Genomic DNA, 61,645 nt, shown 5'->3' with positions numbered 1-61,645 from the left:
TATATACATAATACTAGAAGAACACTGGTTTAATTAACAGAATTTGTGACAATGTTAATTACCACAAAAACAAATTCTTTCCTTTTCTTAAAATAAAAATAAAAATCAAAGTTACAGTGAGGTACACTGTAAAAAAGTTGCTACCTTAAATTAAGTACAATCAACTTGGATGTTTAAGTAATTTCAACTTAAATTACATTAAACTGACTAAGAAAATTAATTGAATCTTGTATAACTTATCAAAATAAGTTAAGCAATTTTCAACTTTTTTACGAGTTAAAGCAATGTAAAAAATATATGTTGTCATAACGTATTGATCATATCACTTTTTACAGTGTACTTACAATGGAAGTGAACGGCACAAATGTTTGGATTTAAAGGCGGAAATAAGAAGCTTGTTCTTTTGTAAAAGCACTAACATTAATTTGTTAAAGCAGTTTAAATCATATTTTATATTTTAGCTGTTTTAAGTTATTTTGTCCATACTAAAATCATGTTAACGCATAGTTTTTACATCATATGGCTATAATATTACAATAGTGAATATTTTAACATAAATGTATTTCCCCCATTCACTTGCATTTTAAATGCCTCACTGTAACCCACATTTTTACTTCTTTTGTTTTACCTCTAGTTTTGGGGGTTATTGACATTATGATACATATAATGTAATTTGATCTTATCTTATGCTGAACCTGGAATATTCCTTTAATCACTAGTCATTCGTTATGAAACAGTTTTGTTTACTACATAATTAAAGCTGCAAAGTCATTACTTTTATCATTGGATCTTTGATTGTTGTATTGATGAATATCAGATGAATTTTTATTTGTCTATAATTGTGTTCTAATGGTCTCAATAGCATGCAGGCTTTTTTGCCACGTCTTAAAAAATACACAAAGTGCGCAATAAGGCTTTGTTTGCTTCATTTATTTGTTTCTTCATTATTTTTGGGAAAAATAAACAAATAGCAATATTCTTGAAGGTCAGGGAGGTGTTTTGTTCGTGCAGGAAGAAGAGATGGGTAAGAGCGAGAGAGTTCGACGGAGGACGAGGAAGAGCACATTGGAAGAACCATCTTATAACCTTCAGTAAAGCATGCATAGATGTACAGTACGTGTCACAGAGCACTTTTATATCACACCTCTTATAGCGCAGTCAGTCCCACATCAATGGATTTGTGTCTGTATAGTTTGCTGAACATGTTGAATCATAAATTTGATCATGACAGTGTTTTGTTATCCAAAGTATTACTTTTTCTGAATAGGATTCTTCCACCAAGAGGAGACAACACAGGGTTTGAGTTATAGACAGATAACAAACGAAGGGAAAGGGGGAGAGAAAGACAAGTTCACAGAAAGAAGGGAGATAGGTAGAGCAAAGGACCGGTTACAGCATCATGCCAACTGACAGAAGTTTTGTTGTGAAAGATGGCAGTAGAATCGTACAAAAAAATCCATTTGAAATTAGTCTGTAAACACAAATGATAAACAACTACATCCAATTAAGTACATTTGGCTTTTTGTTATTTATTCATTCATGTATACCTTATCTTACATAAAAAGCAATAAAAGAGCACATGACATCACTCCTTTGGTTGCAGTAGTATTACCTGGATTCGTGTGATTGGCATGTTGGTTGGTTATATGGTTGAAATCTTTGAGGCATTTTTTCAGATGGAAAGGTGAAATATGGTAGTGGGATTACAGGCACAACAGAGTAAATAATGAAATTGCTCTTGAATTGACAATGAATTAATCAATTGTCAGATCATCCAGAATGAGGAATATAAAGGTCATCATTTCATATCCCTCAGGTGACATTGTACGTCTATGTATGGCTTAATAAGAAATAATGTACAGTCAGAGCGTTCTTGTTATCGTAAAAGATTTGTTTGGCAATAATGACCAGCTCAAATCCTCCATTACAACGTACAAAACCGGTCTAAATGAACACTGCAACCGCTTTACAGTAAAACTGAAGTCCTCCGAGGTTATTTTCAATACAATCAGTGACTGAAATGCAAGATGGCACCAGCTGTGTTTGTATGAAATGAGAAAGAGTGAGTCTGTGATGGGATAAATAAATGTTTTCATAGCTTAGGTCTACTTGCACGAGATGACAAGTGTGTGTTGTGAACTTTGGATATATTTAACATATAGTATGAGCGCACAAAATCAATAAAGTTCATACTATAAGTAATAACTATACGAGTGATGACGTGAACACGTTTCACAAAGTAGGAAACTTGTAATTACATACCGTAAAGACGGGACTGATTACGGCAGTTCTCGAGTCAAACTGAGAAAACCGTTTGAACTCGGAAACGTCTGCGGATATGAGATGCAATACTACGAGAATGCGTGGTCTAGGACTTGAATGAGGGAGCGAAAATGTCAGTTTCTCTGTAAAAAGGTGAGTTGATTGACTAGTTAATTCATTTAGACATGCAAAACTTCCACGTTTGCACATCATTGTCAAACTCTAATGAATATATTGTTATTTAATTGAATAAAATGTTAATCAGCTATAGCCTATCCACATATTTGTCATTGTGCTAACCAAACTATATTTTAATCGGTTCATTGAACTGAACTGTCCGAAATAAATTTCGCGGAACTGAATTCGGAAGACCTTATGTAGCCACGCCCCCTTTCCGCGCTGAGTTTTGTCTTTTGACTTCCGGTCTGTATTTTCACAGCGATCTTGCCTATGATCTTGCCTAGTTATGAATGAACGGGCTCGTTAAAAAAAATTCCCAAGGTCCATTTGTTAAGACATATGCTTTACAATGCTTATCATAAACATTACAATGCTCATGCTAACTTTCGTTAACTCTACAATAAGTAAATCAACTTCACCAGCTAATTACTCCTGGACAGCGATGCCATAGTAGCCTGGATGCCAGCCCGAACCCCGCCCACAACATTTTTTGATCGGGAAGTTCGGTCTGGACTCGCTCCATTGAGGAGTAATTATGATCGGTTCAGAAATCGTCGGGCCAATCAAATTGCCAGGGCGGGCTTTATACGATGATGGACAGATGATCTGCAGGGACGTAATCCTCACGTTATCAAAGAGCGCTTGGGTTGAACTGGTTTCCCTCAAAGATGACTGCAGCAGGAGAACTGAGATGTAGGCTATAGATTCCGCTATCGCGTCTGTTGTAAAAGAAATCGACAGCGCATTCATTTTAAAAGACGAACACAGAACTGCAATCAAAGCATTTGTCAATCGGAAAGATGTGTTTGCCTCCTTCCTATGGGATTCGGCAAAAATTTAATTTATCAGCTGGCTCCGATGGTAACTAAGAAGATGGGACGCAATGAAAACCTGTGCTCGTTGTGGTTTCTCTTTTGGTCGCACTCATAGAGGACAAATTAAAGAAGCAACACTCGTTATTTTACTTCTTCCAGCTTGCGTGCATTTGAGTTCTGTAGTTGACAACTGTGCTATGCAAAGTAGTTGACTTACTGCGTTGCTCTCATTGGTTGTAGGTCTATCCAATTGAGTGCAGTTTTTTTTCCTGGTTCGGTTAAGACACGCCTCATAATCAAAGCCCTATGAAGCAGTATCAGACTCACATTCTGACTAGAATATGAGTATGACGAAGTCAGGCTAATGCCATAGAAATATACAGAGCAACCGCAAAAACGGAAGTTCAAAGACAATATTCTAAAGATGGCAGCGCCCTCGTTTCTCTGGTGCATAAGGTCTATACAGGGGTCTATACCATTTTTTTACAGTCTATGGTCTATACGAGCATATGAGAGATGGAAACGTTTAGGTTTGGGTTTCATTTTGCTTCATGAGTCACAAAATAAATAAAACCTGAGGAAGATGGATGACCACGTATGACATTCTCACCAAACCAGAGTGATACCATTACAACAAAAGATAACAAATAGCAAAATAACAAAATAGATATCACACAGGCTTCAAAGTTAAACCCCTCCCCTATATAATTCTTAAATAAATAAATGGGCATATTATTTCATGTGAGCAACTTTTGGAGTTCTGTATGCTTCGTGTAATATAAGAACTTTATGACACTGAATAAAGATTCAGCAGTTATGCTGCAGTTTTATGCTTGGACTGCGACACTGTGATTTTATATAATATAAAACATTATTTTAAAACATTAACCTTATGACATACAGTGAGATGTTTAAGAAATGTTTTATACTGTACACAAAAATCTGTCAGATCTTCCTCTGGAACCCAGCAGTGAAATAATATGTACCCCAACATATACAGGAGGGAGTGCACACAATTCTGTAGAAAAATAAACATTGTCCCAACATTGCATAAATAATCAGTCAGTAAATAAATTCATTCAAGTCAATACACTTCATATAGCTATTAACGCTATTCTTGCCACCAAGTTTGTATTACTCTCAATCATCAAAGGTGTACTGTGTCCTCCAAAGAAACAGTCATAAAAAAAACAGACAGTTGCCTTTTTTTCTTCTTCTTTTTTTTTTTTTTAATTCTTAGTGACTCATGCATGACATCACAATGCAGAATGATGTAGTTTCTGTTTCTGAACCGGGCTTCTCCTACTTCTATGCATATGCTTCACGTTCGTACAAACACACAGTCAACACAAAGTTTAGCGTCATAGTGACTGTAATAGTCAGTGACCATGACAAACAGGAAGACGCCTGTGCAGTTCAAAATTCCATATGGCCTGAGTTGTTCATGAGGTCACTTTCAACTCGGATCAACTCCATTCTCATTCAGACTTTTTTTTTTTATTGAAATCTTGATAAAGGATATTTACAGTATGTGGATCCAGGCCCTGTTCTATTCTCCTCTTTTTATTTAGTGAAAAGAATTGTAGGCAATGGAATACGTGTTTTAAATCAGAAATTATGACATGCTTTATTATAAAAATAATCATCAAGAACCGACCCTGCAAGTGGCACAAGAAATACAGGTATGAGTCGCCAACAGGACTGTTCTGAAGGGGGGGGGGGGGGGGGGGGGACTTTACTGTATAGGATAAGGATAATTTGATCCGAATTAATTTAATCTAAATATTTCTGAATCATACAGGCAAGGTTTTACTAAACCAAAGAAAACAAAATCCATGCGAGTAAAAGAAATCCATGCGAGTAAAAGAAAATGGGAAATCAGAATTCTGCAAATACAATGGAAAGTGTGACTTTGTCGCATAAACCAATTAGTTTCCAATCAAAAAGGCATATGTCCTTCACCCAACAACCAATGCAAGTGCAAAAAGGTTTTTCAAACGTTTCTCTCCTTTAAGCAGCTAATCAAATCTCTAAACACACAGAGCTCACAGAGTAAGCTCAGAGGTCCAGTGCAAATATCTATAAAGTGTTGTATAGGACTCCAGAGTACAATGACAGACATCATCATGCCAAACGACACACAGAGAAGGAAGCACGCTATGTCACAATCCAGTATGAAATATATCCGTGTGTACGTCGTACATGGATGAAAAAGCTTGTTTCATTACACTTGTGAGGGCAAAAAATAAGGCAACACTTTATTTTGATGGTTCCTTTTGAACATTCTGTTGACTAAGTAACGTTGCAACTATATTTCTTCTAACTCAGTGTATTAGTAAACCATCTGCAAAATATCTGCTAACACTTTATTGTGATGCTCCCCCAACAGACATTCTACTGACTATAAGCATCTTTGCAACTCCATATAAACTTATTCTAACCCTAACCTAGTCTACTAACACTCTAACTAGAGTTATGTTGGTGCAATGTTAATTATAGTCAACAGAATGTGTTAAAGGGGCCATCAAAATAAAGTGAAACCAAAAATAAATCTTTAAAACATATAGCAAAATCTCCTAAAAACCAACTTGTGACAGTTCGTACTACTTGAATCAAAATGGGGTTAGGATGGGATTTAATAATTAGCTTAAGAACAATAGGATAGTCTGCTGTCATACAAAGGCAAAAAAGCATTAAAATGTTTTTTTTCTTGGTTCCAGTGTTGGTGTAGGTACAGCATTTTGGCCTTTGTAGAGCACAAGTATAGTGTATATATATTTGTACACTACCATTCAAAAGTTTGGGGTCAATAAGATTTGTGTGTATGTGTCATTTGTTCTTTCCTTTGAATAAGCTACTATATTGTGTGTTCAATTTAAAATAAATAAATTGATCAAAAGTGACAGTAAGGACATTTCTATAAGATTTCTATTTCAAGTAAATGCTGTTTTTTTAACTTGATATTCGTCAAAGAATCCTGAAAAAAAATCTATAACCGTTTCCACAAAAATATTGACTCTTTTCAACAGTTGATAATAATGATAAGAAATGTTTCTTGAGCAGCAAATCAGCATATTAAAATAATTTTGAAGGGTCATGTGACACTGAAGACTGGAGTAATGATACTGAAAATTCAGCTTTGCCATAACAGGAATAAATGACATCATTTTAAAATATAGAAAAATAGAAAAAGATTATTTTAAATCGTTATAATATTCCACAATATTACTGTTTTTGTTGTATTGTATTTTTTATAAAGGTTCCTTCAAAAACATTAAAAAAAAACTTTACAGACCCCAAACTTTTGAACCCTATGCACGCGTCTTTATGTGTATTTGAGTCTATGAGGGCTTGAATACCTTGCATATAATATAAGCAGCAGACAGAATTGTGTAGATTGTGCAGTGGTTTGTTTCAGTTGAACGATTTCCACATTTCACAGCCCTGAAACACTGAACTTGTGTTCCACCTAATAGCGTCAAAAACGTTCAAAAAAGGCCAAATGTAGTTGAAGAGGAAAAGAGAATGTGTGGTCAAATTACATCGATATCTTATGGTAAGTGTCTGAAGTTCTGGAGGGCATGAAGGGCATGGAAAAAGCTTATGTTACTGTCTATTTTACAATTATATATTTCGTTGTTTTTTTTTGTTTTCTTAGAAAATAATTGTATTATTATCATCATTATGGTTTATTAACTATAGTTTATTGTCTTTATTTTGAATAACGAGAGCCATCACTCAAGCATGCACATATTTAACCGAATGTTCTTCATATTCATCTTCCTGAATTACATACCTCCATCTCTATCGCTCCATTCTTGGTGAGTTTTCCTCATTCTCTCCATTCCCAGTCCCAAGGAATTCCCAACTCCATTCTGTCCCTTCCTTTTTCAAACATCCATAATATAAGGCTTAAAAAATCATAATGTTCACGTACGCAGTTGCAGTAACTGTCAGTTCTGCTTTTCCATTTTGGGTTCGAGCAGTCACTTGAATTTCACAATAGTGTTTGATTCCTGAAATAGGAGTTGATATTGTTTGATTATGCTGATTGAAATGTCTGTCAAAACCAGCTCAAGTCTCTCGCCGGCCACTTAGTTGGTTGCTCTGATGTCTACAGGCAAGGATTCGGACTCCTCCTCCTTTTCTTCAAGCTCTTCAATTACAGACGGTGAGACATCAGACGCCTTTCGCTCTGTGATAAAATCTCCAGGGGTTTGACCTGGACTGCTTCCTCCCATTGAGGTCACTTCCTCTCTCTGCGTCATTGGAGATGGAATTAAAGTCACTGGTTCTGGCTCCATGCATAACGTTATATCTTCCTCCTGGAAAAGAGGCTGGACATTAGTCTTGGTATGTGTCATTTCATTAAACGAAATTGCAAAACAAATGTTTTGTAAGTTTCCAAACAGGTTTTGTTTTGGGACACTCAAATAAACAGCCCAATGTTAAAAGTTGTTTTATTATTACTTGTAGTAGTTCAGTTAAAGCTCCTGTAGTAACTTTTGAAAACATGTATTTGCTAAAACTGTCATTATGTCCTGACAGTAGAATATGAGACAGATAATCTGTGTAAAAATCAAGCTCTTCTGGCTCCTCCCAGTGGTCCTATTGCCATTTGCAAGAAATACACGCTCCCGGTCAGAAACAACCAATCAGAGCCAGGAGGATTGTCTTAGCACTGTCAATCACGCTCGTGTACGCGCTGAACACACCCCTCTCTTGCACAGCGCGAGCGCCAGAGCGCGAGCCGTCGTTCAAACTCAAGTTTGCCGGCGAGCTGCAGCTGTGCTTATGACGGAGAAACAACCTAAACTGCCAATTCTCGAGTGACACCTGCTCATAAAACAAAGAGGTAAAAGGAAAAAGACTGATGACGATAAACAAGCGAAAAAGAAAGAATGACACAGAGCCCATTGACTCGGTGTCAAAACTCTAGCCGCATAACATGTAGATAAAATGTCACGCACTCTGCTAAGCAACAATTGAAACCTGCTAATTCACTGGCTTGTCATGTTGCTGAAATAATGGACTAGCACACCTTATCTAGCATTATATATCGCTAGAATAATTACTTACATACTGTAATGTTAGTTACCGTTATATTAACGTTATCTTACTAGCTATTTATAACTTATAGAAAGAGTGCAACGTTATAAAGTTACATGTAGGCTATTGCAAAATACATAATGATTTGAGGACCAAGTTTGTAGTCAAAGTATGGGCAGGCCATAGTCAATGTAAAGCATATTGTTGACGTTTAGTCCCTATTAGTGAATGTGCCATATAACTTTTTATCCGCCGGCCCTGTTTACTAGCCTGCGCGTTCACGACAGGCTCCGCTGTGGAGGACGAGCTGTGGAGGGAGGGCTGTAGCGCAGCAGAGAGCAAGGGGGTGGGACCTGTAAGTTGTGCTTGTTCACATTTTCAGGCTAAGTCAACGTTTTCTCAAAACTCCCTACTGCAGCGTTAAGTCCTTTTTAAGTTGTTTCCCATAAAAAGTGTAAACAAAACATTTTTTGTGCGTTTCCTGTACAATGAAAAACTTGCTGTTTAACCACCATAGTTTGATGCATCATTGGAGAAATTGACTAGCGACTGGTTCCTGAAAACGTAGTAACATGGTTGCACCTCTGTCGTTTGGACTGCATTGTTCAACGATCAGAATCAGAATGAATCAGAATCAGAATGAGCTTTATTACCAAGTATGCTTTCACATACAAGGAATTTGTCTTGGTGACAGAAGCTTCCAGTGCACAGACAGAATCATGACAGCGACAAGATAGATAATAAAAAGTAAAATAAGTGAATGAATATAAATACATCAAATATACACAAAACAGATATGTATGTACAGGTATGTTATATACAATGCAAGGGAATGGGAATAAGAGGTATGCTAAATAAATACAAGTATAGAATGAGACCGACAAGACCGGACAACAGGTGAGTGTGGATGGTGAGTATATGTAGAAGAGGTAATTAGGCGGTGACAGGTGCAACTAGTTAGAACTCAGGTGATTGTGAACGGATGGGAGGAGCAGAAGGACCTGGTGCTGAGGAGTCAGGACATATTGGCAGAATCTTTTCATTGGCAGACAACATGTTTATTGCCCATGTGGGGGCATTTAATTGTTCATGAGGTAGATGGCCTGAGGAAAGAAACTTTTCTTGTGCTTGGCTGTACTGGTGCTCAGTGCTCTGTAGCACCAACCAGATGGCAACCGTTTAAAGAGGAAGTGTTCTGGATGTGAGGGGTCCAGAGTGATTTTGCCAGCCTTTTTCTCACTTTGAATGAGTACAGTTCTTGGAGAGTGTGAAGGGGTGTACTGATGATTCTCCCAGCAGTCCGGACTATCCGCTGTAGTATTCTGAGGTCTGATTTGGAAGCAGAGCCGAACCAGACAGTTACAGAAGTGCAGAGGACAGACACTATGACTGCAGAGAAGAACTGCTGAAGCAGCTTCTGTGGCAGGTTGAACTTCCTCAGCTGACAAAGGAAGTCCAACCTCTGCTGGGCGTTTTTCACAGTTGAGTCACTGTGATTGTTCCACTTCAGGTACTTAGAGATGGTAGTGCCCAGGAACCTGAATGACTCCACTGTTGTCACAGTGCTGTTCACGATGGTCATTGGGGGGAGTGTTTAGGGCTTTCTCCTAAAGTCGTCAATCATCTCCAATGTTTTGAGCGTGTTCAGCTCCAAGTTGCTGTGACTGCACCAGACTGTCAGCTCTTTAACCTCCTGTATGTAAGCAGACTCGTCACCATCCTGGATGAGGCAAATGAGTGTAAGGTCATCCGCAAAATTTCAGGATCTTGACAGAGGGATCTTTTGCAGTGCAGTGATTGGTGTAGGGGGAGAAGAGCAGTGGGGAGAGCACACATCCCGGGGAGCCACCAGTGCTGATGTAAAGGTGTAGGACGTGAATTTTCCCAGTCTCACTAGCTGTTGCCTAGCTGTCAGAAAGCTTTTAGTTTGGTCTGGAGGAGTGTTGCGATGATGGTGTTGAAAGCCGAGATGAAGTCCACAAACAGGATCCTCACATAAGTCCCAGGTCTGTCGAGATGTTGACTGCATCATCCACAAACCTGTTTGCCCGATAAGCAAAATGCAGGCGGTCAGGCAAGGGTCCAGTGATGTCCTTGAGGTGGCCCAGCATCAGTCTTACAAATGACTTAATGACCACAGATGTTAATACAACATATCTGTGGTCAGTAAGTCATTTGTAAGACTGATGCTGGCCCAACAGGTCTGTAGTCATTCAGTCCTGTGATTTTGGATTTCTTCGGGATTGGGATGATGGTGGAGCATTTGAAGCAGGATAGAACTTTGCATAGTTATAGTGATCTATTGAAGATCTGTCTGGAGATAGGGGTCAGCTGGTCAGCACAGGATTTCAGACAGGCCTGTGAAACGCCATCTGGGCCTGGTGCTTTTCTTGTCTTCTGTTTCTGGAAGACGCGGGACGCATACTTTTCACAGATTGTAAGTGCAGGAGAGAGGGAAAGGGGGTTGCTGAAGGTGTTTATGAATGCAGGGAGAGAAGGTCAGAACGGGTGTGGGGTGTGAACCAGTTTTTTTTTTTTAAACTGCAAAAAAACTCATTCAGGTCATCAGCCAGTTGTTGATTCGACACAGTGCTGGGGGATAGTTTCTTGTAATTGGTGATGTCTTTCAGGCCTTTCCACACCGATGCAGGGTCATTGGCTGAAAACTGTTTTTTTCAGCTTTTCAGAGTAGTTTTTCTTAGCCACTCTGATCTCTTTTGTCAGTGTGTTTTTGGCCTGATTATACAAGACTCTGTCCCCACCTCTGTAGGCATCTTCTTTGGCCTGATGAAGCTTTCTGAGTTTTGCTGTGAACTATGGTTTGTCATTGTTTTATGTTGAATGAGTCCTTGTAGGAATGCAAATATCCTCACAGAAACTGATATATATATATATTGTTACAGTATATGTGAGCTCATCCAGATCGATGGCAGCAGCTTCAAAAATACTCCAATCCAATGCCCATCTCTTTACAGTCTTTACCTGCAGGTTCAGATGATTTAAGTTTCTGCCTGTAGGTCAGTATGAGATGAACCTAATAGTGATCAGAGAGCCCCAAAACTAAACAAAATGATATGGATCCTTTATTGTGGTGTAGCAGTGTTCCAGTATATTACTGTCCCTGGTAGGACATGTAACGTTCTGTCTGTATTTTGGCAGTTCACTGGATAAATTTGCTTTATTAAAGTCCCCAAGAATGATTATAAGAGAGTCCGGGTGTTGTTGCTCCATGTCTGTGATCTGATCCTCCAGCTGTTGCAGCGCTGCGTTCACACACGCTTGTGGAGGAATGTAAACACTTCTGAGAATGAACGAGGAAAACTCCAGCAGTGAGTAGTAAGGCTTACAGTTGATGAAGAGAACTTCTAGATCAGGATAACACATCTTCTTCAACACTGTGACATCTTTACACCACCTCTTCGTTGATGTAGAAGCATGTCCCACCGCCTCGCATTTTCCCTGCTCATTCTGCGTCAAAATCCGCTCTGAACAGCTGGAAGCCTGGCAGATGTAACACACTGTCCGGAATGGCTTGATTCAACCAGATTTCCATGAAACACAAGAGAAGCAGAGTTTGAAAAGTCTTTATTTGTTTAGGACTGGAGAAGACGTTTGTCGGTTTTGTTGAGGAGGGAGTAGATGTTTGCCAGATGGATGCTAAGCAACGCGATTCTAAAGCTACACTGTCGAAGCTTGACTAGTTCGCTTTCCATGCTTGCAAACCCATTTCGCGTGGTGGTGTGCACAGTAACTTTGGCTCCGCTTCCGAAGATGCACGACTTCGAGGCGATTATGGCCAAGCAGATGCTGATGTCTTTACCAGCATCTTACGCACCCAGTTTGCGCTTGTCTAAATGAATTGCTTACATTTAGAAAATGAGCCTACAGAAATAATCCCTTTTGAAAATAAAGGTCCATGTTTAATAAAAATGTTCATGAAATTAAATGAAAACGTTTAATTAAATTAGAAAATATTTAAGAGATTGTTGTTTAACTTAAGTTTTATACTTTTGTCATGTCCATATATTTTGTTGTCACAAGTAATAATCTCAAGGTTTACTGGGTTTTACACATTCTTTGGTTCATTTGAAGTGTGGAATTGTTGAAGTGTAATAAAAACAAACATCATCATACGTGTACATTACTACTTCTCATCGCTGCTTCCTGATGGTTTAGAGGACAATTAGTCGGAGTCGGCCTCGTTACTTCAAAGAGTAGTACAACGGTGAGCGCATCAAGTATAAACGCCTCGTCCGCTTGAAGAGGTAGGCACTCAGTCAGCGAAGGGTTGAGCAGCGCCGCTGCCCCTCCAACTTTATTGTCTAGTAAAACGTCTGAATAATCAAAAACCGGTGATAGATTGGGTGGTTTGTACTGCCGAATGTTCAGCAGTTTGTCCCTGTTGAAACTGATTGTAGAAGAATAACTAAAGACAGGATCATCTGCGGTGCCAGTATAGGACTGTCGTTAATGACATCATGCGAAGGTGGTGGAAGAATAACTTCTGTTAATTAATCGATTTGAGGTCACAATTAATGTCAGATTATTCTAGTTAATTTACACATTCATTTTTTATCATTTTAACTAGTAGTATGTATTTGGCGTAGACTTTACTCCCATATGAATGTGGTGAAGATTATTTCACTATTGTTCGTCCCTGTCATTTTGCTTTATTTGATGTTTGATTCATCGCGGGTTCCCTCCTACCTCACACTTCAGGGTTACCTTACGCATTTATGCACACTCTTCAAAAATGGCACTGTTTGAAATGTTAAAATATATAGATTGAAATTTCTATATATTTAAATGGAATGAAAGATATATAAATGTACAGGCCGAGAGCATATTGGTGATGATGGAACTTGCGAATATATTTGACTAACAAACCTGCAGAAACATTGATTCAGCCAATAGTCTAAGTTTGGGGCGGGACTATGCTTTTGCCTGACCAAAAGGAGATGGGTGGAGTGTTTGAAAAACCTGTTTGAAAAGTCATTATTTTTGCAGTTTCCTATTGGCACAGAAATTACACACTTCAGCTTTAATGCTGGAAAAGTTGTACACAGCAGCTCATACCTGACTGCAACAGTGAGAGGAGTTACAGAAAATGTAGTCAGGATTCATACTTTTCTAGCTGCTGACAGAAATAGATGTTTGTTAGGTTTTAAATGATAAATCAATAGATTCAGTATACTGTTAAAAAAATAAGACAATATTTGGATCAGCGTTATTTTATCATAATACTATTATAGTATTTATTAATATTTTGAATTAACTTTTTTCCAGTTTTTCCATTCTTAGTTTTAGTTTAGGTTTTAGTTATTTTGTTATATGCATGTTACATTTTTATTAATTTTAGTTAATACAAATAATTAGTTTTAGTGTTTTAACATTTCTTTTTAAATTTCATTTAAAATTAGTTATTGTATTTCAGTTAGTTACCAAGGCAACAGTTTAAGTTCCCTATCAGTCAGTCATGTTCGACGTTATGTCAGAACTGAACTGACGAATTGGGATTCTGCCTGAGAGTAATGTGAATTTCAGATCGTTCCTGCGCTTTGCATTCAAGGGACGAGCATATCAGTACAAAGTCCTCCCCTTTGGGCTGTCCCTGTCGCGTCGTGTCCTCATGAAAGTCATGGAGGCGGGAGGCCCTTGTTTTCTATGAGGGAACATGCCGTTCGCATTCTCAACTATCTCTACGATTGGCTCATACCGGCCCACTCGCAAGAGCAGTTGTGTGAACACAGGGACCTGGTGCTCAAGTACTTCTGGGGCTTCGGGTCAATTGGGAAAAGAGCAAACTCTCCCCCGTGCAGAGGATCTCTTTTCTCGGTATGGAGTTGGACTTGGTCAACCTGACAGCACGTCTCACGATCGAACATGCTCAGTCGGTGCTAAACTGTCTGAATTCGTTCAAGGGCAGGAGAGAGGTTCCACTGAAACTATTTCAGAGGCTCCTGAGGCATATGGCATCTGCAGCCACAGTCACACCACTCGGGTTGCTTCATATGAGAACGTTTCAGCACTGGCTTCACGGCCGAGTCCCGAGTTGGGCATGGCAACGCGGTACCCAGTCACCCCAGCTTGTCGCCAAACTTTCAGCCCAGGGTCAGACCTTGCGTTTCTACAGGCAGGGGTTCCCCTAGAACAAGTGTCCAGGCATGTTCTTGTCTCAACAGATGCCTCCGGCTGGGGTGCCACGTGTGTGCAGCCTTTGGGTCCTGGACAGGACCTTGACTGCACTGGCACATCAACTGCCTCGAGTTGCAAGCAGTATGGCTTGCTCTGTGCTGCTTCAGATGGCTGCAACAGGGCAAGCATGTGCTGGTCTGGACGGACAATACTGTGGCCGTTGCGTACATCAACCATCAATCAGGGTGGTCTACTCTCCTGTCGCAACTCGCTCGCCATCTCCTCCTCTGGAGTCAGAAGCATCTGCCGTCGCTTTGCGCCGTTCACATTCTGGGTGAGCTCATGCAGCCGACAAGCTCTCACGACATCCCACACTCCCGGGAGAATGGCGACTCCACCCCCAGACGGTATAGCTGATTTGGAGACACTCCGGGGTCGCACAGGTAGACCTGGTTGCCTCTCCAGACATGTCCTACTACCAGTTTGTTTTATTCCCTGACCGAGGGGACCCTCGGCACGGATGCGCTGGCACAAAGCTGGCCTCGGGGGCCTATGCAAGTATGCGTTTCACCCAGTGAGCCTGCTCGCACAGACACTATGCAAGGTCAGAGAGGACGAGGAGCAGGTCTTGTTAGTTAGGTCCAACCGGACCTGGTTCCCAGAACTGATGCTTCTCCACCCTGAAAGTGTATGTTGCCGCTATTGGCCTATACGTGGACCAAACGCAGAGATTCAGGACCTCAGAAAAGCTCTTTGTCTGTTATGGAGGCCAGCTGAAGGGAAAGGCTGTCTCCAAGCAGAGGTTGGCCCACTGGATAGTGAATGCCATAGTCTTGCCTTATCAGGCCCAAGACCAGCCATGCCCCCTTGGCGTCGCTAGCAGACATTTGTAGAGCTGCGGGCTGGGCGTCACCTAACACGTTTGCGAGGTTTTACAATCTCCGTATTGAGCCTGTGTCCTCTTGTATCACCGACGGGATACGTGTGTTTATCTGCTCCACAGGTGAGTTCCCCACCCGGTGAACCCTGCATGGAGTTCCTCCAGGACTTTCGGCAGTTAGAAGGGGCAGAGGTGTCCAACGCTAGGTCTAGCACTCGTGTGTATGCCCAGAAGGTCAGCCCCTGTGCTAGACTAGGTGCCCATGTGTTGTGATTCCTCTACGGGTTATCTCACATGTGTTTTCTTCCACGGTGCGGCTTCCCTGTCGGCGAGCATGTGTCTTTCCCTTGGCAGAGCCCACTCTGTCTAGCTAGGCTGGATCTACCACGGAGACCTTCCATATGTAGCACTGCCCTGTTGGCCAGTCCATATGTGTAACTCTACATGTAATATCCCTGCGGGCAAGATGTGGTCTCCATAGCGTTCTTTTCCATAGGTACGCTTTCCCAGTGTTATCCAATAGTCTCACTGTATGGGTCAGAAGGAACAACAGTGATCAACCTCCTCCTAGTCAAGCCCTGTCCCATCTTCCGCCCTGGTAGGTAGCTGTCGCAGGACACTGGAAGGGGCAGCAATAGTGGCGCTTTGGTAGGATCCCAATTCGTCAGTTCAGTTCTGATGTAACGTCGAACGTGACTCACTGATAGGGAAGGAGGGAACAGAGACGTTACAGAGACGCCATAATTGCTGTACCACTGGTGAATGCAAAACTTGAATGTGCAAGAACAAGCACGCTTCCTTATATACCCACTCGCGGGGTGGGGTTTGCGATGCAAATCTCGCATGCCAATGTCCATTGGCTCATTTAGTTTACACTCGAAGGTGATTGGGGTCTCAGCCGAGATCCCAATTTGTCAGTTCAGTTCTGACATAACGTCTCCGTTCCCTTCTTCAGGGAACAGGGGTTACATTATTAACCTAGACGTTTTTCATCTAATATTTCTGTTTTATTTCAATTAACAGAAACAATTTTGTATCGTTTTAGCTTTAGCTAACAATAACATCACGGATTTAAGGGCCAAAATGACAATGCCATTTTGGGGGCCTGAAAAAGCAAACTTTTAAAAATGGGTTTCAAAGTGCATGTTTTTGAAAAAAGGATACTGTTATTGTCTCTCTGTGTAAACTACAAAAACACGAATTTGTGAAAAAGGTGATGATATGCGCATGCGCATTATGTGTTCTGTCTATATATGCGCAGTGTTTCTTTACAAATTGACATCGCCAACTACTGACCTGGCATGAATAATACAATGTTTTTAGTTGTTTCACCATTCTTTGTTGTGTAAACATACCCTCAGATGCTGTATAATTGTCTGTTGGTATCATGTGCATGAACATGTTCATAGTTAATGTAATGATGAACTACACCTGTGCTATGTGCTATACACTCTGCTATGGCGCTTGTGTGAACTTTAGGAAACTGTCTTCATACATACACAAAAAAAAAATTGGGACCAGTTGGTTAAAAGTCATTCCAAATAACTAGAAAAATGAAGTTAGTTTTGAGAAAAGATCAAACATCAATTGTTTGCAGATATCACTTGCTATTTTACTTTTAGTGCAGTGACATTTAGATATGTTTAAGTGTGGCATAAGTGTCATTTAAGGGCCACTTCACTTCTTTCCCACTCACTTTGATCTCTTCCTCCTGGGCTTCCAGTAAAGGTGAGTGATCTGTCGTCACCTCCTCTGTGGGGACTGTTAGATTTCCATCTACTGTTACAGGCATGCTCATGTAGCCCATCATGTCTGCCTGATAGGTCTCTGTCCCCACTGTCCCCCACAGATCCACTAACGGGGGGTGAGTACGGGAGGGCAGGCTGTGGATGGTGCTGTTGGGAGTAGCTTGTAAAGAATGAGTGGCACTGTGTAGTCTTTGATCCAACATCTGCAAATAGAGAGGAAAACAGCTCAAGTTTCCATTGCAGTAACAGAGCACAACAGTGAAAGCCCACTCTTTAAGCTTCCTTTGTTTTCCCAATAATTTTCTCAATTAAAAAAAAAAAACTATGAAATATAAGCCAAGAACCAAAGCAAAGAGAAACCAAAATGACAAACTTTGATTTCAGGAAAAAAAAAAAAAAATCGTAAAAATGAAAAAAGATAAAGTATAATATTTCAAAATAATTTTATCATAAATATGATAACGATTGATTTATACATCTCATAAAACAACAGCAATGACATAATTGAATCAGCAATTTTTAGTAAAAACAATTAAGCAATTAAGAACATTTTTAGTAAAAACTATGTTAATTGCGAAATATTTATATATATATATATATGTATGTATATTGTGTGTGTACTGTGTATATATGTATTTTTTATATTTATATGTGAGTGTGTGTTAATGTCATCATATTTAAATTTTCATTTTCTTACTCTATAACTTTGTCCTGTTTTCCAATAAAATAATCTATTTTCAAAGCAAATACATTTTTTGAGAATAATTTTAATTTAATTTAAAAGTCTACTTTTAGATAAAAGTAAACAAAATTAGTGAGGTTTATGCTTAAATTAAAAAACTATATTTGTCAATACGTCTATTTTTCTTATCCTATTTTCAAATATTTTTTTCCAATTTATTCGTAATTTTTAATGGGAATGGGCATTCACTGTTGAGAACTTTTGGCATGATTTATGTTTCCATAGTTTAACATTTAAACATTAAGCTGAAATCACAGTGACCAATGGCTTCTACAACAGCATTTATCAATATTTAACAATCAAAAAGCTTTTGCCAAGTCTGTCTTGAAAAGTTTATAACGGAGAAAAAGGAATGAGTTTTTACTTTCAGAACCCGACTTCTTTTGTGGTTGAAAAAAAAAAAACATTCCCCCCACCCTCCCTTTGCAATGGCTGATGGGATTTAAAGTTTTAGATTCCCCATTTGCTCCAGTGAGACCTCAATTACTGTGACGATCAATGGCTTCTGGTTAATGGCTGGATGATGGAACATGATTAAGTTTTTACTGCTCTTACTGCTGATACTAAAGCCGTTATTGAACTGACCACCGGGATTTGTACTATTTCAACACAAACATGATGCCGTAGCCAGCCGAGCAAGAGATGTTGTTGCAGAACACGCAAATGAGCTAATTGGAATGGTAATTTTGTACCTCACCTGTTAATATAAGATCTGTTGCAGCACAGCCTTATGGGAGACTTACGTTAATGTGCCAAGAACTATTTTTGCAGAGGCATATGGAGAATACATTTAATGTCTCCTCTGTTACTAATACAGGAGATGATGGTGCAGAGACTTATTTAATTCCTGCTTTCATGCCACACGCATAAGCAGTGCGTAAATGATGAAGGCTTACATTACTGACGGTGTTTCGGCTACAAAGCTACGGTTCTGTACAAAAAAAAATTAATTTCTGGGTTTCCACATTGAGATTTTCATGGGCATAAATTATAAAAAGGGTCATTTTGTTAAAAAAAAAATCTGTAACATGAACTAACAAAGAAAAAGACTTCTAAAGCATTTATTAATCTTAGTTTTATTTACTATTATATTATTAAAAATCAATAGTTGTATCTTTTAATATTTCATTAAAATGAGCTAACAAGTTGTATTTTTACCAATTAACGTTAACAATGATCAAGAATTTCGATTCTTTTTTCTTTATTATGATATTAGGAGAGTTGTATCACTCAAACATTTTTAACTTCATGCCTTGTAAAAATGATCAAAATAATTTTTTATGCACAAATGAAAAACATTCTGATTACAGAAGTGTATTGATTCAGTGAATTTGCATTTTTCTTTACTTATTTTTTCATAAATTATTGATTCCGGACACAAAGAGAGTCATGATTTTGACCTACCAACAGATCTGCACCTGTTAATGTGGATGATGAAATAAATAAGCACATCACTGCTTACGTGTGCAGTGTGAAACAGGCCTCATGGGATTTGTAGTTTTATGACTCAGCGGAGGCTTACGTGAGCTGTAGTTTACTCACTCACCTGTGTCTGTTGTTGATACTGCAGGAGCTGCTGCTGCTGGTGGTATTGTTGCATCTGCTGCAGGTGCTGGAACTGATGTAACTGGTTCTGATACTGCTGCTGTTGGGACAGGAAGTGAGCTGCTGTACTTGGGTCATATCCACCCTCAGTCCCGACTGCCATGACATATGAACCAGTGGCAGGAGAGGCCACACCTGACTGTTCATTACTAATTGGCTCCCAAGCATCAGAGGAAGAAAGGCAGTAAAGACCCTGGGAGACGTAGCTGTGGGGCCAAACCTCTGCAGAAGAATGGTGCACAATCTGGTCTGTAAGAGCAGATAAAAGAAAGAGAGAGAGAGAGAATAAAAAGACAAATGAAAATTGGTTGGGTGACATTCTGTATATTTTTCTTTCAGATTTGAATCTTAGATCATTTTTCACACAGCCTGTGCTGATCTAAGTTGGCGTCTGGTGATTATTACACGGGTATTTATAAATACATAAATGGAGATGAAATATTGATCCGAGTTGGAATTATTTTATTATGTTAGAAGAAAGAGAACCCAGAGTGACATGAGAGAAATGAGGCTACAGCACAGCTACAGTATGAAGGAAATTAGTTTCCTGGGTTTAGTGGTCAGAATGTCACGACTGACCAATCAGAATCGAGTATTCCAGAGAGCAGCCATCCATATTATTGATGAGTGTCTTGCAAATAGATTAGTTATTATGAACCTCTTCAAAAGAAAATAATATATTCTTTAGTCATAAATAAAACAAAATGATTGATTTTACTTTGTGTACAAGTTTCATGATTTGGCTGCTTTAAGAGTTACTTTAGTATTAGTCAAAACTCTTCCAATCCAAACTTTTATGATGCTTTGATTGGACACAATTCCTTTATTTGAGCCCACATCCATAAAAAGCGTTGAAATGTCCATTATTTTTTTCTTGGAATCAAATTCTGAGACTTTTCAGCCTCATCTGAATGCAACAGCAAAATGATATTTGATTATAAAACAATGTTGAATAATAATAACTGCAAATTCTATTTCTGTCGTTGAAATCTCTGGCTTTTGCATACACCCCATGGCCATCATTGTGAAATCAAAATGAGTGTTCACTCGCTTCACCCTTCTGGCAGTGTAGAAATGAGGTTTCTTATTTACTGAGGAAATGGCTTTTGTAATGTAGCATAGCAACACACACTCGTACACAGACTGCCCACTGAGTTTATTCTTCTTTTGCCCTTTTTCTCTCTATAGACCTTCTATGGCAACATCCTAACATCCTATCCTAATCCTAACTGGAATGAAACCTCTTAAACGACTGATTTGTGCTCAACAGCAACCAAATTCACTCACAAATATTTCAATACAGGTGCCTTAAGAGGAATGATGCAATACTATAAACTATTACTATACTACATAAATAAAAATAGCACACACATTTTGGGTAAAATAGTCATTTTTATATTTTTTACATTTAATATTCTTATTGATACTTTAATATAATATATTTGTAATGTGTATGTTGGGTAATGGTTTTGTTTCCAGTCATGTTCCCTCATTAGTTTTCCTGGTTGTTAATTAATTCCGCACCCGTTTCTGTTCTAGCTAATTATTTCTCCGTGTATTTAAACCCTTAGTTTCATCAGATCTTGGTTCAGTCTCGTTTACATTTATGTTTAAATGTGGTGTGACTTGTTTATATCTCCTGTGGATTTTATGTGTGATCGTTGAGTTTATTAAAGACAATTTCCTTGAATCTCCTGTGCCGTGCGTGTTGTAAAGCCACACCATTTCGTGAATATAATATAATATAATATAATATAATATAATATAATATAATAATTAACATACAGTTCAAAGGTTTGAGGTCAATACAAGTTTTTTAAAAGAAATTAACTTTTTTCAGCAAAGTGCGTTAAATTGACCAAAAGTAACAGTAAACACATTTATAATGTTACAAAAGATTTCTATTTCAAATAAATGCTGTTTTTTTACTTTCTATTAATCAAAGAATTCTGGAAAAAAAATTGTATCACAGTTTCCACAAAAATAAGGCAGCACAACTGTTTTCAACATTAATAATAAGAAATATTTCTTGAAAAAGTAGAGTAATAACAGAATGATTTCTGAAAGATCACATGACACTGAAGACTGGAGTATTAATGCTGAAAATTCAGCTTTGCATCAAAGGAATATATTAAAATTAAAACAGTTATTTTGAATTGTAATCATATTTCACAAGTGTTTACCGTTTAATAATATTTAATAATAACTGTTTAAATAAATTCAATTAAGCGAGCCTTGGTTAGAATAAGAGATTTCTTTAAAAAAAACTAATTTAAATTACAGACCCCAAATCTTTATATATATATATATATATACCGGTATATAGCAATACTCCATATAGACAAATGAAAAGTATCCCAGTTAACTGTGCCTACATATTCTTCATTTGAATCTATTGCCCTAAAAATCAAAGTGGCAATCCCTACTATTCTCACTACTATTTACTACCCCCCAAAGACTAGCGGCACTTTTTTAACTGAACTCTTGAGTTTTTGACTTTCATATGTTCCATTTCTTCTATTATAATTATGCTCAGTGATTTTAACATTCATATTGATTATGTCAGTAATACAAGCACAAGTGAATTCCAAATTAAAGGCTGTCATTTGGAACGACTGCATGCCAAATCCAAACTTTGGCATTCAGGTCTCTCAGATATTCACTCTCAATTTCTCTTGCCTTACCACGTATACCCTTGATATTCGCAATAGTGATAGTCTCCATACTTTTAAATCTGGTCTCAAGACTCACCTTTTTACTCAGGCCTTGGGTGTCATGGCATTTTTATTATTATAAGATATGTTCCATATGTTAAAGAGAAAGTACCAACTAGATTTACAAAAGACTTTTGTTCAAAATAGTTGAAAAATGCGAAATAGTTACAGTTTTGTTACACCTCTGCCTTAGCATATGACATAATTATCACATTATCTGTCTGTAACATGCAGATGGCTTTCATTGTTCTGAGCTCTCATGTGAGTCTGTAAGGCTGTACTGAACTGTTCAGTGGATTAGTTCTTGTTCTCTTGAGAGTCACGGGTCCCTGACCTTTAGTTATTCATTTATTCAAAACCCAATGTGCACTGCATTCCAAATAAGCTGCAATATAGTAATCCCACCCTCACTCTAGGGGGCTTTCAGTATAAAGGTCTAAACTTCTTAGAGAAACCTTTTAGCATAGGCCTAAATAAAAGAAAACAAAGGAAAAAGTCTAATTTTTCAGTCGTTAAGGAATTAGTCAGGGATTTCAAACCATATCCTCTACATATTCTTTGAGCTGAGATGGGTAAAGTTGTTGAAAGAAAGTGTTTGATTGCAGTTGATGACAGAAAGTTGCCTGAATAATTGCAGCACTCATCAGGGCTCACAATGTGACATGGAAGTTTTGTTACTAAATTGATTTCATTCCTAAGTTTCCAGCCTAAAGCACAGTAGGAAGAGGTACGATTATTCTCTGAGCTTGCAGTGCATGCTGGGAAATGTAGTCAGTACCTCGGCTGGTGATGCTTTCCTGGTTGGCCTCGCTCAGGTGGGCTACGCTCCCCTGATTAGATCCCACGCTCGTGCTCTCCCCATCCATAGAGCTCCAGGCCATCAGCGTCGCCTCAGAGATGGCAAACTGCTGAAGCACACCTGACAGGATTCAAAATTCACCGCTTTAAAGGAAGAATCAGTGAGAACACGGCAGTTTCATTTTTTTAATACATATTGTGTATCGATACTTGTTGTCTGTGTCTTGCAGATGCTAATGATGCTATACTGCTATTCAGCTACTGATTGTACAGGGTATTTTAGGCTCATTATAATATTACTGTTTTTTGACTAATATTAATTTGACCCTTAACCCTCCTTTATTTAAGCCATTATTTAGTCATTTATCTCCCGGTTTCACAGACAAGGCTTAAGTCTAATCCACGATTAGTGGACTAGAACAACGATTCACCAGTATGTCAAATCTTGTAGTAGCCTACTACTCAGTATATAAACATGCAGTAATATAGCTTACTTCTGAGCGCTAGATTTTGCGTTGGCCTTTCTCTCAATTATGTCTATAGGCTATGTGTCTCTGACCTGCAGCAAAGCGAGCCTCCTTCTCTCCGTCACTGAGGTCGCTGTATGCGTCATTCTCCAGCTTGCGCTCTTGTTGGAGGTGCAGACTGGAGGCGCGTGCCCCTACTACGCCCCCCGCCCCCACCGTCTGCATGCCCCAGTTCTGCCACTCGATCATGTGAGCCACGCGCCCCTGGGCCATCGCTGTCGGCTTTGTCACCTTGTCCTTCATGGAGCGAGACACTCCTGAAGTGGACGAATAGACAGAGGGTGGATGATGGGATGAGAAGACAGTGAGAGGTAGACGTTTTTTAGATTAGGGAGAGAGGGAGGGGGAAAAAACAAGATAGAGGAAATTAAGTCAAATAGCTTTACAGTACAAGATTGCATCTGCTAAGTGACTAGTGCTGCGTCCGAAATCCTTACTGTATAGTAGGTACTACATTTGGTTTGAAACTTACTTGGCAATTGTTAAAAAAGTACTTTCTATATAGTATGAATGTGTGTAGTATGAATAAAAATGTTTTAATTGTCATTTGACTTTATGCCAGTTACATCGCTTCATCTCCATTCACAGATCCTCTCCCGTGGCCTCATGGGATAAAAAAAAAAGTCCAGCGAATGCGCACTTTAGAATCTCGATGGAAGTAGCCTATGTCATCCACTGGCCGAGTGGTTTTCAACCCTGGTCCTAGAGACGCAACGCTCTGCCCATTTTCTATGTCTCTCTTATCTGACACTCAGGGGCCGTTTATATGACACCGTTTTCAACTAAAAACTGAAGACGTTAATAAACTGATATGCGTTTTGGCTGTTCACGTACATGACAATGGCGTTTTGGGGGCCTGAAAACGCAAACTTTTGAAAACGGGTCTCAAAGTGCACGTTTTTGAAAACAACGCCACGAATTTGAGAAAACGGTGCGACATCATGTGCATGCACTGTAAAAAAAAAAAAAAACATTGCTGCCTTAAATTAAGTACAATCAACTTGGATGTTTAAGTCATTTCAACCTAAATTATATTAAACCGACTTAAGTTGAATCTTGTATAACTTAAAAAGTTGAAAATTGCTTAAATTATTTTAATAAGTTAAAGCAATGTAAAAACATATGTTGTCATAACTTATTGATACAGTGTACGTATTACATGTTCAGTCTATGCGTAGTCTTTCTTTACAAAGTGCCAACTACTGGCCTATCAACAAAATACAGCATTTTTAGTCGTTTTCGTGGATCTGTGTGAATGGGGATTGTTTTGACAACGTTGTCGTCTCTATACACAAACGTTTTAGTTTTTGGTACATTCTTGTCGTACCCTTAGTTCAGTTAATGAAGCTCTCACCTAATGAACTGATGATCTGAATCAGGTGTGTTATAAAAGAGAGAAAAATGTTCAGAGTGATGGGTCCCCAGTACCAGGATTGAAAACCACAGATATAGGCTAACCAGTGTTAATATTTTTAATAATTAAAAATTACAATTCATAGGCAAAGACCATTCATCAGGCATGCCATTTTTTTAACCCATGAGTTTGCATGACTTTCCAGTCTTGCAATTTACTGCATAAGGGTAAGGATATTCTTAATATTAAAAAATATTTTAGACCTTGTCATAAGTAGAAAAACTAAGTAGAAAAATCTCCATTGCACTTTAAGATTTTATGTTTTTTTTTTTTTTTGAAATGTCTAGACTAGTCTACAAATCTCACTTTTGAAATTAGGCTTGTAAAGATGTTGTAAAATGAAAATCGACTTGTAACATTTAATTTTGTCTTTTAAAATTCTGAAAAGCATTTTTAATTATGCGTTTAATGTTCTAATCTAAATGACAGATTTTTTTATGTCCAAGTCCAACCCAATCTCTCAGTGTGCTGTGCTATTATGTTTCTGCTGGTGATAAATATGTGTAGACTTTTGTTTGAGGTAAGGAAATGAAAAAATGACTTCCATAATGAGATGGTTATGGTATGGAGAAATAAATAATCAAGTTTTAGTGACAATGGAAAGGAATGGGAATTAGAAATGTCATCCTTCCACACTACATTTACATTTACATTTATTCATTTAGCTGACGCTTTTATCCAAAGCGACTTACAATTGTTATATATGTCAGAGGTCGCACGCCTCTGGAGCAACTAGGGGTTAAGTGTCTTGCTCAGGGACACATTGGTGTCTCACAGTGGATTCAAACCCGGGTCTCTCACACCATAGGCATGTGTCTTATCCACTGCGCCATCACCACCCCACTAATGAATATCTACACACAATAATAGCCTGCATTCTCTCTTGTGCATATTCTCTTTTATTAGTCTCAGCTTATTCAATGAAGCTACATCTGTAATAGACTAAACCTGGGCTGTAACGATCTGTTTAATAACCATGGAATCTGTGTGGAGAACTTATATAGATACTGAGAAGGAAAAAAAATCAATTGCTCTTTGCAACTTGATCACTTGAGTCTGTATTTTTTTTAACCCATGCATTACTGCAAACATACAGAGCTAATTCAGAGATTTCTCAAGCTCTTAGGTAATGCCTAATGAAATGATGAACATGAATTATTAAAGTTCAAGAAGAGGATCTTTCAGAGAAGGCTACACACTGCACTGCACATAACGGTACAAAAACACAGATACAGGAGTCTGAGAAAAGACGATATTTAAAGACAACACACTGGCTGAATCTCCGCACTCAACTCCACAAGCACTTAACATACAAAAACCTTCCGCTCCCATCAACCACTGCTTAGGATAAAATGGAAAGCCGTATGACAATGCATTGTGGGAAGCATATCGCTTGTCAGGGATCTATTCTTATTTTGGATTTTGGAATTCACCAATGGCACGAGCCATTGGAGAGTGTTGTAAATGGAAATGGGTGGTGAAAAGGGAAACCCACAAGGGTCCATGTTGCCTCCATCTCCTCCAACTCAGTCTGGAGTCAACATGGGGTCATTTTACCATTTGACAGGACAGACACACACCTGACACACCTGTCAGAGAGGACTTAGCCAGAGCGCCGATTCCATAGGCGTTGGAGTTCCGCTTCTTCAGCCGAGGGAGGATTGAGGTCGTGTCCTCCATGGACAACTGAAATGAAGGAAGGCATTCAAGAGAGAAAAATGGGACAGAAAACAGGAAAGGTGAAGAAATAGATGGTTTCGGTGGAGCAGGAGGCGGCCAGAGCAGAAATGAAATGCAAAATTTTGAGTGTGGCGTTTTATGGGAAGGAAAGAGGTGACAAGAGAAGTTGGGTAGAAAGTTAACAGTGGTTGCTTGAGGTTGTGAAACTACATTTCCCAACAGCCTTGATCTCTGTCCATTTGCATGGTGGGAAGTGTAGTCTTTTGTCAGTTGCATCCGCAATAAACTACTAAAGCACACCAACAAGTCATCGCAAAAGAGAGACAGATCCAACGAGGGAATGGGGTGTGAGATAGAAGACATCTACTGTGATTCGGAGGAAATAACAAAAGGAAAGGAATGGAGGAATGATATTCACAACACTTACATTGATTCCTTCCCATGAAAAGTCTGTTCGGCCATGCTGAGAGAGAGAGGAAGGAGGGATGGGGAAAGAGAGGGATGGGGATAGACAGAGAGAAAGAGGAGAAAAGAGCAAGAGAGACGGCCACAGAGAAAGGAGGAGAGAGAGGGGGATCGTGACAGAACAAGGCATTTTAAAAACATGTGAAGTTGAAGGAGAAATAGAGAAATAAAAAAGAACGGAGAGAAAATCAAATTAAAGCCAATTTGTGGTCGAACTAACAGTGAGGTGGAATAAAGCTGTGATTAAAGTAATAGTACAGCCCAAAAAAATGTATTCTGTTATTATTTACTCATCTTCAGTTTGATCCAAACCTTTCTTTGTTCTTTGAAGAACAAGAAATTCATAAGAATGCACTGGTCGCTGCACTTACAATGAACTGAAACTGAAGCTTTCAGTCACCATGAAAGTATCATAAAAGCTGTCCATCCTACCGTCTAAAATGTCTTCTGCATGATATACCAAAATGTATTCACTGATAAACTTCCTTTCCAGTGACCAGTTCACTGAGATGAACAAGAACTGGACCAGTCTCATTCAAAATGGGTTTATCAATTGATTCATTAAAAAGATAAGTAAATTGGACATTGCTAACGTTTCTCATGATCTTTTATGGAAGCTATAGTGGATGTCAAGATTTTCAGTGAATATTAACTTATTTTTTTTAACAAATTTTGGTCTGTTCACACAAAGATAATACATAATTGAAAGCTTCAGTCCATGTTTATTGTCATAGAATGAAAAAGAGCAACCGGAGGTTTATTTAACATTTTCTCCCTTTTTGTTAAAAAAGGGGAGGCTTTTGGAATATGAGTAAATGATACATTTTTGTTTTTGGGTGAATGAATGTTTCATTTAATTTTGTTTGTTTTTATGTACTATCAATGACAGAGTTTGATAGTGGGAAAGGAATAACTAGATTTTAACATTTGTGAAAGAAAATATGACAAATATGATAAAATATATATCACAAATGTGATGGCTGGGTTTATATGTAGTTGCAAAGTTATTTTGAATTGTTTCATCAAATTGCTATGGAGTTAGTAGCATGTTCTGGGTGGTTGTTAGGTGGTCCAAGTCAGAAAAGCCTGTCTTTAAGTCTTTATGACATCCTGGTCCCTAGATATGGCTCAGTCTACGAAAAGTTAAATCAGTTTCATTACCTGTGAAAAATCACACATCCGATTGTTTAGAAAAGTAATAGCACATCTCTCCTAAACAAGCCACAAGATTTGACGTATCATGTCTGCAGCAGAAACAGTGCAGGATGAGTTACATGCCAAATTTGAATACTTACGGTTAGGGATTTGAACAAACCCTAAACCTTAAGTATGAGCAATAGTAATAGTGAAGTTTGCTTTTGGCAGACAGACAGGAGCATTCTAGAAAAAATAAATTCTACATGAAAAACTACAGCCTCACACCCATTGCATAGACAGACTATTGCACAGATAAAAGCAAAAGCTTATGCTGAGAGCAAGACTATTCCTATATAGCCTATAAAAAAGACACTGTTGTATGGTTGTTTTAACAACATTGACAGTAATAAAGAAAGCGAACACCTGTAGTCAGTCTGTGTTGCAGTAATGGTGGGGCAGAGAGTGAATGTTGTAATGGACTGTCGAGTATAGTCAACTAACTATTTTTACCAGTGTCAATGGTAAAGCGATACACTAAGGTTCAGGGGCTGAGATCACTCCCAGAGAGCTGTGCTTACTTGCTACAGATGAGATTTTTTTGTATTTCTAGCACAAAACCCGGAGGATATTTTGTCGTTTTCGACAGAAGCTTATTTGTAGCGCTTAAGGGGTGATTTGCTGTCAGTGCTGTCATGGTATTTGTGGATTGAATTAGATGCTGAGTAATATGAAGTCAGAGTAATGTTAAAATGATTTGAGAACGGTTCAGAACTTCCTGAAGAACGGAAATATTAATAAATAATCAAAATGAACGCTCATTTTCTTATCTTAACAAATTAGCTTTCTTCAAAATGATAATAATAGCCTATCTTGGATACTGAAACATCTTTCGGTGTAGCAGAATTTGGAATTATTATTATTATTATTTTTTTGTAGGTTACATTGTTACAACATAGGCGGCGACACATAATTGTCTTTATAAGTCAGTCATTTGAATCATTAGAGGTGCATTCCAATTGACAGGGTCCCTACACAGTGTTCACTGCTCCCTACTCCATGAGCATGGGATATCCATGATAAAACTGCACCACGTGCTTGGAATAAATAGACCGATATCTTCAGCTGGTGTGGATGCAAATATAGTTATCTTTATAATTATCATTCTTGGTCTGAACGGGCCTTTAGTCTATTAGTTTTATTAGTTTATTACATAGACTACTTGTATTCATGGACATTGCAGCTATTAATTGACAATTAACAGATTTGAAGCTGTTGTACTATGCCTAACTGTCATTCAGTAAACACTCCTGAGGTAAAAAAAAAAAAGAGTTTTTTAATTAAAGGTGCTCTAAGCGATGTCACGCGTTTTTTAGGCCAAAACAGTTTTTGTCACATACAGCAAACATCTCCTCACTATCCGCTAGCTGCCTGTTCCCTGAACACACTGTAAAAAAACGTGGTCTCTGTAGACACCACAGGCTCCACAAACGGCATCAAAAACAAACTGCGGCGACCCGCTCCACGAAACATAACAAACAGTGTTCCAGCCAATCACTGGCAAGAAGTATTTGAGGGTGGGTCTGGGGTGTTAGTGCGCGTGCACATGAAGGGGGTGTGTGAAGGAGAGAGAAGCATCAAGAGGGAAGTTTGAATAATGGCCGACAAACGACCAAAGTGACGACGTTCCGATGATCAACTTACAAAGAAGAGGGAAAAGGATAAAGTACGCGCGAAGTACCGAATTTACATCGGTAAAGCATTTGAAAGATGGCGAGAACTCCGCCGGCAGAAGGGCTTCCAGTCCGACATTCAGGTTGCTCTGTTTTTGCTGGACAGGTGGGTAACGTTAAATTCTTCTTTTTTTTGTTCTAAATTGACACTTATGTTCGCCAAACCCACACAAGGACATAGGCTAATTAGCTAGAACTATGCTGTCAGCGTTAACTTTGGTGAATACAATATATGTTTGTAGCAGCTAGCGATCAATATGTATTGTAAATGATTAATCAAATTAATAGTAGTGTGACAATTTATGTGAATGATTGTTCTCATTCACTGTTTGTTATGAATTTGAATGTTCATTTATAGAGTATTGACAACTTTGCCTAAATTTGTTTACGCCAACGCCGTTGTTTATGCTCACTGGGAAACGCGAAGCTAACGTTATCTTGCTATTATTGCGTCCTTGTATGGAAGCTATAATTATAACCTCCGGTGGCGAAACGATTTTCAAATAATGTTTCTCTTTTTCTGTGTTCTGTTCTGCAATTTATAAAAGGGAGGGTCTAGCTAGCCTCCGTTTTGTTTGACAAGAGTTCGAACGTCAACAAGCAGTGACGTCACCCAGAATCGCTTAGAGAACCTTTAAATGACAGCGCAATGCCTCAGCTGCTTCTCAACACTTTTACTGCACTTTTGTTATACTATTTATATAATAGAATATACAAATATAACATTTATTTCCATAGCCATTCATAAATATTCTAGTTTGTGTAATAAAAAACAAAATATGTATGAATACTCAAAAGCATAGTAAACTTCATCGCAGAAAAAACCCTTTCAACAGCTCAGCTCCATCGTTAGTTGAAACTGCTCAATGACAGTTGGGTTATTTTCACTCTTCACTTTCTCTGAAGTGATGTATCGATGTTCCCTCATTCACTATGCCGTTCGCAGTGCCCTTCGAACTGAACATGTTCGCTCCCTTCGGATTGTAATCTCACTTAAGATGCCGGAATACCCTGTGAAATCCACTTCGCAGTCCACTTACGGTCCAATAGAACGCACTTTGGGTGTGTTCGACTTGAAGAGGCGCTGTGCAGACTGATCAATGTATGCCAGCATCAACTGATCAAAGTACAACGAGAGCGATTATGAGCATTTTGCTCATACACCAATCGGTCTTATTTGGGGGTTGGGGGTTGCGCACAAAAAGTATTCTCGTCTCTTGATAAACTTAAGGTTGAGCCACTGTAGTCACTTGGACTATTTTAACAATGTTTTTATTAACTTTTCTGGGCTGGCAGATTGTCACGGTTTATGAATCGGCTGTCTCACGCTGATGTGTCTGCGTGAGTGTATTGTGTGGGTGTGGTTACTCGTTGTGCTGATTAGTGTCACCAGCTGTCATCCATTCCAGTTCCCTTTATATACCCAGCAATTCTCTCCCTTGTTGTCAGATCGTTGTGGTTGTTCCCCGGTGTGTTTCCTGTGCTCGTGCCTCGCCTGCTGTTCATCGTCTGGAGTTCGTCTGTTCCTCGTGTCGTCTGGATGTTCGTCAGTTCGTCGTGTCATCTGGATGTTCACTTCCCCTGGGATTCACTCGAGCACTTCATCACCTGTTTTCCACCGGATCGCCATCTCGTCCCTGCTTCACTGTCCATCTGAGTGTTGTCCCCGACTTGTGCCTGCTTCATTGTTCATTCTAAACTATCCATTAAACTGAGTTAACTTGCATACTGCATCCTGCTGTTATTTCCTCACAGAACGATCTGACCAACCATGGATGCAGCAAGTTCATCACAGCTCAACGATTTCATCGCTCACAGTATCTCACGTATGGACCAACAAGCAGAGAGCATCTCGGGCACAGGTCGTGCGGTGCAAGCACTCGTGAAGCAGGTGTCCGAGCTCACCCAACAGGTACAACTTTTACAGACTCCCACTGCGCCCCCCACACCGCCCGTTCCCCCACCACCGATGCCTGCAGCAGTTGAGAGACCAGAGCCACGCCTACCCACACCAGAGGGATATTCCGGTGAACCGGAGTATTGCAGAGCATTCCTCACAAGATGTTCTATGCATTTTGCCTTACAGCCACGCACTTTCCAGAGCGAACAGGCCAAAGTAGCCTTCGTGCTAACCCTGCTGTCAGGGAAAGCAGCACTTTGGGGGACGGCGGTGTGGGAGAACGGAGACGACTGCTGCACCTCGTTCCAGGCACTCTCCGAGGAGATGAAGAGGGTTTTCGACCGTGCAGTGGCGGGTAAGGAGGCGGCCAGATTACTCGCCGAACTGCGACAGGGAGAAGGCTCGGTGGCGGACTACTCCATTCGGTTCCGCACCCTGGCCGCAGAGTGCCGTTGGAACGAGGAGGCGCAGTGGGATATGTTCCTGCATGGGTTGGCTGACCGCGTTCAGAAGGAAATATACGCGATGGACTTACCAGAGAGACTGAACGGACTGGTGGAACTTGCGCTGAGAGTGGACTCTCGCCTGAATCGTGTGACCAGACTGACGCGCCCCAGCCGTTCCCAGTCCAGCCCGGAGGACCACCAGCCCGGTGGCGCGAGCGCGGTCAGCCCCGTATTCGACCACGAACCCATGCAGGTGGGGAGAGCTCGGCTTTCCCGGGAGGAGAGGGAGAGGCGGAGATCCCAGGGACTCTGTCTCTACTGTGGCCGGGCAGGTCACTTCATCCACTCCTGCCCGGTAAAAGAGCAAGCCCGGTAGTAAGTATGAGGCTACTATCGGGTGGGATCTCCGCCGAGAAGACCTCATCACCATCATCAACCCTCCTCCCGGTAAGACTGAGATGGCGACAGTCGACGCACTGCACCAACGCACTACTGGATTCGGGAGCGGAGGGTAATTTCATGGACTTCAAACTTGCACTTAAGCTTCAGATTCCCGTCACTCCTCTCTCGCACCAGATTACAGTCAACGCACTCAATGGTCAAGAACTTCCCCTAATTACACATGCTACTGAAGACATTACCCTAATCACTTCTGGAAATCACACAGAACTCATTTCATTTTTTCTCATGGACTCACCACTTGCACCAGTGGTTTTGGGACACCCGTGGCTTTCCAGGCACAACCCCCGGATCGATTGGTGCACTAACACTGTTTCCACATGGAGTAACCACTGTCATGAGTCTTGTTTAGTGTCTGCCTGTCCTTCTGTGTCCGGTTCTGTGTTTCAGAGTGAGGCAGCGGATTTGTCTAACGTGCCCGCGGAGTACCAAGACCTGAAGGAGGTGTTCAGTAAGTCTCGCGCTGCTTCTCTTCCTCCGCATCGTTCCTATGACTGTGCGATAGATCTACTGCCAGGTAAATCTCCGCCTAAGGGCAAACTTTACTCTCTTTCTGTTCCCGAGAGGGAGGCCATGGAGAAATATATTTCTGATTCTCTGGCCTCTGGGTTCATCCAACCTTCCTCTTCTCCTGCGGGGGCGGGGTTCTTTTTCGTTGGGAAGAAGGATGGTTCTCTGCGACCTTGCATTGATTACCGAGAGCTGAATAACATCACGGTAAAGAACTCTTACCCTTTGCCGTTGATGTCTTCAGCTTTCGAGAGGTTGCAGGGAGCATCCATTTTCACGAAACTGGACTTACGTAATGCATATCATTTGGTTCGCATCAGGAAGGGGGATGAATGGAAAACCGCTTTTAATACCCCTAGGGGGCACTTTGAATATTTGGTTATGCCGTTCGGGCTTTCCAACTCCCCAGCGGTTTTTCAAGCACTCGTGAATGACGTGTTGAGAGACATGGTAGATCAGTTCATATATGTTTACCTGGATGACATATTGATTTTTTCTTCGTCTCTCCAGGAACACGTTCAACACGTCAGGCGAGTGCTCCAGAGGTTGTTAGAGAATGGGCTTTTTGTCAAGGCGGAGAAATGCTCGTTTCATGCACAGTCTGTTCCCTTCTTAGGGTACATCATCTCTTCTGAGGGAGTGCGCATGGATCCTGACAAGGTTAAGGCTGTGGTAGATTGGCCAAGTCCAGATTCCCGTAAGGCCCTACAGCGGTTTCTGGGATTCGCCAATTTTTACCGACGTTTCATTCGTAATTTCAGCCAACTAGTCGCACCTCTGACTGCCTTGACCTCCCCCCGAACGACGTTCAGGTGGTCGAACACTACCGAGGCAGTGTTCAACAACCTCAAAAGTCGCTTCGTTTCGGCTCCCATTCTTGTCACCCCTGATCCCACACGTCAGTTCGTGGTGGAGGTCGACGCGTCAGAGGTGGGAGTAGGAGCAGTGCTTTCACAACGCGCTTCCTCAGACGACAAGATGCATCCCTGCGCGTTTCTTTCTCATCGACTATCGTCTGCCGAACGTAATTATGACATTGGTAATAGAGAGTTGTTGGCAGTTAAACTAGCGTTGGAGGAGTGGCGTCATTGGTTAGAGGGTTCGGGGGTTCCCTTTATCGTTTGGACCGACCATAAGAATCTTGAATATATCAGATCTGCTAAAAGACTCAACTCCAGGCAGGCTCGGTGGGCTCTTTTTTTCGGTCGTTTTGATTTTGTTCTCTCGTACCGCCCCGGGTCCAAAAACATCAAACCCGACTCTTTATCTCGTATTTTTGATCCATCCGAACGCCCGGTGACTCCCGAGTGTATTTTACCTGAGAAAGTTGTCATCTCCACTCTGGTATGGGAGGTCGAATCGAAGGTCAAGACAGCCTTAGAAGGGGTAACGCCTCCGCCTGGTTGTCCACCGAGCCGATTATTTGTTCCGGAGGGGTTACGGTCCGACGTTATTAGATGGGGTCATTGCTCCAACGTGGCTTGTCATCCAGGAGTGACTCGCACCAGGTTTCTAGTTAAACAACGATTTTGGTGGCCATTGATGGCTCGCGACATTCACGATTTTGTTTTGGCTTGCTCAGTCTGTGCCACTAGTAAGACATCTAACCAACCCCCAGACGGGTTACTTCGACCGCTGTCTGTCCCTTCGAGACCCTGGTCCCACATCGCTCTAGATTTTGTCACCGCCCTCCCGCCTTCCAATGGCATGACGGTTGTTTTAACCGTAGTGGACCGGTTCTCGAAGGCGGCACATTTCATTCCCTTGCCCAAATTACCTTCAGCCAAGGAGACAGCGGTCACAGTCATAGACCACGTTTTTCGGTTACATGGCCTCCCGATGGACGTGGTCTCTGACAGGGGTTCCCAATTCGTATCCAGATTTTGGCAGGAATTTTGTAAATTGCTGGGGGCCACGGTCAGTCTGTCCTCGGGCTATCATCCCCAGAGTAATGGCCAGTCTGAGCGAGCCAATCAGGACCTCGAAAGAATGTTGCGATGTTTGGTTGCCAAGAACCCGTCGTCCTGGAGCCAACAGCTTTCTATGGTGGAGTACGCCCACAATTCATTACCGGTGTCATCCACGGGCCTCTCGCCGTTTAAGTGTAGTTTAGGTTACCAGCCACCAATTTTTCCGAGTCTGGAATCCGAGGTCGCGGTCCCCTCCGCTCACGCATTCGTCCAGAGGTGCCACCGTACTTGGACTAGAGCCCGTGAGACTCTACTCCAAGCAGGGAGGCGCATGAAGGCCAAGGCCGATCGCCACCGGTCAAAGCCTCCCGTTTACGTCGTGGGTCAAAAAGTGTGGCTTTCTACCAAGAATATTCCTCTCCGCTCCGTGTCTAACAAGCTAGCTCCTAAATTTATTGGCCCGTTTCCTGTCACCAAGATTATTAGTCCGGTGACAGTCCGACTCAAACTCCCTCCTGCGTACAGGAGAATTCACCCCGCCTTCCATGTGTCTAAAATCAAACCCGTGTTTCATTCTCACATTAATCCGCCTGCCCCGGTTCCCCCCCCGCCGCGACTCGTAGATGGGGAACCCACATATTCGGTTAACCGCATTCTGGACTCGAGACGGAGGGGACGCGGATTTCAGTACTTGGTGGACTGGGAGGGTTACGGTCCGGAGGAGAGAAGTTGGGTACCGGCTAGAGACATCCTGGATCATTCCCTTATCGATGATTACAATCGACAGGTAAGGGAGTCTGAGAACGCCAGGAGGCGTTCTTAGGAGGAGGGGTACTGTCACGGTTTATGAATCGGCTGTCTCACGCTGATGTGTCTGCGTGAGTGTATTGTGTGGGTGTGGTTACTCGTTGTGCTGATTAGTGTCACCAGCTGTCATCCATTCCAGTTCCCTTTATATACCCAGCAATTCTCTCCCTTGTTGTCAGATCGTTGTGGTTGTTCCCCGGTGTGTTTCCTGTGCTCGTGCCTCGCCTGCTGTTCATCGTCTGGAGTTCGTCTGTTCCTCGTGTCGTCTGGATGTTCGTCAGTTCGTCGTGTCATCTGGATGTTCACTTCCCCTGGGATTCACTCGAGCACTTCATCACCTGTTTTCCACCGGATCGCCATCTCGTCCCTGCTTCACTGTCCATCTGAGTGTTGTCCCCGACTTGTGCCTGCTTCATTGTTCATTCTAAACTATCCATTAAACTGAGTTAACTTGCATACTGCATCCTGCTGTTATTTCCTCACACAGATGCCTAGCAGCCTATGAAGGAGTGAAATATCTTAATTTGTGTTCCAAAGATGAACGAAAGTCTTACGGGGTTGGAGCAACATGAGGGTGAGTAATTACTGACAGAATCTTCATTTTTGGGTGAACTAACCCTTTAACTATAATCGTAGATATTAAATTAATATCATGTTTCATTCAGAAATAAGTTACATTATGTATCTAAAGTCGGTTGTTTGTTGTCGTTAGGGCTCTACGTAAAATAAAATTTACCTCAAATCTTGTCACACTGAATACCACTTGTTTTCTTATTTTTATATTCAGTCAGGTACTTAAGAACCAGAAAGGGGTGACACAGATGACAGAAGTGTATGTATTTAGCAGAGATGCTCACAAGTCTCTGAACTAGAGTCCAAGTCAAGTCTCAAGTCTCTGAACTAGAGTCCAAGTCAAGTCTCAAGTTTTTGAACTAGAGTCCAAGTCAAGTCTCAAGTCTCTGAACTAGTATCCAAGTCAAGTCTGAAGTCTCTTGTGGTTATAATAAGCGTTGCATCACGTACAGCGACCCATCCAGGCTGCTTAGAACACTTCATATATAAGGAATTCAAAGCATGTAATGTTATTATGACTCCTTTATCTATTAGCATACAGTATCAGCTTTGATTTAGGTATATAGGCTAATCAGTGTAAACAGGCTATTTCAACATGACAAAAACACCAAGAATGCTTTACTTTTAAGTTAATATCTGTATCTGTAAAAATTGAGGTTCTGAAGAAAAAGGACTCTCATGTCTGTTGCTGAATTATAATGAAAGGCCTTGGCTCCTATTGTGCTGGCTCTGTGGAGCCATAAGACCAAATATAGAAAATGTTATAGCCTACCTCACAGTACTAAAATTGCCACAGTGCAAAACATCACAGTGTAGCTAAATGCAAAACACTATTGGAACCAAATTATGTGAAATACATGGTTCCCCGTACGTTCATATATTTGTGGCGGCCCACCACAATATCAACACTGGCTGACCGCCACACATTGATTTTCGTTTTTTTTTTTTTTTTTACTAAGCCTATTTAAAATCGTATTTGATTGCAGAGCGCCGTAAAAAGCCTTGTTTATACTCGACGCGTCCGCACGAGCGCGAGTCTCCGCTGACTGCGCGCGCACCTCTCCAAACGGACGAGGCGTTTATACTTGCCGCGCTCGCCGTTGTGCTATTCTGTGAAACGACAGGGGGCGACTCGGAGTAATTCTCCTCTAAACCACCAGGAATCAGCAGTGAAGAAGTAGTTTGCCATTTATTAGTAGTTTATTAATTTCTGATTCATATAAAAAGAGTAATAAATGCAGTAGGTTTATTGCACTTTCACTGCATGTAAACTAGTAAACAACTGAAGCCTTATTGAAGAGTGTTTAAACCTTAATTTCATCAGCAGGGCTTAATTCTGCTATTGTAGGCTTATTTTGTAAATGTAAGCAGTTACTTTATACAAGTGCAAACTGGGTGCTTAATGTAAATGTGTTCCTATTCACAAAATGAGAGGCTTTTATGGTCGCCCATCAATACAAATGTCTCTGTGTATAGAAGGATCATAAACATGGTGGTACAGACATACCAGTTCGGCCAGATTCGGCTCGAAGTCGTTCATCTTCGGATGCGGCGCCGCGCGCGATGTTACAAAAAGTGCCGTGCACACGCCAGGCGAAATGGGGTCTTGCGCACCCAACGCGCACGACCGCCCACACCGCAATGACGTCATTTTTGCCGCGCGCACTTCGCGCTCTTGCGGACGCGTCGAGTATAAACAAGGCTTAACGCATTCGCGCCGCACTACCTCTCGCACGTCCCTCTCTCTATCTCTCTCTCGTTCACCCATACCTCTCGCGCTCTCTCTCCCTCATGGAACACCATGAGGTGCACGCGCGCAGAATAGATACCGCATATTTTGCATTGAGCGCTTATTTTATTTGGCCCGTCTTGTTTGAAGTTTTTAAACCCAAAGCTTACGATGAATGGCACAGCAGCGGCCGGTGCAGTCGACATGTTTGTTGTCCTCTCATGTGTGGCCACGCGCACGTAGTACGTGTTATGTAGGCAGGTTTTAGGTAACGGGTCGGAGGGAGGGGAATAACCGAGAGCTCATCAGACGTTTCCTAAAAATAAACATTGTTCACGAGTCCCGCAGCTCGAGTCGAGTCGAGTCTGAAGTCTTTCGAGGACGAGTCTCAAGTCGAGTCTGAAGTCACTGTGTGTGCGACTTAAGTCGCACTCGAGTCCGAGTCTCAAACTCGAGTCCCCATCTCTGGTATTTAGCCTACTTATTGATAAGAACATACTCATGAAGAGACCTTTAGAATTTCATATTTTCTGTCTTCATGTAGCAAACCCCATGTCTGATAATGGAATCAGCTTCAAAGCTTAGAAAAAAAGAGAGAGGAGGAAATCTCATATGTATGCTTTGTGTGAGATAAAAGGAATGTGCTTACTCTCTCAGATTTAGCAACAGTATGTGTGAAGACAGAGACGAGAGTAGGCGAAGAAATAAAAGCAAGCAATGTGATGTGTCATTTGTGAAACTGAGCATCTATTGCACAAAATCATCATCTTACCCGTAAGCACAGACCCAGAATCAGTCAGTGTCACTGCAGCTGAAGGCAAATACTATAAGCCTGCTTTCTGGGTCAGTTCTTAAGAATGCGAGGCATTGGAACACACAAACTCAACCAAAAATAAATGCTAATGACTAGAACAGCAAAACTACAAGCCAGTTCCGGTAAGCACTAACTACATGCGGTTAACTAGGTGTGCTAGCAATGTTTTCCTGCGGTTCCAGAGGAGAGCTGGCTCACTTCCATAACTGAGGTAATCTCTTCCTGTTCTGGACACCTTAGCCTCCATCTTGGAGCAGGATGCTGTTTTCCCCTAAAAGTATGTAGGTGTAATAATCGGCAGCTTCCTTACCTGTTCCCCATCCTTCTGCACGGGAACTCCATCTGCTGCTGGAGAGAGAAGGAGATACAAGGAAATTATAGCAGGGAATACTGCTTTACAAATAGAAAAAGTAAAAGTTCATATATGTTGTTATTGGAAAAGTATTTGGCTGCAATATAAATAAAAAAAGAAAAAAAAAAAGAAAAGAAATTTGAGGAATTTACTTATTTAATCAATGCAGTCTATGTCTACTTCTTCCTAAATTACTGGAGGAAAAAAAGTTTGATTTGAACATCACCATTATGGTGATTAGTGTTGATTTTGGCTGAGAACCTGGATCTTGTTGTGTTACAGAACATAATTGGTTGCTCTGTGTTACAAGGAAAAACTAATCTAAGCATTAGATTGACTAAAGATGATCATAACTTGTAATCTAAACTGCATGTGGCAATATTTCTGGGTCCTAATGGTTAAGAGTCAGACTGGTAATGCATGTGCACTAACTTGGATGGGTTAAATGCAAATTTTGAGTATGGGTTACCATACTTGGTCTTCACAAAAGTCACTGTCACTTTTACAACATAATATGTGATTGTGCATTCACATTTGCGTGTGCCCACCAAATTGTTTCTGTACTCAGCCGGTACTGTGAAACCCTTTATACAGAATGCAGAAATAAGTAACAAAACTTTCAATACTGATGTTGCACACAGAAAAAATATCTAATTGTGTAATCAGTAATGCTGAAACATATACAGCTTGAAAATAAATGCATAAAATAAGCTTTGATGTAAGAAAAAGAAAGAAGTATCTCATTCACACAAAGCGAGCAAATAGAGTAATGACAAAAACAGAGAAGCATCTTTAGGAATCTTCAGGTACACCAGTTCAACTGCTCGTTAACAAATATTTGAGCCAATCACTTGGCAGAAACTCAATGCATTTAGGCAGGCATGGTCTACGATCTGCTGAAGTTCAAACTGAGCATCAGAATGGGGAGGAAAAGTGATTTAAGTGACTTTGAACATGGCATGGTTTTTGGTGCCAGACGAGCTGGTCTAAGTATTTCAGAAACTGATGATCTACTGAGATTTTCATGCACAACCATCTCTAGGGTCTAGAGAGAACAAGCCAAAAAAGCGAAAATATCCAGTGAGCGGCAGTATTGTGGGCAAAAATGCCTTGATGATGCCAGAGGTGAGAGCAGAATGGACTGATAGGTTCGAGCTTAAAGGCAGTAACTGAAGTAAACACGTGTTACAACAGAGGTCTGCAGAAGAGCATCTCTGAACGCACAACACGTCAAACCTTGAAGCAGATGGACAGCAGCAGAACACACACCGGGTGCCACTCCTGTCAGATAAGAACAGGAAACTGAGGCTACAATTCACACGGGCTCACCAAAATTGGACAATAGATGATTGGGAAAAACGTTGCCTGGTCTGATGAGCCTTGATTTCTGCTGTGACATTCAGATGGTAGGGTCAGAATTTGGTGTAAACAACATGAAAGCAATGATCCATCCTGCCTTGTATCAATGGTTCGGGCTGGTGATAATGGTGTGGGGAATATTTTCTTGGCACATTTTGGGCCAAATTGAGCATCGTTTAAACACCACAGCCTACCTCAGTATTGTTGCTGACCACGTCTATCCCTTTATGACCAGTGTACCCATCTTCTGATGGCTACTTTCAACAGGATAACACGCCATGTCAGAAAGTTCAAATCAACTCAAAACTGGTTTCTTGAACATGAGTCTTACATGACAATGAGCTCACTAGACTCAAATGGCCTCCACAGTCACCAGATCTCAATCCAATAGAGCACCTTTGTGATGTGCTGGAATTGGAGATTCACAACATAGATGTGCAGCCAACAAATCTGCAGTGACTGCGTGATGTTATCATGTCAACAAAATCTCTGAAGAATGTTTCCAGCACCTTGTTGAATCTATGCCACAAAGAATTAAGGCAGTTCTGAAAGTAAAATAAAAAAACTGCCGCAGTGCACGCTGAGGACCTAAACACGTCACTGGACATCACCTAATTAGTTCATCTATACATATACAAGACATTATGCTACATCAGAGTCATTTCCTGCCACTGTTCACGGTGAAGATTATTGTGAACAAAAGGCAACCTAGAGAAACACTAGCAATGAGAGCAAATGGTTAGGGCCATCAACAACAGAAAATGACTGCATTGAAAGCGTAATTGAATCAGATCCCAACACCATTCACCTGCTGTTCTTTCATTATAAGCACAGCTTGACCTACTGATAAAACACTACAACAATAGAGAAAGGGAGAGAGGGAGACTACATGTGGAGGTGACAAAGGAGAGTTAAACTGGAATTCAAGTAAACAGAAAAGAGAGTGACAAACTAATTTTTCTGTCCCCCAGTCACGGTAGCGTAACATTGTTATAGATTCCATTAGTTCTCATGCAGCGGCCCACTTCATAAGTCCCCTAATATCCCAATTAAATAATTATGCAGTCCATCACCTAAAAAATGATGGGATAAAAGGGATACTGTGGAAAACAGGTCACCTGCATTCAGGCCTCTCTCTGAATGATTAACGAAGCCTATCCTTTTATTTATTTATTTTGCTCCTTCCTTACACAGACTAATCCTGATTCCACAAAAACTTAATTAAAGAAGGCCCTGTGCTAATTAAGCTTAAATACAGCTTTGGTCTCAGGGTGATTTCTCACATTATTAATGAGTAATATTCTTTCATAGTCAGCCCTGACATGGGCTCGGGTGTGTAACCATAAACTGTGCTAATTATGTGGGATATTTAGAAAGGATTTTGGTGTTGGTGACCTTTCTTTTTTGGAAATGGTAATGGTTTTAGATAAACTTGTTGCACTAGATGCACTGTTTTAATTAATTAAACAATTGATAAATGGATGAGATTGAAAATAAGTGCTGTTAAACGTGTTGCACTAGATGCAGTGTTTTAATTAATTAAACAATTGATAAATGGATGAGATTGAAAATAATTGCTGTTAAACTAAAATAAGTGCTGTTAAACTGATTTCAGAGCAGATTCAGTCTTTTTTATTATTATTATTGAGATCCATGTCTGTTTTGAGGCCTTTTATATGGTATCTAATGTTCTTCTAAAAGTTAATGGGGACCTATTTTCCCTTAAACAAAGCCTTGATTTTGTTTTTGAGGTCTACAAGAATAGATTATTCCCAGTGAAGCGTAAATTGTTGTAATTTCTTGATGAACGTGGAATGTAGTGGTCAGTTTACTGAAATGAGGCAGCCTCGATGATGTATGTGGCTGACAAATGCGACCTCTTCGAAACATAAATGAAGATATTTTTGATGAAATCTGAGAGCTTTCTGTCCCTCCATTGACAGCTATGCAACTACCACTTTAAAGCGCCAGAAAGGTAGTAAAGACCACATTAAAGTAATCCATGTACCTTTCTGGGCCTTGAAAGTGGGAGTTGCGTAGGCTGTCAGTTTTACTGGTTTGGAATGACATGAGGGTGAGGATTTAATGACAGAATTTTCATTTTTGGGTGAACTATCCCTTTAAGAAAGTTAAAAATGTAAAAAAGCATAATAGGACCCCTTTAACTTAGCAAATAGCAAATCATGTTTCATGGCTGTGATGTAAAATAAAAGACTATTGGCTATTTAAAAAGGTGATGAGCCTTTTGATAGGCTATGTCCCACTCCAACTTCCTATACAGAAACATAATAAATAAAACTGTACTTGATGCATTTGTGTATGGTCTCATGCATTCCTAAAATAATTAGTGCAACCCAATATATGCCTGATGTTTGTGTTATACAACGAGGATAAAGAAATAGAAAGCAGTGCAGTTAGATATTTGAGCGGGGAACTGTTAGTTGATCTCTCTGTCTGGATGACAGAGTATCTCTGTGGTCTCTGGAGTGATGGCTAACGTTGTGACACACTGACCTACTGATACACTAACGTCAGCCATTTTATTCTGTCCCTTTAGAGATTACTCTCTGTCTGTCAAGATCAGGAGCCAAACATTATGAAGATATATATCTGTCTGTCTGGTATATGGTTCAATTAAAGTCGTTTTAAAAGCCAAATTTGTGGCTATTAAGCATAATATATGTATTTACTAATGTGGATATGCAGAGGTTACACTGAGATTTTGGAGGTTTTTTGAGGAGCACAATCGCTATATGAAATGAAATTATGTTTCTGTCTTAGAGGGAAAAATTATCATGGTGAGATGGAGGTTTAAAGTCTCCTTGTAGTCAATTAATTGTGAGATATAAGTTAGCAATTGGGAGGAATAAGGCCACCACTGTGAGAGATAAAGTAACAATAAAAAAGTCAAAATTCTGAGATAGTCACATGCAAGAAGTAAATATGAAATTCCCAGAAACAGAGTTGCAATTGTGAACTATAAAGCCACATAGAGACAATGCACACTGGGAGATATGAAGTCACAATTTTGATAAATAAAGTCCCAACTGTGAGAAATATTGTCACCATTCTGTTTTTTTAAGCTCTGAGGCAGAATGGACTTTCATCAAAATGGAGATGGAATATGTGTACTGGATCAAACAGAGAGACATACAGGAAATTGAATAAATTAGATTTTTTTTTCTTTTTAGAATATAATTTAACCCCTGATGATATGCCATTAACTGATCTAACTCAAATGCTATTTGGAGATAAACGCACAAAACAACTCTGACCATATGACTGATTTGATAATGACTGGCAATTATTATTAAACGTCACTAAAGTTGAAGAAATGATAATAGGGTACTGCAGCGTCTAATGGTCTTTATTCACTCAGTATCCTAGAATACAGCAGCCAATTCAATTCAAGGTGTGAATGTGTCAGTCAGATGCCCTTAATGACCTTGGATGAACTCAGCTAACCTGCACTGAAACAGGTTGATGATTCTATCACTTTTTGTCGCATTGTTTTGTAACCTGGATGTCTGATAGAAAAATAACTAAACTCCCATGGTACAGTCCTGATGACTCTTTATAATTCACCAAAACAACAGAAATGTAGGCATTAATATTCATTGTGAGCCTGTTGACTGTCTGTAGTAGCGCTCTCTCTTCTCCTCTCAGCACTTAATCCCTATTCATGTCTTCCTCATTACATAGCGATTGTGATTTTCTGGTTCCTCCTTGACTTCTGACCTTTGACCTTTCACCTGTCCATTGAATTAATCACCTCTTTCAGATAAAACATATTTTCTTGATGTAAATCTTAAGGTGCCCAAGGCAGTGTGTGCCCTGGATAACAATACAAGCACGGACACACACACACACACAGTAACACACGTTTGGGATTCATTTATCCAGGATTAACACTTCATACACATATTTCTCTCACACTGTAATGGCCCTAAAGCTCAGCTATCTAGATAAAGACTAAACAAAATTGACTGCATTTACGCTTTTGTATTCGAGAGCATTGCAAACTGGGATTTGAATTACTCACAATAATATCAACCATGTGCCATACATTTGTTGTGGATTCACAATGCCTCCACGATCACATCCATCGGTTGCAAGAAACATTCTGTTTTGTTTTCACTGTGTTCAGGTTGAGGTTTTGTAAATCTCTCTAAGCTTCCGTGTTAGATTTTTTTTTAATCATGCCAAACAGAGTTGGAACTTGCAGCTTACTGAGCAATTTTCAGGTTTCCTGGCACAATGTGTATTTTAGTAAGCTGCTTTACTGAATGTCGGCACTGGACGGAGAATCCTGAAATAGGATAACAAAGGTACAAATTATACAATCACAAACAGTATAGAGAACCATGCCTCCACTCTCTTTTATATGGCTAAAACAATTTAAATCATTCCATCTCTTCTATCAAATTCCATCTTATTCCATTAAATCACGGAAATGAACCCTGAGTGGTGTTTGCTAAGGTTTTCTGAAGGGATTTTTGTGTGTGGTTGCTTGGGCATTCTGAGTGGTTGTAGAGGAGTTGTGAGTGGTTGATATCAATTCAATATAAGACTATGGGACCTTTTTTGCACATTTTATCATTAACCTGGTGAAAAGTATAAGCCGCCTGCTGTATTTCACCCAAAACTGGAAAGAAATGTCTTGATCTGGCAGGCTCTAATCTGATTGGCTTACTTTATGCAACCTCTGAGGTCATGTTTCCAAGGTCATACAGCTGGATTTGCCAGGTTAGTGGGTTCAGCGGTTGTCCTTGCTTGCACCAATTACCGGAAACATCCCACAAGACTTGCTTCTAGCTATGTGCAATCTAATGACTGACTTTATCTGTGTTGCACAGTCACCATAAAATCATAATTTACTTTTTTTATTGAATATTGCATTGTTTATTATGAATGATTTCTCTAATTTATGCATCTATAATATTTCATCTATAATATTTCGTCAAAATATCTTCTCCTCCCACTTGCAGCAACATCTCGTCTATTTTCTGATGGACTGTCACACACGAGATCACAGCAATAGCAAACCACGATCCAGTCAATTCCTGATGGACAAAATCAAGTCCTGCCCTACATTTTATTTTCCTCGAGAAGCTGTTTATTTGAATATACATCACAATAAACAAAAAAATACTATCACACCTTCCGTTTTTATACCAACTTTAAAGTTATTGACACGATAGAGTGATAAGGAAACATGCATGAATAAATAGGGCATCATGCTGGACATGCATCCTGTTAAAAAGAGTTAAGCACAAATATGCCATAAAAAGAAATCAATGGTGTACTTTCGCTGACACACACAATTATGTCAAAATGGCCAATGTGTGAAATATTCACATAAACAGTTGGTGGAAAATTGGATGTGTATCAGTTTACAGATCTTAAAGTGACAGCAGCCTAATAAACCCACTGCTGTCTGTGTCATTAAAGTTAAAGGTGTGTTCATGCCATGCCGGAATCCCCATAATTCCAAGATTCTGACTTTTAAAAAGCATTCACATCTTTGTAGATCTAGTAATAACTCCGACTACCAAGTGACCACTGTAGACAGCTGTGACTGCATTTTGGCTTTGATAGTGTTGCCAAAGAAACTCATAATTCTAATAAAATCATAATACAATTAAATCTTAATGTTAAATATGCTACACTTTTCCACAACAGTACACAATACTGTACTAATTTGTTTTCTTTTGCATTGAGCCAAGAAATCAATCTTATGTTTACATCCTTCTCAAAGTTCACCTATAACTTCCGTACACACAGCGAAAGATGAAGCTTCTCCATAACAACCATATAGCCAGACCTTAAACAAATCAATTAAACTGGTAATATGCTTTCTATATTCTCAGTTAACAAACCTCCACTGGGATTCCTGGTATTACCTACAACAACACCATTGCTTGAGGTCTGCCATGGCTAATGATATCCAATCAAAAACATTCCCTGCATCATTACTTCAACAAATTCCCACTCATGCATTAACTGACATCCAAAACTCATTATTCCCCTCTATTTCTTAGTTTTTTTTGTCTAATATACATTTAGGGATTATTTAAATCTGTCAATGAAATCTGCAACTATGGAGCAATAATATGCGAGCACATGATCCTGTACGATGAGCCAACTCGTTTTCCCCAATGCTTTTCTTTTCTCTGATACCTCCCCTGCGGTCAAACCATGGAGCAGCTCTGCTAGTAACAACGCAAAGCTGAAGAGGAGAGGAAGGAATATGAGAGAGTGAGAGAGAGAGAGAGAGAGAGAGAGAGAGAGAGAGAGAGAGAGAGAGAGAGAGAGAGAGAGAGAGAGAGAGAGAGAGAAGCGCGGCCGTGCCACAACGCGTCTCCTGCAGCTGTAGTTATTATGACAACCGCAGCAAAGACGCTATCCGCCTCTGCCTATCTATGAATATCCCCTAATGGAAGAAAGACTGAGGAATTCCTTCAACATGGGGCTGTCGGCTCATTTTAACATTGAAGTGCGTGTTTGAGAGAGAAAGCGTCGGTTCCAGCCACTCGTGGCTGCTGTATGCTGTGCTCGTGCACTGCATGTTGCTGCTGATGATTATCAGCTTTCTCACGCGACCCGTGCGAGGGGTGTGTGTGACCCTGTGTAATTAATGTCCGTCCGTCTGTTTGCAGCAGGCTCTGTTTCTGCAGGATACTAGCACAACGATTCATTTTAACAACATTATTGCAGTCGTTCACGCGATGCATGATGTGTGACTGCAGAAGAGCACTGCAGCTCGCCTCTTAACTGGGCTGTTTACACCTGGCGTAAATGCCCTCCGAGACGGATTTGAACCCGATCGCTCAAACCACTTCAGGAGGAGGTCTGGGCTACATTACAGACGTAACTTACTGGACAAGTGTACATGGATCTGGTTGTTGAAACCACATATGTAAATTTTACTCCGAAATATGCTAAAAAAATAAAATAAACGTGTGATCAGAGCGTGTTATAGGCTATATAGCCAAAATGACGACGCTACTGCAACACGCATCATCACAGCAGATGACCAGCTGAGCATCTATTCATTTAGCCAACGTGCAAACTATCGCCAATGAAGTGAAAGTAACGTTAAGTCGCAGACGCTTAACACACAATTGTCATTAAAAGTAAAGAAACGAAATGCTCTTACCAGGGCTGTTGCCGCTCTCTCTTATTGCGGTCTTTGATATTGAAATTTTAGCTGATGATCAATAAAATGCAGCTCTGTTGCTTTCGGTGACATGCACTCCAGTCTGCATATAGCGCGGGAATTGAAGATCGGATTTATATCCATTTTGCAAAAACACATTTATGTGACCAGGTGTAAATGGCATCGTTTTGATAAATCAGATAGCTATCCGATCTGAGAAAACGCATGAAGTGGGCAGGTGTAAACAGCCCCAATGATGTGGGAATGCTGGAGTCTCCTTTTGAGGAACTAATTTCCCATGATTTACTCACCCTGAAGTCATCATAGGTGGGTGTATGACATTCTTCTTTCAGACAAATACAATCAAGAGTTATATTAAAAAAATGTCCTGGCTCTTCCAAGCTTTATAATGGCAGTGAATGGTTGTTTCTGTTTTGAAGTCCATAAAAGTGCATCTATCCATCATAAAAGTGCATCTATCATAAAAGTCCTCCACACAGCTCCGGGGAGTTAATAAAGGCCTTCTGAAGCGAAGGGAAGCGTTTGTGTAAAAAAATATTCATATTTAACATGTTACAAAAGTAAAATAGCAGCTTCCGGTATACGCAGTCTACTTACACCTAAAGCGCAACTTGTGACATTGGAAATAGCGTATCATGGCGTAGCGTAAATATCAGTAAAGTTGGCTTAAGTTGAATCCGTATGTTCGTTTGGCCGGAAGCTACTCATTTTACTTTATGAAGTTATAAATATGAATATTTTTCTTACACAAACTCATTGCTTCACTTCAGAAGGCCTTTATTAACCCCCAGAGCCATGTGGAGCACTTTTATGATGGATAGATGCACTTTTATGATGGGCAGATGCACTTTTATGATGGGTAGATGCACTTTTATGATGGGTAGATGCACTTTTATGATGGGTAGATGCACTTTTATGATGGGTAGATGCACTTTTATGATGGATAGATGCACTTTTATGGACTTCAAAACAGAAACAACCATTCACTGCCATTATAAAGCTTGGAAGACCCAGGACATTTTTTAATATAACTCTGATTGTTTTTGTCTGAAAGAAGAATGCCAGCTATACCTAGGATGATTGAGGGTGAGTAAATCATGGGCTAATTTTCATTATTGTGTAAATGGCCTAAAAAAAAAGACAGAAAAAAACCCCCAATTTCATTCTACATAAGGGTGGTTGGTTGACCCTTAAGATAAGCATGTTGAGATCACAGCCAAATACTAGACTCCTCACTTTATTTCAGTAACCACGTTTTATCAGAGACCTCCAAATGTCAATTTATTGAGCTTGATTAGGGGTTAGTATTTGTTTCAGAGTTGTGCAGGTAATCACCACTGTGGATGAGATGAACAATGAAATCTTTAGAATCAGTTGCGGGGTAGTTTGGGTGAAAAAAAAAAAAATCACGAATTTATTTTAAAAATGTACCCTACTTCCTTTTTAAAGTGTTTTGCTACTCAGCTTAATTTATCAGTGCACATGACAAAGAATCATTCTTATTTTCCACCCCATCCCCTCCACTCCATCCATGCTTGTAACACATTACAAAAAGGTTTCATTAGTTAGCCTAAATGCTTTATTTAACATGGAATAAGAATGAACAAATACTGATACAGCATTTATTAATCTTAGTTAAGATTATGTTATGATAAGAAATGTTAATTTCAGCATTTACTGATACATGATTCAAATCAAATTAATTATTAGAATTATTTAATTATTATTATGCACTGTGAACTAACATGAACAAACAATGAACAACAGTATTTTTATTACCTAACATTAACAAAGATGAATAAATACCGTAACAAATGTATTGCTCATAGTTCATGTTAATATATTAACTAATGTTAACAAATTAGACCTTATTGTAAAGTGTTAGCAGAATAACTTTTATATTGTTAATAATATTTTAAGATGAAAACTTACTGGACCAAAGCAACTACACAAGTTTCAATCATCATTGTATTGCATTATATGTTTATGTACACTCTGACTAAGCATTTAAATATCATCTTACTAAGACATATTATTGGAAGATTTAGAGTAACAAATGATATTTGTATGCATTTTTATTGTAAATAGCTCCATTTTATTCAGAGAACCAAAATAAGCAAAAATATAGCTGTGTTTTTCCTCACTATTCTCACTATATGAGCCATAAAAGCCTGGTGTATCAAATATGATACCCAACAACAAACACAAATAACTTTATAGATTAAAACAAATATGACCATTCTGACTTTGACTATTATTTCAAGTCAGACTTTACAGGGTTAATATAATATCCTGCTCTTTACGCATACACCCAAACCCAGAGTCATAACACTCCCCGAGGAACAATGCCACTCTTGCAGAGAGTTTAGTCCTGGGAATAAACCACACTCTGTATGTCAAGTATGACATTACTACATGACCAGTGACGCCGAGTCACACTCATTCACTATAGGGATCATTTTAATACAATGCATATTCTGAGTTTTGAATGTGTGCGTGTGTCATTTACTATATTTACTATAGTGAACATTTTAATACAATGCATATTCTGAGTTTTGAATGTGTGCGTGTGTTATTTGCTGAGTCAGGCAGCTGGAGACACAGCAGCAAGGGGATCATTATGAAGCTCTCGCTGCAGACTCGTGCCAAAGCCCACGGCATGCTGCACTGAGTTCATAAACTGCTGAGCGTGAGCGTACCTGCCAGATAACAGCCCTCGCTCACTCAGCCCTGCTCATCCATACATTAAAGTCACGGGTATCTAATGGTTAAAACGTATTGGTTCTGTGCAGGCTTCGGTTTAAACTGATATAACATTAAACCAAAATTTTCACTATTTATTTTCTTAATGATATTGTGTGATTCATTGATCCATCTTCCTCTGAAATAACTTTCCTTTTCCACTGATGTCCCCTTGCACAGACTACTAGAGAATGTTAAAAGGATAGTTCACCCCCCAAAATTTCCTCACACTCATTGTTCTAAACTTGTATGACTTACTTTCCTGTCGCACACAAAATACTTTGTCCATACAATGAAATTCAATGGGTTCCAATCTTGTTTCTTCAAAATATCTTCTTTTTTGAAAGAAGATTCGAGGTTTGGAAAGTACGTAAATGACAGAATTTTCATTTTTGACTGAACTATCACTTTAACCAAAAGCCAAAGTACTGCTTTATCAAACCCACATTTTAACTCTGAATTGAATCAGTTACTCATAAATAAAACAGTTCTTGCTAAATAACCTGTTTCACTCCACATTACAGATGTAAAATTGGTTGCGAATTATGGCTCGATAATATGGTTCGGACATAATTGTATGTCCGAAATCGCATACTCTCTTTAGTAGGTAAATAAATCATAATAATAATAATTTGTTACATTTATATAGCGCTTTTCTGGGTACTCAAAGCCCTTTACATAGAAGGGGTAATCTCCTCGACCACCACCAATGTGCAGCATCCACCTGGATGATGCGACGGCAGCCATATTGCGCCAGAACGCCCACCACACACCAGCTTATTGGTGAAGAGGAGACAGTGATGAAGCCAATCAGTATATGGGGATGATTAGGAGGCCATGATGGACAGAGACCACTGGGCAAATTTGTCCAGGATGCCGGGATTACACCCCTACTCTTTTTCGAAGAACATCCTGGGATTTTTAATGACCACAGAGAGTCAGGACCTCGGTTTAACGTCTCATCCGAAGGACGGGTACTTGTTTTGAATAAGTAATTACTCCACGGCTGCTAAAAATGTGTTCTAATCTATAGTATGAGTGCGTGTAGTACTGTATGAATGTAATCCGGACGTACTACATTTGCCATGCTGTCATTATCATGTGACCTACCAGCGTCAGTTGCGTCGCTTCACTGCCAGTCATAAATTCTCCCTTGGCCTCATGGGATAGTAAAGTGTCCATTATATGCACACTTCAGAATCTCCCCGAAGGAGGTATGGTCATCCGGGTGCTTTTTGCCTACTCTTTTATGAGTACGACACACTTCTTTTGTCACATACTGTTTTTCGCCTACTACTGTATATAGTAGGGAAGTATGCCATTTCAGATACAGCCAATGTTTCTATTTTACTTTGATGGTGCACTACTACGAAACTTTGGCCACTCTATCGCCATCTGTGGATGAAACAAAAAATTCCAAGTTTGCAGAATTGTTTTTTTCCCATTGCTGTTATGCCTTGAACCTTCTGGTGATGAGTGGATCTGTCACACTAGGAACCCCTGAGATTAAAGCCTAGTTCACACTACCGAGCCCGTTCTCATCCCAAGGCGTAATATACTGACTCTTTAGCCAAAGCGTCTATATCCCACGCACATGGCACCCTTTAGCGTCATATGAGACGCAGATATATGGCGCCTCCTAGTGGTCTAACCCTAATACTACCCCAGACCTAAACCTACCCAAAACCGAAGCGTGTTATATTGACGCTAAAGGGTGCCATATGCGTTGGATATAGACGCTTTGGCAAAAGAGTCAATATATTACGCTTTGGGATGAGAATGCGTTGCACTACCAGCATTACACAGCGACAAAACAACATAATCTTATTAATTTCAATGGAGAGCTGGTGATTTCCGGCGACACAAGCGACATTGAACGTTGGAGACAAGATGTAGGCGTGTCCAGCGACACGATTTTCGGGAGCGACAGCTACTGTCTGTTACGGTCTGACATCTGGATCACAACTGAGGATGTGCAGAATTATTTAGCGGATATCGGAGAAAGTATAAGCAAACACACTTATTTGATGGCAAAGAGCAAACCAGACTGTAATGGGGTGTGGTGGCTGTGGGTGATTTCAGGAATATCAATAAACTAGAGCCAGAGATTATGCAGAAACTAATGCAAAAAAGTCATTGAACAGGCTTTCAAAGTAATGAAAAGTTATTGCTCTCTGTTACAAGGATAATTGCATGTTTGAAATGCTGCTGTGCCATTAAATTATGAAATCAATAAGCACCCAGGACAACGTTTTTGTGTGATCACATATCTTATAAATGCATGAAACCCTAATTTATTGGTACCATGATGAATAGTGATTGTTGCTTTTAAAGCCTTTGTGGTGAGATAATGGATGCAAAAAAAAAAAATGCATTTCAAGGCAGCTCATAAGCCCACACATTTCTGCACCAAATCTGTTACTGCCTGCAACAAAACTGTGAAGCTTTATTTGCATTATCGCAGTACTAAGCTCTATGTGCTTGTTTGTTTTGAATCATTTACTACATTGATCTCAGCAGGATCCAGGATGAGAGTGTGTCCAGTCTTTTATGCCGTCCACTGGCTTCATATCACAAGGCTTCACTTTACAAATCGATATGGCTACAGAGCTGGACAGAGAAAGTGGTAAACACCCAGAATCCTACACTGCACACACTGATACAGATGATGATGTCTCATAGTATACTATGAGTATACGTGTATGAAGAGCCACACACTCTGTCGACTCTGTTACCTCGTTATTACTAAATATTCATGTAATTATCTTAATTAAAATTGTACTCAGTGCCTCTGTATGAAGATCTAATCCAGTACAAAACTTAAATATTAAATTCATAGTTTCCCAAAAATAAAATGCTTCTACATCCACAATAACTCAAATACTGCACACAACTCAAATCACATTAGAGTTTTTACCACTCAAGGATGTTTACTACTTATTGTCAGGGTCCTGTCACTTTGATTGGTCTTGACTCTTAGTTTGGTAATAGTGCGCGCTCTCGTCCACGTGGTGTGTTGAGTCTTTGGAGAATGGTGTCTGGATCCTGACACTGCTGTCTGGTCGACGTCACTTTTTTGTTTTTTGTTGACGTCACTTTGCACAGGCCCCTCCTACGACTGTTGACGGACATTGCAGTTTTAGCATAGACCCGTCCTGAGTGAGCTGTACGCAGTCCGCCATTGTATCGACGCAGGAGCAAGAATGTCTCGTAAGCAACTCAGGTGTTTTGCTGTTGGATGTGAGAGTGAGTCGTCATGTACTCCTGACAACAGAGCCGCTGAAGAAGACGCAGTGGATTGGTTTTATTTTTGAAGGAAATGCGCCCCCAAAACGTGTTTATCTTTGACCGAATCATTTTACACCAGATTTCTTTGTGAACGAGGGCCAATACAAAACAGGTTTTGCTAAAAAGTTGTTACTCAAGGATGGATCAGTACCAACTGTTCGTGATCCAGCTTATAGTCTCTGGATCGATACTGGTCACGGCAGTAATGAAAGGGAGAGCGCACACTTTATTACAGTTCATCAGAGATCTTTTACGGATATAAAGTTTACCAGATTATTAAGCACCCCCTGAAAAGGCATAAGGTCGATATTTTATGCTTTTGTGTAATTCGCTGTGTATGAGAGAGAGTTTATGGATAAGACTTTAATGCGCACTTCTTGTACTGTATTATTCAGCCCTTAACCTTGATTTTCTGGAGTGAAAACGGATGCTTCATCTTTTGTGGGATGTACAATAAACTTCCTAAAACTCATTAGTAAAGTTTTGGCCATCATTCGGACGGAACGACGTGCATTTACGGACGGGACAACAGGCTTGTAGTGGATAATAGCAAGGTGACAACATAAGTTATAACCGTAATTAAACTAAAGTAAACTATACCTATTCTATCTCCATGCAGCATAATTCTCTGGCTCTGTAGGCATATTGTCCAACTCTGGTTCGAACTGAACACCGCTGACATTTCAGTGCATGAGATTATCCTGTTTGCTTGTTGCATGAGCTATTGAAGCCCCTCCCTCTTCTTGAAAGGGGGCAGGGAGTAGCAACTCATTTGCATTTAAAGGGACACACAAAAACGCTGTGTTTTTTACTCATCCTCAAAAAGTGCCAATTTTAAGCTAAAACTTCACATGCACACTCTGGCGACATCATAGACTTATTTTGCATCTTGTAAAAAGGGACATAATAGGTACCCTTTAAGACACAACTGACTGTTTATGTGAATACTCGCCAAAGCATTTTGACGTAACTGTGTACGGTATATAAAATGTTTTTATTCATTTATTTTAAAAGCAGTTATGATAACAGATGTGTTGTTAGAGTATGATTTTTAGTCAAATGTAATGGAGAAGGCCCTCTTTCAACCGTAGACCCATTTAGGTTTGTGGATAAAACACTTCTAACAGTGCATATATTTAAATGAGGTTCACAGTATGTCATGAATAGTTTGACTGAATTGATTCCGGCTCTTGATTATGTACCTCAACACAGAATCTGTACCGTTCCCGCACAGCGTGTTGACCTCCATTTTAGTGCTGCGCTGTGTTATAAACACTATTTATCAAACCCTCCCTCCTCTCTTCCGTTCCTCCCCCTGACTCCCTCTCGCTCTCTCTTTCCTTCTCTCAGTGTGGATGTGAGGCAGGTGGCCCAGCAAGAGAAGTTTGACACAGTTTCTGCATCTGAGATTTAATGTACTGTAGTGCTGATGTTGAACGTGTGCATGTTCTGGGACAAAGTCAGTTTGTTCTGCACCACTTCCCATGATCCAGTGCATCTGAAACTATAACTGTGTCATAAAGTGTCTCCCAACTACAGCTCCACCAATGAGGCTAAAGTATCCCTTCATCAAAACCTAATAAGAAATATGTTACATTTAAATCCTATTATATGGATATATTTAATCATTATCAATTAATATAATATCATATTATTAATATGATATACAATATTCTAAAATATCATAAATTAAATATCATATAATATTAATATTCAGTTTATTCATTAACAACATAGTTATGAGTGTCCTCTTGCTTGTACATATCCCCCACATTAATAGGAACTGAAAAAATAAATAAAATCAAATAAATTATGTATAATTAATAATAAATTAATAAATAAAATAAAGAATAATTAAATACAATTATTGTTGTATATATATTTATTTATAATAATATTTTAATATTCTCTAATGTTACTTTGGACAAATTTAGGAAGAATTTAGCGGTCTATATTGCTTACTGTCTCTCATTAACAAGTCTGACCAGGTAAAAGTATTAGTAAAAACTTAGTAAATAACACAAATTAAAGTTGAGGTCATAAGCATATATTAGATTAGAATTTATGGACAGCAAAAAAAGAAAAGAAAAAAAAGAATGCTGTTGCTGTTGAAAAACTTTCTATCAGAACAATAGAATCGGATGCCACAAACCTTTTAAGGAAAGGCACCAAATCAATGCTGTGATCTGGTTTAAAAGCATATATTTATTGCAGGCTGTAAGTGGAAAATAAATTATTCTATTATTGTCAAGCCTACATTTACCAACCATTCTCCTCAGGAATGCCTTAACGCGATTTAAAGTGTATTTAAAGGCTTAGTTCACCAAAAATGTCAAATGTCATCATTTACTCACCATCATGTTGTTCCAAACCTGTATGACTTTCTTACTTCTGCAGAACACAAAAGAAGATAGTTTGAAGCTAAACAGTTTTGGTTACGTATAGACTTCCATTGAATGGATTTACCCCTCTATATTTCAGAGTTTTTAAGATATTTCTCAAAATACCTTCTTTTATGTTATGGAACGACACAAGGGTTAATAAATGACAGAATTTTAATTTCTTTGTAAACTATCCCTTTAATGCACCACCGGTCCAGCTAGGACTGATAATTCAGACTTACTCGTCAAGTGTGTTTTAGATTCAGGATGGTCCCAACCTGATTCCCTCTTCTCCCTCACACATTTCTCTCAGTTCTCCTGCATGTATCACCCCTCCCTCCATCCCTCTCTCCATCTCCCCCTCACTGCAATGAAATTCAGCATGTTTCCTATCTCTCCCTCTCACTTTCAATCTGATTTCAATGTGCAACACGATACCATGAGAGCATCTCCAACAATAGAAATTTTCACTCTCTTTAATCGCCGTAAACAAGCTCTATCACTGCATTTCATCGCTCCATCATCTCTGCCTCCCACACACAGAGACCTTGCAGTAGCATAAATCAAGAGATGTGGGTTGGAATCCACACACACACACACACACAAACACACACACACAAAAACACACATGCAAGTCGCCACACGCCAGCAAACGCACAATGTGGCAGCTCGGAAGTTTAACGTTACCCTCCACCAGCCAGATTCGTTTCACACATCTCAAACGTGGAGCGAAAATCACCAGCCACACACCAGCAAACCCCCCTACCCGGCACGATAATTACCCCTCACACTTAGTACCCCCATTCACGTGCACCCTGCCAGAAAGTAGAAGAAAAGAAGAGGGTCTTACTGAGGGTTCGGGAGCCGATACATCCCATGGTTTATTCACAAAGGCCCTGGATACAAGCAAGGAAGCGCTAGCCTTTCACCATACATTCTCTCCTCCTCTCTCTCCTTTCTCTTTTCTGACTGCTGATTCTCTCCACTCATGCTGCTCCCTCCCTCCCCCTCTCTCTCTCTCTCCCTCTCTCCCTTTCCCTCCCCCTCTCTCTCTCTCTGTGCAGTTTTACCTGTTAGCATGTGTCGGAAATGAACAATATTATCACTTATTATGACACTGATGTAGTTATAATCCCAGATTATGGATATCAATCATTTTATAAAAATTAATTAGGTTTGAATAAAAGTGTAAATATTTTATTAAGGTGTATTTTTGTACACTGAAAAGAAAATGCTATTAAATTTCACAAAGAGTCATTGAATTAAACATTGAAGTAGAAAGACAGAAATGGTACTTTCTTCTAAAACGTAGTCAAAATAATCTGTTTCATTGACAACTTCGATTTTTTTTACATTGTAAATAGATAATGGTATAAAATCGTAAAAGTCCCCCTGTAGTCAATCATTTTATCCCTTAAAACTCATCTTTGATCACCAAAAACTTAAGCGTTTTTTCCTTGAAATTTTTTTCTTCATGCCTTAAAATAGCTTGAATGTGCTAGAATAGCTTGACTCTACACCCTTGCCTAATTTAATATACGCAGTTCTATGAATATGCAAATTAGCCCCACCTCCACTCACACCAGCTCAGAGATCTACTCATTGACGATGACACGTTGACGTGATTTGTTACAAGGTAGTTTGTGACGTCGGAAACACCAGCGAAATATTGTTTCCAAAGCCAGCGTTTTTGAGACTGTCTTTGGTTCACTGCAGTTTTAAGGAGAAAATACTCAGCAATGGTGTTGACTTTACACATGGTTAGTATTAAAGCATATAAGAAACACCACATAGACATATAAACAATATTAAAAACTTGATTTTTTTACCACAGGGGGGCTTTAATATAACCTCACAGAGAACTGTAAATGTGAAGAAAGTATAGTTTTTTTGTATGTGTACTATATGCGTGTCGCACAGGTTTCCATTGCCGCAACTGTGCACTCCTGCGTGGGGTTTGGATCGTCTCGGCCTATATTACTAGAGCTCTCACAATGCAGTACAGATGTCTCTCTCTCTCTCTCTCTCCCTTTCACTGCCCTGACCACTGAACCAAACTCGCACAAACACTCATTACCGCAATACTGGAAAATCATGGGATCTCGCCACAGGATATTCCTGTGAGGCTCTCAAAACTTGAAAGCTCTCTCTCTCCTGTCATTCTGGTCCCTCCTTCTGTCTTGGTGGCAAAAACACACACGGGAGGAGTGGCTTTGTTATCTGGAGATCACTGCCACCCACTCTCTCTTTCTTTCACTGTGCTTTTTCCTAACCTTCTTTCCATCCTGACCTGCATATTCGTTTAATTACCATGAGGTGATATCTTTATCTTTGTCTCTCTCTTTTACTCATGTATAATACATGCATTGGGCTGTTTCTATATGTATTTGTCCTAAACTCAGTGATGCAGACAGGGTATAAAAGAGGGAGGGTCAGTCGGTTTTTCCTTGAGTTCAGCCAGGGAGAGATGGAGGGATTGAGTAAATTAGTATTTCGAGAGAGAGAGGAAGAAAGAGAGAAAGAGAGATGGAGGGAGGGGGATGGTTAATTCTGTATGTACACAAAAAGACGGCTAGACGCAGCAGTCCAGCTGTAATCTACCCAATCCTGGAGAGTCTTACTGTGCCCTGGCTATTTATAGATTATCATCTCTCATACTGTGTGTGTGTGTGTGTGTGTGTGTGTGTGTGTGTGTGTTCTAATGTGATGCAGTATGGCTTTGTAAATCGGCATGCCCTATTGTGTGAGACAATGAATTTGTCCTGATCTAATTCATTTGAATTTTCTATTTGATCTGTAGGCAATAATACATGTTAATTGCTAGACTGCGAAAGGATCTCTTCAACCCCCTCTCTCTCTCTCTCTCTGTGTGTGTGTGTGTGTGTGTGTTTCAGATGAAACCTACATTGTGAGGACCAAATGCCCCCTCAAAAATTAGAAAACAAATTTAAACATATCTAAGCAAATATCTAAAATGTAAAATAATTTCTCAATGAAAATCTAGGGAAAATTTACAGTAGCTTAAAATCGTTAACATTAGCAATGACCTAACAATGAACACATTTTTACAGCATTTGTTAATCTAAGTAAATGTTAATTAATAAATATTATAAAACAATATTAACTAGATAATGATAAATGTAATCATTATTAAAAATAAATATTGTTTATTGTTAATTTGTTTTTGCTCACAATACACACAGGTACTTTAATATCAATTTATAAAAATAGAGAAGAATAAATGCTGTAAAAAATATTGTTCATTGATAGTTCATAATGCCATTAATACATTAATACATTAACTAATGTTAACGAATAGAAAATTATTGCAAAGTGATGAAAAAAATGTAAATAGATTACCAAGTCAATGGGGAGTCCATACCATGACAGAACAACAAACGTGTGTTTCACATGTGTTATGTAGTGCATGTTCACTTGATACTGTGAATGACATTCTTAAAACGGAAATGTTCCCACACAGATTTACGACCTTCACCACACAGGTCTAGGAGAGTACACACTGACCTTGAAGGCCTCAACCTACAAGGATAGTAAACAAATCACCTACATTGTGGGATCTAGCCACGGTCCCCATAATGTATGAGGGTTTCTGCAAGCATTAGGTTGGGGGTAGAGAATAGCTCAGTATAACATCATATAAACGTCCACAATATGACACACGTGTGTGCTTTGCATATATGCTTAGAATATGTAATACCATGTGTGTATCAGCATTAAAGAATCATGGTGTAAGACATACAGCAGGTGAAATGGATTTCTTGCTCTTTCTCACATATAGACAAACACATATTCCCTCTTCTCTGTCAGAGTACAGAAAAGGAATTACCTCAGGGCAGAGAGCGGGAGACCCACACTGTGTGTAATCTTGATATGGCAACAGCCAAATCACCCTGTAGCTCAAGACTGGTTGCCCACTGGCACTGAAGCTAAGCAGGGTTGAGCCTGGTCAGTACCTGGGAAAACCATGTTGCTGATGGAAGAGGTGTTAGTAAGGCCAGCAGGGGGTGCTCACCCGGTGGTCTGTGTGCGTCCTAATGCCCCAGTATAATGATGGGGCCATTATACCGTAACAAGCACCATCCTTAGGATGAGACGTTAAAACGAGGTCCTGACTCTCTATGGTCATTAAAAAAATCCAATTGTACTTCTCGTAAAGCCTAGGCAAAGTCCATTGGCCCTTATCAATCATGGCCTCCAAATAAATAAAATATATTGTATATTTTTATGTGTCATGCCAAAATGTTTATCATTCATTTTTTTATCTGCATGTATGTTGATTTTGTGCATTTGCCTATCCTTTTTTGTTTGAGGGGGAATTAGGGGGACTTTTGTTGGACTCTTTGTGATGAGCCTAGGGATAAGGGAAAAAGGGGTGGCCATTTTGAAAAGTGTGTGTTTTGGTGAGGTGGCATGGTTTGGGCTAACCTAGCTCAGAGTAAATTGCCCAAAATGATCTCTGGGAAGAGAGACAGTGTGTACATGTGCACACTCTGGTCTGGGATATACGTTTTTTTTTTCCAGCTGGAGGATAACCTGTTTTTTGTGGGGCCTTGAACCAGTGGATTTATACTTTTTTTCTCTTTTTGGGGACACTGTTTTTTTCATCAGGACTTTAAATTTCCTACCTACCCCAAAGCAGAAAAGGACTGTGACAGGACTGTTGAGTATTATCTTTGTTATTTCTATTTTGCTTGCATGGATTTACTACTCGTGAACTTTCTCTATATGGACTACTTTGGTTGAGTTTTATTAGTCAACAGATTTATGTTATGTTTGCGTGTGCCTTACAAGTGTCTAAGTTGCCTTTATATTTTCAATTCAATGTTGTTTGGGGTCTTTGTCTTTGCAATCATGATGTTTTTGTGTAGTACTTTTGACAAAGAGTAAAAGGAAACTATAGTCAACTCCCCTTGTGATAATGATTCAACCCTTTTATAAAGAGTTGAAGTTGTTATAACTCTCTCGCTCTTCTCCACCTATAGCTGGCGTGTGGTGAACGCACTGGCGCTGTTGTTCTTTGGCTGCCGTCGCATCATCCAACGTGGACGCTGCACACTGGTGGTGATTGAGAAGAGAACCATGATATGATTGTAAAGCGCTTTGGGTGTACAGTAGTACATAGTAAAGCGCTATATAAATGCCTCATTCATTCATTCATTATTAATAATCGTATGCTAACGTGGCCATCCAATGGCATCGCCTCCACATAGAGCCATCCTACCCAATGATGAGCTTGTCCCAACCTGGGCCCATTCTAAGGATGAGCATAAGCAAACCAATTTCAATTCAAATG

General features: G+C 39.9%; 1 protein-coding gene across 9 annotated transcripts; it reads right to left on the bottom strand.

Moving 5' to 3' along the window:
• Positions 1-7,220: 7,220 nt before the first annotated feature.
• On the bottom strand, positions 7,221-57,323 carry fam131bb (family with sequence similarity 131 member Bb). Of its 9 annotated transcripts, none has more exons than XM_056234851.1 (9): positions 57,182-57,323; positions 39,340-39,377; positions 26,977-27,012; positions 26,450-26,555; positions 23,488-23,712; positions 22,909-23,049; positions 19,358-19,665; positions 17,018-17,272; positions 7,221-7,582 (listed from the first exon to the last, which is right to left on the bottom strand). In XM_056234851.1, exons 1-9 carry the CDS (start codon positions 57,207-57,209, stop codon positions 7,352-7,354), a joined length of 1,368 nt encoding a protein of 455 aa, XP_056090826.1. In that variant the 5' UTR covers positions 57,210-57,323; the 3' UTR covers positions 7,221-7,351. The 9 variants fall into 9 exon arrangements, with proteins under 9 accessions (XP_056090826.1, XP_056090827.1, XP_056090828.1 ...); XM_056234852.1 differs by having other exon boundaries at positions 39,340-39,374; XM_056234853.1 differs by lacking the exon at positions 26,977-27,012.
• Positions 57,324-61,645: the final 4,322 nt, after the last annotated feature.

Source organism: Rhinichthys klamathensis, unplaced genomic scaffold (assembly GCF_029890125.1).
Source record: "Rhinichthys klamathensis goyatoka isolate OS25496 unplaced genomic scaffold, OSU_Roscu_1.1 h1tg000407l_1, whole genome shotgun sequence".
Taxonomy (NCBI): domain Eukaryota; kingdom Metazoa; phylum Chordata; class Actinopteri; order Cypriniformes; family Leuciscidae; genus Rhinichthys; species Rhinichthys klamathensis.
The sequence above is the reverse complement of the archived record's forward strand: the minus strand, read 5'-3'. Positions and strand labels throughout refer to the sequence as shown.

Bases quoted from the DNA above. Each gene is read 5' to 3' on its own strand.
- fam131bb (XM_056234849.1), bottom strand. From the start codon at position 27,144: ATGCCTTGTTCTGTCACGATCCCCCTCTCTCTCCTCCTTTCTCTGTGG. The intron at 23,713-26,449 runs GTGTGTGTCTGT...CGTCCACTTCAG, and splicing joins CTCTCTGACAGGTGTGTCAG to GAGTGTCTCGCTCCATGAAG. The intron at 7,583-17,017 runs GTGAGTGGGAAA...CCTCTTTTCCAG, and splicing joins CCCAGGAGGAAGAGATCAAA to GAGGAAGATATAACGTTATG.